This window comes from Ornithodoros turicata, chromosome 6, assembly GCF_037126465.1.
Source record: "Ornithodoros turicata isolate Travis chromosome 6, ASM3712646v1, whole genome shotgun sequence".
Taxonomy (NCBI): domain Eukaryota; kingdom Metazoa; phylum Arthropoda; class Arachnida; order Ixodida; family Argasidae; genus Ornithodoros; species Ornithodoros turicata.
In genome coordinates this window covers 31,382,070-31,454,158 of record NC_088206.1, presented here as the reverse complement: position 1 = coordinate 31,454,158, position 72,089 = coordinate 31,382,070, and the positions used below count along the sequence as shown (strand labels likewise).

General features: G+C 45.5%; 2 protein-coding genes across 3 annotated transcripts; one reads left to right on the top strand and one right to left on the bottom strand.

The window, feature by feature from the left end:
• Positions 1 to 11,782: 11,782 nt before the first annotated feature.
• Positions 11,783 to 70,419, bottom strand: LOC135396512 (syntaxin-12-like). Of its 2 annotated transcripts, none has more exons than XM_064627523.1 (10): positions 70,315 to 70,419; positions 69,841 to 69,917; positions 69,641 to 69,706; positions 63,752 to 63,821; positions 59,404 to 59,629; positions 48,244 to 48,381; positions 41,814 to 41,886; positions 41,307 to 41,389; positions 28,788 to 28,883; positions 11,783 to 12,728 (listed from the first exon to the last, which is right to left on the bottom strand). In XM_064627523.1, the coding sequence occupies exons 2-9, from the start codon at positions 69,896 to 69,898 to the stop codon at positions 28,791 to 28,793; spliced, it is 807 nt and encodes a 268-aa protein (XP_064483593.1). In that variant the 5' UTR covers positions 69,899 to 69,917; positions 70,315 to 70,419; the 3' UTR covers positions 11,783 to 12,728; positions 28,788 to 28,790. The 2 variants fall into 2 exon arrangements, with proteins under 2 accessions (XP_064483593.1, XP_064483595.1); XM_064627525.1 differs by having other exon boundaries at positions 70,274 to 70,315.
• On the top strand, positions 44,097 to 45,754 carry LOC135396511 (uncharacterized). Its single transcript, XM_064627522.1, has one exon. The coding sequence runs from the start codon at positions 44,106 to 44,108 to the stop codon at positions 45,618 to 45,620; it is 1,515 nt and encodes a 504-aa protein (XP_064483592.1). The 5' UTR covers positions 44,097 to 44,105; the 3' UTR covers positions 45,621 to 45,754.
• Positions 70,420 to 72,089: the final 1,670 nt, after the last annotated feature.

Genomic DNA, 72,089 nt, shown 5'->3' with positions numbered 1-72,089 from the left:
ATCCTGGGAAACTGGCGCCACCAAAGTGAACGGCCCACTGATCTCTATAGTATATATGGCTGGATCGCGCATAGGGTGCTCCACAGCGTGGAACCGGCCGCCATATTGGTGGGCCCAACACGTACTGTCGTCTGCATTTAGTTAAGCGCGGCTGCCCGCAATTTTTTTGTTTCCTTTAAATTAGAGGGCATGCCATGCCAGCTTGTTGCAGTTTTCAGTGCACTTCGCGCACGGACAGACGAAAGGGGTTAACTTTTCACAGGTAAGCTATTTATTTTGAGGAAAAACAGTGTTTATTCGTATCGCATGTATGTGACGCGCTTGCTCGCACTGCTACTTCGCTGGTGCCGTTAGGTACTAAGAAATTATGTTTGGCTGCTCTATTTATGTATTTTCTACACAATGTGCTTGTGCTATACAGGTTCCCTCACAGTCGCCCAGCCGTGCTGAAGAAGTGGGTGCAGAAGATGCATCGGAAAAATTGGGCCCCATCTAAATCTTCGGTGCTCTGCAGCAGACACTTTGAGGAGGCCTGTTTCGATCGTACAGGGCAAACTGCGCGACTCAAGAGTGATGCTGTGCCTAAAAGTTTGACTTTCCACAGCACCTCCTGAAGGTAAACACAATAGTAACACATTAGAATTTGCTTGGGAACCTGTGTAACGTGCAGCAATTCTGAATGTGGTAGTTGATCCAACAAGCTCAGTACAAGTCTTCAGAAGTGAAACATCAGTCAACATACATGACACAACAAAACTTATGCGACAAAATTTATGGTACAAAATAATTTACATTCCCTGCTAGGCTTTCTGTCTTCATCTTTAAGGCTCATGACAATGCAAGAAATAGCTTGCAAACAAAATTCTGTTATATTGAGGTTCCACAACTTCTCAGTTTTAGCTGGTGGTGATCACAACAGCTCTGAATTTGTGCACTGTGCTCTGGGTGCAAAGTCATGGAGACTTGTAAGACACTTTTTTATTTTCTTTGCGAACTCACATTGCACTTGCTGGACTGAACTGACACTACTACTTTTTGCTTTTATGGTTCTTCGCAATGTAATTTTACATTCGCTACCTAGAAATGCAGAGTCATGTCCCTGATTTGATTATTCAAGACAGTCCTAATATAAGGTCAGGGTCCTGTGGCGTAATATTCGAGCTTGTAGGAACCAATACATATACTAGCTCGTTAGGTATTTCTCATGCAATGCAAAAATAAATAAATAAATAATAATGAAGGAAAAATAATAATTTCTAGGTTTTCACTGCAGTGCCCACTGACCTCCATCATGACCTCAGTTCCTGGCATGTGCAAGAAATGTGGAAATAAATGCTGAATTTAACAAATGTTGTCATTTATCCCACATGAACAACAGCTTCTAAAAATAATTAATTAATCTTTCCCTCACAGAGGGTACAGCCAAGAAAACCACCTCCAACAAGACATAACATAGAGGTAAAGCAGGACGTCAACCATGAGATTTCACAGCCAGGACAATCATGGGCTGCAGGTCCAGGGGTCTTGTCACCTCAGCCAGTCCGATCCTCACATAACCTTGCTGCTGAGCACACATACACAGTGCAAGAGAGTCCACGGACCTTAAAAAGGAAGATAGACATCACAGTTGAAGCACTGGACAACGTGAAGAAGCTGAAACGCTCTGAAGAAAATGCCCGAAGACTGAAGAAAAAGGTACTCACTGCGGAGAGCGTTATAGAAGATCTCGAGAAGAAATCTCTCGTATCAAGTCAATGTACTGACATGCTTCGTGGCACCTTGTCTGATGTGCAGCTAGATTTAGTACCCTACAGAACAAAGCTGGACAAGTAAGCAGAGAGCAGTATCCCCAGTCACTGCGTAGCTTTGCGCTCACTCTCCAGTTTTATTCAGCAAAGGCATACGAGTACGTCAGGAAGACATTCAACCTTTCGCTTCCACACCAGGCGACACTTAGGTCGTGGTACAGCTCTATACACGGCGAACCAGGTTTCACACAGGAAGCCTTTGATGCACTCAAGGTTCTAGGTCCATATCTCTGAGACACAACGTTTTCCCTACCCTCTACGAGCACATGTTCGAGTGCTCTCCAGAAGAAAACTAACAATGAAGAAGAAGAAGAAAACAATGACTAATGGCCGTAGAAGTCGAGCGTTGTAATATTAATTTATAAATTCTACATGTCATGTTCGCAGTGATGTTACTGTGCAATTTTATCCAATCTTACTGGGTATCACTTTAAACAAGCCGTTTGTGAGGTAGGGTGGAAGTAAACTGCGGCGTTAACCTCGCAAGTGCAATCACTCTTGCAGCACTTCTTACGTCACGCGCTCTTTGTGCACAGCGCTTCGAATTTCTGTAACGAACTGCGCCGACAGCTGAACAACTGCAACACACTCGTAGAACACAATACGAATGCCAATGGATTATGGAAAAGGCCAAACGAGAACCATATACAGCGCCTAACGAACCACACAATAACAAACGAAAACCACAGACAAACGAAACTACCTTACAACAACAAACAATGCAAACCCTTTCTAAGCAAAAGTAATTAAATTTATAAGTTGTCATTCACCAAATTCGTCTATTTTTATGCTTCCCGTGCACGTAACTAACGACACCATATTCGGAGTACAGGAACCGGAGAAGAAAAAGAACGTAATTACCATGAAAACTACAGACACACCGCCGAAGCACGGTAGGAATACACCAGCACACTGATTCCTAAGAAAGATGCGTGCTAATCAACAATGAGGAGCGTTTAAAGAGCAACAAATGCTCCAAATCGAATCGCTTCCCATTGTTTCCTATGGGAGCAGCCGACGCCATTGGGCCCTCCAACATAGCGGCCGGTTGCCGCACCTCTCTCCCACGAGCCCCTCTCCTATGCGCGATCCAGCCTTTATACATAGAGATCAGTGGAACGGCCCCTCCGTTTGTGTTTCGCGCTCAGCGGGCAGGCATGATCAGTATATAGGAGGCTATACGCTCCGCAAGTCCGCGAGTTTAGTGCGCATGATGTCACGGTGACGTTTCTAGGACGCTCCCGATTGACCGAAGGAACCATGTGCGCGCTTCAAGAAGGTAAACAAAGGCACATTGGATGCACGGAGTGCCCCTGGGAGGGCCAACACAGCTCTGGTTTCTGTATTAGAGGTCCCACTTTTCGTTGGGAATGATTTTGCTTTATCGACGAAAGACAAACGAAAGGTTAACGCAATATATTTGCTGAAGTTTCAACTATTCGGCTCTCGTTTAAGTTCGCTCGTGCGAGCATCCTGCAAACATTTTCCCCATTTTGTTGAAATTACAGTCTCGCGGAGTTGACAGCTATCTAGGGCGAACAGCGAGTGTCCTCGTAGACATGGTAAATTTAGTCACATGGCAGCTACAATGGTTTAAACTATCGTGAACGACAGGACGACGACAACCGTGCCTCAGCACGCGTACGAACTTTCGTCTTCCACTGTGAAGCAACTGGAGCGCCTGGTGCAGTTGCACCCGAACAGACAATGATCATGCTCGTTCCTAGTAAGGTGTCAGACTCCACTGTTATTAGACGTTAGAACTACTATGAGACCACTCAAAACAGCACATTAAACTGTGACCTGCCGCGGCGCTCTTCGTCACTGCCACGAAAGGCAGAGCCTTGGGAGTGCACCGTGTTTGAACACTTTCTGTAGTCAACGTAAATCACTGCACAACACACACGCACACAAACACTCCCCCGGTCGTAAAATGCCGTTTGAACCCGCCAGCAGCAACAACAGTTAATCGCGTTCTCCCACCGTCAGCGAATCCGTGTGCGCTTTGGAAATAAATAAGTGACACTACATCCAAATGCGACGAAGTACAGTCATAAATGCAGCAAGTGTTTAACACCGTATCACTTAGCAAAGCGGAAAACACACAAAACGTATGGCGGGTTCCCTGCTGTTTACCTTTCTCTGGTTCGCACGTGGAGGCGACAGGGGCCTTGGCGAATGGCAGAGCCGTTTGTAGGGAGAGTTTGGCCATTAGGAGGAGCCTAACTTAAAGCGCGTCATGCGACGTCACGGCTGAACGACCTCCCTCGTCGTGGTCTACTGTTGTCCCGTCGTCAGCTGGTCGCCGACGCCATATTGATGCTGACCGTTGTTTACAATCCACGGAGAGAAGACACGTGCGAACTTCTTGCTTCGAAAGCCTTTCGTCCTTGAACTCTTTCAGTTCGGCAACAAAGCCCCCCTTATCACTGGCGCGAGTGGGTCATAAGCCGGTTATTCCTGCAGATTACATTCAGCGCGACCACGAAGCTGTGGACTAGCCTGAGGACAGCATCAATATGGCGCGGACTAGACGTCTGATACGCGGATTCCGCTCGGATTCAGGCTTTTTGGGCGGTGCAACGATGACTCTGACGTCAAAATAGGCTCCACCCATAAGGCGGCAAAAGATCAAAGAATGGCCAAACTCTCCCTATAAATGGCTCTGGCGAATGGGAGCGCGGTACGCCGCCGCGCACGTCATTTTACACCCTCGCCCTTTTCTGCTGCGCAGAAACGTACTTGCGGAGCGTATGCCCCCGCTAAGCTGCCCGCGCAACATTTCTCCCGCCAGGAGCGCTGTGTAAGTAGGGTAGAATATATGAGAGAGCAAGCCAAAGTTCAGAGTGGCAGTGGTTCTAGCGTGTTTCTCGCCCTGCTTCTTGCCTTCTTTTTGCACACGTGTGAAGCTGGCCCTTTCTTAATGAAAAGCGTGAGGTAAGACTTTATTCCTTGCTTTTAGTGCATTAGCGAAATGTATATAGGCGTGGTGTTTAGCTACGAAAATGAATGCACGCTTAGTCCTTCGAGCACCCGTTTAAAAGAGCTTTATTCCTTCTCCCTTTAGGTAATGGCGTATTGTTGCATTCCACTCTGTCGACCGGACTCCAAGAAGAAGCCGCCCGGGGTGTCTTTCCACGAGATTCCCGCGGATATTGACATACGGGAGCAGTGGTTGAAGCGCATCAAAGGTGATAACTGGGTGCCGATCGCGACGTCTAACGACAGTAAAGTGTGCAGCCGGCATTTCACAAATGCAGATTTTGTGGAAGGTAAGAGACGGAGGCTCAAAAAGGGAGCAGTACCTTCGGTGTTTCCAGACTATCCATCGCATCTTCAGCTACGACAAATTTCGATGATAGCTCATTTATAGCTAGCTCATAGATAGATTTCGATTTCGGTGATAGCTCTATCAGGAAACGAAAGTTGGCCAATGACACACGCGGCATCATCGATTCAGCAAAAAGAATTAAGCTTGCCCAGAATGTTGCGTTGTATGAAATCCAGAATAACTGTTCCATCGAGAGTGCAAGGTTTCTAAGCAGGAGGCACGTTTATCCGAACAACATTGAGAAAATGAGTGTTGTAAGAACAGTAGAACTGTTGTCTCCCCCAGTGACTGCTGCCATCAAGCACTTGAAGAGTCAGGCCGGGCACACGTGTGAACCAATGTTCAGAAGCGCTGAATCTACACTCTTGTTCACGGAGAACATGTACAAGTGGCTTCTCCTCCACGATACAAGCAACTGTACCCAGCACGTGCATCAGAAGCAGCCGGATGTTCGTCATTACGACAGCACCTCAGACCCTTGGTTGGACTGGCTGGAGCTGGTTTTCCCAGCTTATCTCGAAGATTTCAAGCAGAGGGCCCCAACTGCAAAACAGTTCCTGAGCAAAGAAATCATCACATTGACAACACAGTCAACAGTAGATTGTGTCCGACACCTTCTCCGTGACAGAGGCTTCGCATTTGTGCTCACCAGGAAATTTAGCAGTGACCCCATCGAGGCTCTGTATGGGACAATACGGAGGTCAACGGGGTGCAATGATCAGCTGGATGTCAGGTCAACCATCTCTGCCCTTGAAAGGATGTTGAAAACTGGGCTTGCTGTTGCATCAAAGAACAGCAATGCTGCTCACGGGGAGTCACCAGCACAGCTATCTGGTACTCAAAGGCCACATGGAATCACAAGTAAGGAGAACATTGCTCCCCTTACAGAAGATGTGACCAACGTGCTCAAAGAACTGAATACACCACGGTCAGTTATTCTGCCAACACTACGTCTGTCCTCTGCGGCATATGTTGCTGGCTACATTGCCTGTGTTGTGAATGAGAATATCAGTTCTGCACACTGTTGTGTGTTGGTAACAGCACCAAAGAGCAGTCAGCCTGCATACCAGCTCATTCAGTTTCAGGACGGGTGGTCTTCTCTACCCTTCACAAGACCTTCTCCGTGCCTTGGACATTCTGAACAAATTTGCTGATGCTGAGTTGAAGAGCAAACCAATCCTGCATCGCCCACTGGGTACACTGCTCAAATATGCTGTGCCTGCTCTATCTTGTTCCCCGCTGTTGCAATGTCCTAACCATGACTGTGAGCTTAGGGTTGAACTGTGCACCTTGATTTGCCGATATTTCTTCAGGCCACTTTTGAGCAACTATGCCTTCACTGTCACCGACAAGAACGACGTGTACAAGCATTCTGCCAAAAGCCACTCTCTCGCAATGTTGTAAAACTGTAGTTGATGTGAATAATAAACGTTATGTGTTCTTTGTGTCTTGTATTTTGGCGTAGAAGGTGTGCTCATAATGCTGGATAGTCTTGGTCCCTTTGTTACACGGGCGTGCATCTTTTGTAACCGCACGTGAACGTTAGTTCCATACACGCTTGAACATCGGTACGTTCCTGTTATACTGTCGGTGATGTGAAGCTGAACACTCAATAGCAATGACTGCAGAACATGCAGCATCAGTTTGTTCCAAAACAAGTGATCTTCAAACGAAAGCTAAGCTATTGCCGCTTACCGCTGCTCGCTTACCGCTGCCGCTTACCCGTCGCTCGCGTACGCAACCTCGGCAGCAACCCTACTTCAACCAGCCTCCCACAGCTCTCGCAAAATCTGTATCAAAATGCGTGGTTACTGCGCACGGAGCAATCGGTGCCTCTCTATTGGTCGGACGCCACAAGCGTGTCCGGATTGGTTGCCAGAATTTGAAAACGCACTTCGCGCTTCCTCGCCTGCGTGCTGCGTTCTCCTTCGGCGGTTTCATTTGAAATCTGAACGGTGGGCGCCGCGTTGGCGGTGTCTTTCGTTGGGAGGCAAGTGCGTTCGCCGATCGCCGTTTTATCCGTGTATTATGGTGCCTTTGATCGTGTTGTACTGTTTCTCGCCACAAGCATCGGTCTACGAAGAGCCAATCGGATTTCAAACTGAAGTGTTGTCTTGAATTCTGGCTCGATGAACATGTTCGAGCGCCGTCAGATCTGCATAGCGGTGAGAAGAAAATACGATTCATGAAGCAACATTTTATGTTTGACGTGTAGCAGGCAAGGACATGATGATCAAGCGATTGTGCGCAAGTATGTGACAGTTGTTCGTTGCTGGGAATAAGCTGTGTCGATATGCGTATTTTGCAAGTTTGAACTTTGTTCCAGTGTGCTAGGAAGCGCTACGCAATGGACTCAGTACGCTCAGTGCATGTATATGTGTCAACCTGCCGATTGTGTCAGTATAAATAAATTTGTTCATTAGGACACTTTTCACAGTTGTTTGGGAATCACGGAATAACTTTACGACGTGCATGAAAGCTAGTAGACTTAGAGGTGAGGGGTAGCCGGTACAGGCCAGTATGGAAAGCAGAAGTCAGCAACAGCCAGAACCGGTCGGGCTGCGAGCCGGACGGAAAGACTTCTGATTGGAGGATTGAGGAAGCAATCGCTGCACTGTCATTGGTCGTGTGCCCAGTGTTGTGTGAATTTAGCTATACTATGGGCTCTATGGGGAGTTGTGGAGAGCTGCTTCAACAGCGCCACCACTCACTTTTGCGGCGGAGCTGGGGAACTAGCGAGGTCAGCCTCTCCTATTGTTATCGCTCCTTTCTGACAGGCATAGAGTAATAAAGGAGGCGCTGGCCAAACGATCGTTGACGAACTCACCCCCATTGTCAGTACGAATCCTTTTGACAGACCGTCCAAGTTGGGTTTCGGCGGTGCATATGTGTTCCCTTAATGCTTCAGCGGCTTCGCTTTTGTAGCGTAAGAAATGAACTGGTGCTCGTCAACTAGAGTCATCTACATTCTACAATAACCATAAAATACTTGCTGCTCCCTATTCACTCCACTGGAAAAGGGCCACATAGGTCTACATGCAGCAATTCTAGTACTTCTGAGCTGTAACGTGAGAGCGCCCTGAAAGGTTCTCTTGAGTGCTTCCCAATGACACAGTTCTCTCAGGTTTCCATTCCCTTCGAAAGGAGTGGTAGGCCGGCCACCGCATTCGTTCGTGACATTTTCATTAGCGCGTCGACGTTCAAGTGTCAAATACGACGGTGCCACAGCATTTCTGCACTGTCGATCTTTGCATGATCCGCCCGCACTCTTAACGGTATGGCTTGTATATTCATTTTGTAGATGCCGTCAGTTTTCACCGCGGAGAAAACAAAGTTCTCTTCCTTGTGGACGGTGCAATCGTCGTCGCTGAAGATAACTTTCATACCGCTGTCGATAAGCTTAGACACGGAAATCAGGTTATCCGTTATGCCAGGAACATAAAGAACGTTTCTTGCTGTTAGCCTGTTGTCCACAGCGTCAATAGTCTTGCCATCGGCCACCGTAACTTGCCTCTTCTTTTCAGGCTTGAAGTCCCTTAGGATATCCATGCATCCGGTCATATGGCTTGTGGCTCCCGAATCAATGGACCAATCTTTAGAGGCACGCTTAAATTCCTTAACGCAGGGGTGGAAGTGGTGTCAGGACTTTTGGAGCTACAATTGGAGCAGCAAAAATCTGCTTCTGGAGCAGATATGGAGCAGGAAAAATGACATTTTGGAGCACATATTCCGGAATTTGGAGCAGAAACGTCTGGTACGCAGATTGGTTCCTTGAAGATTGAAGATCCGCACATTGTCATATACTGCCAGATACACCATGAACCATGAGAAGCTAACCATTTCCTTAATGTAAACATAAAAATATCAGTGTACAAAATGTTATAGACTAGCTAGCATGACTAGTTAAAACGTACACAGTCGTGAAAACTAACACATATTTCGTTGACTAGTCTGCATGACTATTTAAAACGTACACACACACTGGTGAAAACTAGTACATATTTTTTTGACCAGCTGGCTTGATTAGTTGACACCTGGTGGAAACTAGTACAGAATGAAACTTTCAGCACTGCCTGAATGCAGTCACAATACACAATCAGACGAACGTTGTACTTTCAGTGTTGCCTGAGGAGTGCCATGTGCAGTGCTTACGTTGGTACAGTTATCCATAGTTTGATGTTCCTCGTGCAGCCCTGAGAGTATAACGTTCGTCTGATCCCCTCCTTTTCTTGTTCCGCGGGTTACTCTCAATCTCTTGAATGCGCTGGAGAAACTCTGGAAATTTTGCGTTTGTGTCCTTCAGAAGAACGCTTGTGCTCTCTACCTTCACCATGTCCTTTGACTTGCCACCTTGGCTGACCAGTGACTGGACATTGAATGGACATTTTGGGCAGCCTCAGCAGTCCGCGTCCTCCGTTCTGTTTCTTCTCGTTACAGGCGCTCTTTCTATGATTTGTAGTAGTTTGGGAAACAACGTACGAAAGTTTCTTCCTTCCGCACTGAATGGGGGAAACATGGTCGGGAAAATCTCCGTTGCGACGTCTCCCCATGTGTAAGGGGCGGAGTTCGCAATCACCTAAAGTACGAAAATAGTGACTTTCCTGTACGTTAGCTCTGGCCTCAAAAGTGTTTAAATCCTTGCTTCGGCACTTGAAGAACGCCACTCTCTGTGTCTGTGATTCTTTGCTTTGTCCGCGTGTTTCTCTGGTGCTGCATGACGCGTGACAGGCGAACCACCAGCGTGCACGATATGCCCACGCTGCATAAAGTGCAGTAAGCATCGGTTTATTTTACACTAGGCTAGCAGCACAACGAAGTGAGGTCACCATTTTAGTCTATCATTTTGAAGATATCATCGTTGAATTTCGTGTTTTTTTTCTGAAATGTACATGGGCCCTCGTAACGTGATTCTGACAAAAAACAAGAAGAAAAAAACAAGTCAGGAGTGACTTTTGCCTATCGTTACTTTTGCTCAGCGTTGCACAGTGTGCCGGCACCACATAAAAGACGACAAAGGCAACAAGAACCGCAAAAGGGGAAGTGCCGCTGCCGCGCACCCCATCAGAGATAAGCCTAACGAGCCTGACCGGCGGCCTAACCGACATGAAAATAAACTAAATTGTCTCGGATTGGCTGACTTTGGATTTTGTTGGATATGAAGAGAGCTTTGTGGACGGGTTGATCGTGGGGCGGATTTGGATATGGATGCTCGTGGCTCCCTTTTGGCAGTGTTACTAGAGTGGTACGGACCTCGGGGGTAGTTTGGCGCAGCTTTGATGTTGCGGCTCAAGTTTGCGCATGAAAAGCAGCGGGGCGCAGAATGGCGCAGCACTTCCACCCCTGTTAACGCCAAAAGCAAATTCATTGGTCAGTCGTTCGTTTCTATCTTGTGCTGTGGGTGCTCTGACTAGTCTGGCCGTTTGCCTCGACTTTCCTTCAGTTGTGTCGGGATTTCGAATCCTGAATGACTCGTCGCGATTCCTGTTCTGACGTAGCGTCCCACTTCCAGCGTTTCCTGCTGAACGGGTCCAGCAGTTTCGTGCAAAGTGTCCAGTTTTCCCACAATTGTAGCACTTGAGCGCTTTGGTTTGCGAAGCAAATTTATCCTCGTGCTGGTACCTTTTCGGCCGAACACTTGCTTTACAATCAGCTTCATCAACTGAGTCCCTTTTCAGACGTTGTTCTTCTTGTAGAACGGCATATCTGGCCTTTTGTAGGGTAATATCGGACATAGAACAAACGTCAAAGCCTCGGGCTACTCCATAATATGCTCTTGGCAGTCCTTGAATGGCTACAGTAGCTACTTCAACATCTTCGATAGTCTCGACTAAACTCTGTAGCTGCTCAGAAAGGGATTCTACGCGGTGCAGGTATTGTGCTGCATTTTCTTCTTTGGTCCACTAACTCCCGTTTTAGAGCTTAAGAGCGACTGGACCATGACGTTAGTAGACTCTCCTTGTCCCATTCACGCCTGGCATCCTGGTCAGTTGGGCATTCGCCTTCCACGGCTGACCAAAGCCCCTTCGCCTTGAGGTATATCGTCATTTTAAAATGCCATGTGGGACTGAAGTCAAGCTTCTCTAAGTGGACCGAGTGGTTAGTCGACGTTCCCTCCGCCATTTTGGTTTCTCAAAAGAATATGAACTTGCTCACCGCTTGAGGTTACTCGGTGTCTTGAAACTGATCTGGGCCCATAACCTTTGTTGAGGTTTCATGCCGTGGACAGTCTGTGCGTGTAGCTTCAAAACTACCGAGAGAGCATCAGTCAGACATCCAGTTCGGTCCAGTCAGCGAGAGAATGTGGTACAACACTTTGTCATCACACACCTCGCGCTGCTCGGGCCTTTTATTATTAAAAGATAACTAATCCGAAACTAAAGTATTTGCGCTAGACGCAAAAGATACAGCTCAACAAATAGGACGGAATCTTGGGGTTACCAAGAACTGAGTAATGATAATTATATTTTACATTTGTTGCCACTCGAATCACGCATACCGAAATGCATATTTTCACCAGCAAAGTGCGTTCTTTCTAATGTATAATGCTTTTACATGCCAAACAGAACCTTCGTAGACACTAACTGGTAGGTACAGACATACCATAAGCAAATCTCTATAGTGATGTCAACCCAACAGACAAACAGAAAAAATCAACATGTATTTATTACATACTTTATACACATTTGCAAACATTCTACATATATGTCAGCATTTCTTGCTGTATGTACATACTTTTCCACTAACTTTTAAAATGGAAGAAACCAGCATCTATATACATATCTGTAGAATCCTGGATGGTAAAACTTTATGCAATAGGCATGCACATTACCTGCAATATTTGCACATTATCATTCCAATTCTGTAAGTTTTATGCTGCAGCACACTCTTTTCTTTGCATGGATTGTTATTTGTGATATATTTTATTACCACGAACGGTAATTACACCGAACGACTGTACAAATTTCGACGGAGCACAAGGTGAGATTAATTGACCATATCTCTATCTCATAAGTCATAACATCTGCATTACGATATGCGATAATGTAACGCGATAAATTTACAGATCCACTAACATTTCTCTGAATGTTTGTAGACAGATGTAATTCCATCTTATGCCCCTTGTACAATGGGAAATATGTCACTAAAACATACAGAAAGATAGATAAAAAAAAAGTGCCAAATAAAGCAACCGTTTTCTCCATTACTGGTTACACAGTCCATAGCTATAAATGGCTGTTTATTGTTGACAGATATATTGTTCAAGCCTTCAAAACAATCAAATGTGATGACACATGTCTCGTTACTGTAACAAAGCAAGCCAGATCATAGTGCTAGCGCACGAGAAGCGCTGGGAATGTCGCAGGGTGGGGTGCAGCCCGGTCCCAGCTATGCTGTTGGACTATTTAACTTACAAAACAAGAGACAATTAATAAATACCTAGTTACGTGCACTAGTTAAGGTGCAGTAATAATTTGCTGTTTGCCTGTGGTTCTCTCCCACGTGAGGACCAGGAGTTGCTGTCCAGTTAGGATGGTGGCAAGGTGCCCTCCAATGCTGTCATCATACCAGCTGGCCTGTTGCTGCCAGGCCTGCAATGATACACAGTGAATGGTTGGGCTACCACTGAACCGAAGAATGATTCTTGCTAGGAGATTAAAGTGATATTGTACCAAAGTAGGTATCAAATACCTAACATCATATATATATATATGTACATGTAAAAGTGCCCATTGTGCATTGCACATAAGAATACTAGGCATTTTCATTGGTTATGAAGACATATTGGCAAATATGTAATCTAGGTAAATCTTCAGACCCAGAGACAAACTTTTTGAAATCTCGAATTTGGTACTTTACACTCGTCATGCAAGTAATCTAGATAAAGCTGCGTATTGGCTCCACTCATTTACTAGTTGTACCGCCAACAAAAAATACAAATATATGTTAAGAAGCATAGAGGCTGCACAATGTCTTCACCTGACAGATTTTCTGTGTAAAAAGTATACGCTTCGTGCAAAGCATCCACTGCACCACGGAAAATCCTGGCTGCAGCGATAGGAACTAGTTGTGTGAGTCCGCTCGGTTGTCGAGGGCTATTTGTATGGTTTTAATCGTCACCTTGCTTCGGTCACGCCACGCTAAAAGTAATGGCGTACCGCACAAACTGTTGCGTCGTTGGGTACACAAATACGTATGAGAATGCTGGGTGTAGGAAAAAATGGTCCCTGGTTGTGCAGGCAGAAAAATTGTCCCGCAGGCTGCGCGCCCGAAAATACAGGGGGAGGATGCAGATAGCTGATGAAACACATCACAGCCGAACGTGTGTTACAATTCGCTCTCCCCATTTGTTAAAAAAGGAGACATAGGTCTTTCTTTTTCATGTGTTAACAGATAATAAAATCTGCATGCCATTCAATGAGTAACATAAAAGCGACATCACTCACTACACTAGTTTGCTAGCGATATCGTTCACTGAATGCTAGTATTTTTCTACTGTTGGTCAGACTCAAGTTTTGAGTTTAAGTTTGAGATCGAATGTAAAAAATAAAACGAAGGAGCCACAAGTTTTACAGTTGTCCCCTGAGTGATAGTATGTTTACTGATATGAGCAGATATCAGGCAAGCACGTTCCTGTGCGCCTTACCTGTTATCACGGTCCGTAGCACGGCGCTGCGGACTGTTTACCAGCGGATGTTATTTAAGCGCACGAATGTCTGTCAGCTCGTCTTTCATGTGCTCGAACCTGAATAAAGTTTGTGTCAACCCCGATACAACACTGGCGACGAAGATGTGTCCTCGGCCCACGGATACTAACGGCTGCCGCTACGAGACAAGGCACTGACAGGCAAGTCATTTCCAAAACTGACAGGGCACGCATAGGACGAATTGGGGAATTCGACGAAAAATCCGAGAACTTTGACTCTTATATCGAACGTTTCGAGCACTACGCAACAGCTAATGATATCGCAGACGCAAAGAAGCTCGCAGTATTTCTCACAGTAATTGGAGCACCGACCTATGAAGTCTTGAAGAATTTACTCGTTCCCCAGCTGCCAGACGCAAAGACGTACGACGAAGTCATAACAGCACTGAAAAGTTCAGCCCAAAAAGATCCATTATCGCTGAGCGATGCAAATTTAACAGGCGGTCTTAGCTCGAACAAGAGACCGTCACTGATTTCATAGTGCAGTTGAAACGCTTGGCTAGGACATGTGAATTTGGGAAATTTCTTCATGAAGCTCTACGTGATAGACTAGTAGCTGGTCTACGAAATGAACGTACACAGCATGCTTTGTTTGTGGAAGATAAACTAACCTTTGAAGGGACGTGTAGAATTGCCCTGGATAGGGAGCAAGCCGAAAAGCAAACTGAATATTTGCACACACCCATTTCAGGAAGTAGGGTGAACGCTATTTCGACAAGTGATCCAATGGAAACTATCCAGAGGAACAACCCGAAATCAAAAGAAGAAAGGTCTACATCTCAAGGCGCGCGCTGCTATCGCTGTGGCAAAAGACACGACCCACAAGTATGTTGGTATAAGGGCTATCGTTGTAATCGTTGCAAAGGAAAGGGGCACCTTAAAAAAATGTGTTCACAAGACCCACGGCGCGGCAAGCGTGATCAAGGCAAGACTGTGGGCTACGTATCTGCAACGGAGAGCGAGAGCGATGAAGTCGAATGCTACGCGATAACTGTGTTCACTATGGATGCTAAACAGCCGAGCTATACAGTGTCTGTGGAAGTAGAAGGGCGGCGTTTACCTATGCAGATAGACACCGGCGCAGCGGTGTCGATCATTCCATCAGGGCTATTTAACGAGTTCTTTCCGCACGTAAGATGCATTCCGACCGCCATTGAGTTGAAGACCTATTCCGGGGAACGCATTTCAGTTAAAGGCAAAGCTAACGTAACTGTCAAGCATGATGACGGCACACACCTGCTACCTGTTTATGTTGTGCACGATCACGGGAAAAGGCTGCCTATTTTGTTAGGAAGGGACTGGCTTGAGAAGATGACACTAAATTGGAGGCAAGTGTCCACTGTCACAGCAGAAGACCGTGTCAGGGAACTGCAGCAAAAGTTTCCTACGGTGTTTTCCTGTCAGCCAGGCAAGATAGAGCAATACCAGGCAAAGGTGGTGCTTCAAGAAGGTACTGTGCCAGTTTTCTGCAAGCCGCGAACTGTACCTTTTGCCATGCGATCGAAAGTGGCACAAGAACTCAACAAGTTGGAAGAAGCCGGAATCATCAAACGAGTGTCTCGTAGTGATTGGGCGACACCGCTGGTTGTGGTACCAAAAAAACTGGTGGATCGGTCCGATTGTGTGGGGATTACAAGGTTACGGTGAATCCTGCCTTGAGAACTGACTATTACCTGCTACCACACCCGGAGGATCTGTTCGCCATACTCGCGGGTTGCAAGGTTTTTTCCGTACTTGACTTGATAAGTGCTTATCAACAAGTGGAAGTTAGCCCAGAGTGCCGACCCTTTTTGACGATCAACACACCTATGGGGCTATTTGAATATCAGAGGCTACCATTCGGCATTGCAAGTGCTCCGGCGATTTTTCAGTCATTAATGGACCAAGTACTAAAGGGACTCCCAAGAGTCGGTTGTTACATCGACGACGTTATTGTAGGAGGCGTAGATCTAGAAGAGGCACAACGTAACCTCCAGCAAGTTTTGCAACGTTTCCAGCAATACAATATCACAGTCAAGGAAGACAAATGCAAATTCTTCACCAGCTCGGTGACCTATCTGGGACACAAGATGACGGCTGATGGAATATCCCCCACTTCCAGCAAGATAAAGGCTATCAGAGATGCGCCGGAGCCAAAGACTGTAACTGAACTAAAATCCTATCTTGGAATGCGGAATTTTTACGGCAAGTTTTTGAAGGACCTAGCGATCGTAGCAGAGCCGCTTTACCGCCTCCTCAAGAAGGGACATCGATGGTCGTGGACGAAGATCTGCAAATCTGCTTTTGAAAAAACAAAGCAGCTCCTGTTAAACAGTGATGTATTGACTTATTATGACTTGGAAAAACCCCTGGGACTGATGTGTGATGCCTCCGCATATGGACTGGGTGCCGTAATTTTTCACATCACACCCGACGGACAAGAAAGGCCCATTGCGTTCGCGTCACGTACACTCGCACAAGCTGACAGGGGGTACGCGCAATATGAAAAGGAGACCCTTGCGATTATTTTCGGGCTGAAGCGATTTCATCGATATGTGTATGGTCGCGCTTTCACGTTGTATACGGATCATCAGCCGCTCCTGGGCATCATCGGACATCGCAAGGCGGTTCCTGCTTTTGCGGCAGCACGAATTCATCGATGGTCTGTAATGCTGGCGGCGTACGACTACGAATTGAAATACCGGCGAGGCCAGGCTCTTCAAGTGGCTGATGCACTCTCACGCCTACCGCTGCCCTGCGTTTCTGACCGAGTGGACGATGAATGTGAGTACCTTGCTGTGTTTGACTCCACACCCCTAACTTCTAACGAGATTGCTAAGGCAACTAGATGGGACGCAGTCCTGACAAAAGTTACTGACTGCACGCTGCGAGGGTGGCCTTCAAAAACTGAGAATGAAATGTTAACTCCATACTGGACGCGCAGGGGTGAACTCTCCATCGAACAAGGTTGTCTCGTGTGGGGCGGAAGGGTGGTAGTGCCTGAGAGATTAAGGCTTCGAGTGTTAGGTTTGCTGCATGAGGAGCATCCAGGGATCTCTCGAATGAAGATGTTAGCACGCAGCTTTGTTTGGTGGCCTGGAATTGATTCCAGTATTGAAGCGCTTGTACGAGAGTGTAAAATTTGTCAGACTATGTTACCTTCTGCGCAGAAAGTGCCTTTGCATCAATGGCCATTCCCAGCCAAATGTTGGGAGCGTATGCATGTATATTTCATGATGAAAAGTTCCGATTATTTTCTGGTGCTCGTGGATTCGTTCTTGAAATGGATCGAAGTTTTCGTGATGCCGTCAACCTCCGCAGCGAAAACCATAGAGAAACTGCGTACTGTTTTTGCAGCCTATGGCTTTCCGGAACAATTAATTAGTGATAATGGCCCTCCATTTATTTCTGAAGAATTTACCAACTTCGTGAAATCACGTGGAATTAAGCATGTACGCACCCCTCCTTATCACGCGGCTTCGAACGGAGCAGCCGAACGGTTGGTACAAACAATGAAGAAGGCCATAGATAAGCAAATTCTTCAAGGGAAGGTAGATGGGCGGAACCCCTCGGTGCATGAAAGGCTAGCTAGCTTCTTACTAGCGTATAGAAACACGCCGCATTCTCTAACTGGGCGAACGCCGGCAGAGCTGTTTTTGAGACGTCGGCCACGTACGACATTATCTTACCAGAACATTACATTACCTTTACCAGAAGAGGGTCGGAACGTACATTTTCTGTAGGTGACCTTGTATATGTCAAAACTGTCAGAGGTGAATTGGTTGCATGGGTGGATGGTATCATTGAACAATGTGTAAGCCCTGTCACTTTTCTGGTTAGGACAGACAATGCTGTGAGATTTACGCATGCTGATCATATTCGCGCTCGTTACGTCAATGTACATCCACCTAGTGGCATCCTCGAGTGATCTCCTACGCTGGAAGACATACAGCAGCCTCCTACGCCATCAGAACTTGCCTCGGAGCCTGGAGCTCGGGCCGAGTTGCAGGAAACCCTCACTGCTACTACCCAAGAGACAATGTCACTTCAGCAGTCTCCACTTCCAAGACGACATACCGAGGCTGAAGGTAAAACTGCGACTGAAGCACCCGTGACTGGACCGCCCCTGTTGCGGCGCAGCGAGCGTGAAGGGCGTGCTCCTCAGAGATATCAATCGATAGACTTTCGTAAGGGCAGCTGCTAAGACTGCGGCCGTCCCATGTATTGCAATTATTCTGACTGATGGTATGTTACATTGTCTGTTGTCGTTTTTTTTTTGCTAGCGGGAAAGATGTGATAGTATGTCTACTGATACGAGCAGATATCAGGCAAGCACGTTCCTGTGCGCCTTACCTGTTATCACGGTCCGTAGCACGGCGCTGCGGACTGTTTACCAGCGGATGTTATTTAAACGCACGAATGTCTGTCAGCTCGTCTTTCATGTGCTCGAACCTGAATAAAGTTTGTGTCAACCCCGATACAACACCCTGCATCTTTTCCGTGTAGATTTTTTTTTTTTTACAATAAAAGCTGTCGCCCTCTCATTCATTGCCTTTACAACTCAGCTTCTGCTGAAGTTCTGCTTTGTTTAGCACGCTCCGAAGTGAGAAATCACGGGGTCATGCGTCACACTACCTTCCCCAAGCACGCGACCTGCAATGGAATCGTCCATGTCGGCTGTGCGCAGTGGCGACTAGCGTTGGTGTTACCTTTCGTTTGGTTGTGCGGGGCATGAATGAGGCAGCCATGAGGAAAGGAAGAAAAGGAAGAACCGGGACTTCACGACCAAGCTCGACATCATCCGACGTGTTGAGAATGGAGAAAAGAAGTCTTTGGTAGCAGAAGCATTCGGCATCCCACGAAGCACGTTGAGTACGCTCCTTCCAAACAAGGCGGACATCAGAATGAAAGCAGCAGGACCAGCAGGACAATCTCGCAAGGGAGCATGCCGCTTGAGGACGCCGGCGTTTGAAAGGATCGAGAAGGCACTGTACGCATGGTTTCTGGATATCCGGGCCAGGAACCTTCCCATGGATGGACCAATGCTGATTGAAAAAGCCAGGTGCTTTGCAGTGGCCTTTCACGACGAGAACTTTAACGACAACCTTCAGGCGAAAGCGAAGCTGTGAACGCCCAGGAAACGGAGAAATGGCTGTCGGACTAGTAGCCGGAAATTTTCGTGAAGTTCTCGCCTGCGGAGATTTTTAACGCGGACGAGACTGGCCTGTTTTGGCAAATGCTTGCCAACAAGACTCTCGACATTCGTGGAAGCACATGTCACGGAGGGAAACTCCGCAAGGTTCGCGTGACTATCCTTTTAGCAGCGAACATGGACGGGTCTTGCAAACTCCGGCCGTTCGTCATTGGAAAAAGCAAGGCTCCACGATGCTTCGAAAACTACAGAAGCCTTCCCATCCAATAGATAATAAAATCTGCATGCCATTCAATGAGTAAGATGAAAGCAACATCACTCGCTACACTAGTTTGCTACCAATATCGTTCACTGAATGCTAGTATTTTTTTACTGTTGGTCAGACTCAAGTTTTGAGTTTAAGTTTGAGCTCGAATGTAAAAAAAAAGAAATATAAAAGGAGCCACAAGTTTTACAGTTGTCCCCTGCATCTTTTCCATGTATATTTTTTTTTACAATAAAAGCTGTCGCCCTCTCATTCATTGCCTTTACAATTCAGCGTCTGCTTAAGACACGGTTCATCGACATAGAAAGTATGACAGAACAACTGTAAAACTTGTCTAACCAACAATAGGAAAACACTAGCATGCAGGTTGAATTGGGAACTGCATCCAACAGCCCCCACGTATGAGCAAGCGTGAGATCGGAGCCAGGCTAGTGATCTAAGCGTTTATATCTGTTTTCTTTCACTGATACGAATACAGAAGGTAACGTGCCTTTCTGCTTACTCCTCAGTAATTTGTCATGCTATAAAAGAACGCGAGTACCATTTTTCTGACATATCTGCAAGAAATCGCATTGTCTGTACCCCACTGAATAAAAGGGAGTAGAGAATAGGGGGACAGGACTAGAGGGACAGACGCAGTGTGCTCAATACAACTGATGCAGCAAATGTAATCACTTTTATGTCCCCCATTGAATCTCACGCAGCTTTTATTGTGCAATATTAGTGAACAATATTTGCATTGATTGTTATATGATTTATATGTTTAATATGATACTTTGAATGCCATTGGCTGCCTTTTTTAACAACCATGAGGGCAAATGATAGCACTTGGTCGGCTAGGATCTGTTTTATCGTCTCTCCACAACGATGTATCTTTGGGCGCACGAAACACCGTGGGACAGTTATTTCTGCAAACGCAACCAGGGACCATTTTTTTCGGGACGTGAAAATGCCCCACCGTGGTACAAGGTTCTACAGCTTCCCACCAAATCCACACAAAGTGGTCAGGAGAAGAAGATGGATGTCGGCTGTCAAACGTACATCTCACAAAATAATCTACACCGTGGGTTCTATCCGTCTTTCGTTCGTGTTGTGTTGTGTGATGTTGTGATTTGTGTTCTCAATTCAGACACGGACTTCCAGCTAGCTTAGACCTTGTCGCTCTGTCCGACTCCGCTAATGAGACTTTTGCATTCCTTTGCTGTAAGTGCAACCTTTGCAAGGTTGCTGTAAAAAGGATAAAAGAAAAAACACATAAGTGCAGCGCGCACGAAGAACAGCTAGAAGAATTGTAATCGCGCTGACGTGCCTGATTCTGCATATACTGTAGAAGTGTTTTTTTCTGCATGGAAAATATTTTCACGTTTGTGAACAAAGCTGGTTTGAGGAGTGATTCGCGAGAACTTAAATTCACGACACAGGGTTCCGGCAGTGTTTCCCTCTGGTCTGTCATGCCGTGGTCAACACCCGGGCATATTTCGACACGTACCAAGACATTTGTTGTTCATGGGGATGGCGGCATTCTAGGTCAATCCCTTTCTTCTTCTCACAGACATGGGAGGAAAAGCCACGTACAATGGCCTTTAGGGACCCAGGAGGAGGCCATAGTACTGGCCGTGTGCAGGTCAGCCAATTCATTTCAGCAGTTCTCATTTATTATCACTCAAGGCAGTGAAGCGTTCGGTTGAGATGTCGCACTATCATACAAGCTGGTTTTGAGAAGGCGGGGAAAGGCATACAGTGGAATGCGTCTGTAGGAGCAACAAAAACCTGATCAATTCTCGTTTCTTTACATCCTGCCTGATGGGATAGACAGTCTTCTGCGACTTGCTTAAACTGCCTATGCTGTATGGAGTAGAAAGGGTCACAGTATAGCGTCAAACGCCGCACGAGTTTCGCCGTCATATGGCCAGAGTTATTCGCGGGAACTTAAATTCACGATTTTGGAAAAATGTTCGGCACGAAAAAAAAAAAAAAAAATTTCTACAGTAGTCTTATGCCTTATTGATCGCCGAGGACAGAAAGTAGTCGTTCGGAGTCGATTGAAATCCGCAAAGTCACACAACCGATTACAGTGAAACCCACGCATAACGATATTGACGGTAATCGCGAATTCCATCGTTATAGGGGTACATTGTTAAACGAGGGCTGACCTAAATAGCGCGTCCCCGAAAAGTCACGCGCCACCCCGCGTGTAGCAAAAGAAAAAGAAACAGATGCTAAAAAAAACTTCAAGCTGTGTGACATTGCACTGGCTTGGGAAAACAGCGACCAGAGCTCGTGGAGGGAACCAGGGAACATATCAGGACAACTTCTGGCAACACTACACGTCACCATTACGCAAGTCGGCTTCACCTAACGCCTGCGTGCTTTAGGAGAAGCTCGCTTTAGAACCCTGTCGCGGGTGGAAAGCACGTGCTAGGCCTTTAGAATCATCTCTCGAATCATCTCGCGAATTTAAGCAACATTGGCCAAATACGGAGACACAAAAGCGTTACCACCTACCTCTTTCACTGCCGGTATTGGAAAATGAACAGTTGCTGTCTATTTTCTTGCCACAATTTTTATTTTGGTTTAATTCTTTTGATGTGAATTTCGGACGATACGAATTTTTTCCGCTATCCCGTGAGATTTGTATAATCGAGATTCTACTGTATCTTATCGCGGCGAAAATTGCGGCGAGGTTATGCGCACGGGACAGCGTCCAACATCGTTATACGAGTACTCGGAACCGCGGTTTCCATCGCTGTACGCGGGTCGTTTCCCCATAGAAACAATGTATATTTTGACGGTAAAGTCATGAACCATCGTTTTACGAGGGATATCGTTATACGCGATATCGCTATCCGCGGGTTTTACTGTAACACATTTTCAATTTTCATGAAGCCCGCCATATGCACCTTTGACTGATTTCGATATGGAGCACTCACTCAAAAGGTTCGCTTTCCCATCGCTACGTAGCTGTGCAAAGTGCGACCTTCAGTCTGTGCATCAGGCATATACTAATGTCTGTGCCACAGTGCCATTATTGCACAAGGAAGAGGAACAGAAAAAGGAAAATGCGTGCATAAAGGGGACAGTCTCATAGGCCACGGCCTACTCAGAATCATTCTATTCTGAATTGGGTTGGCGATATTCGTGTTCGTGGGGCTTGCAATTGCCTTGGGCTTCATTTTCTGGCCCGGGATGCCAACAACAACTTTATTTTTGACCTTGGAGAGTGGGGAGTTTCATCGCCACAGGCGATACTCTACCCCATTGCTGGTTGGAATGGGGGGAATAAAATAACGATCGAAGTCCGATGGTGTCCAGAAATGTCAGAAGAGCTTTGAGCGCAGAGCGTTGCTGGGCTGGATTGGGCCAGGGACCAAGTAATTTCGATAGGAAGAAAGGGCGAGAGTCCAGCTGACGAAGAGACTCGGAGAGTGTGGTTCGGGAAGGTTGGTAGTGGGAGCAATGAAGAAGAATATGCTCCAGATCCTCAAGAGCACCACAGTGGCAGCAGGTGGAAGAGTCAACCTGTCTCAAGCGGTAACGCCACTGAGCTGTAAAGGCCACATCGAGGCACACTCGGTGGATTAATGCAGCATCTTGACGAGAGGTGTTTCGTGGCATGCGGAAAGTGAGCGTTGGATCAACTCTGCTCAACATAGAGGTGGGAAGAATGTCGGTTGTGCGTTGGTGGGAAGCCAGGGGTGTCACTAGGCGTCGCAGAATTGAACGGCGGTCTCCTCTCAGCAGAACAATGCTGGTCCGTTTCTGATACGAGAGTGCTGCTTCTGCGGCGCTGTCGGCCTGCTCGTTCCCCACAACACCACAATGGGCTAGAACCCACTGGAGAACTAGCCTGTGGCCTGCGGCGTAGACAGTGTGGTAAGCCATTAACACATCTGTGACTTGGGGTGCGGATGGGCCTCGTATGCCAGAATTTTCAATAGCTTGAAGTGCAGATTTGGAGTCTGTAAAGACGGCCCATTCCCGGGGTGTAAAATCAGCAATGTGTTGTAGAAAGAAAAGGATGGCATAGAGTTCCGCAGCTGTGGAGGAGGTCGGATGTGAAAGGCGTCTTCCGTGCACTACGCCTTCGGATGGTATGACGAATGCTGAGGTGGACTTGTTGTTTCGGGATGAGCCATCGGTATATGCTGCCGTAAATGTAGGAAACTTCTCGTCTACCAGAGCATGAAAATGGGCTCAGAGGACTTGAGGGGGGACCTGATCTTTTCTTTCCAGAAGGTTTGGAAGGTGTACAAAAGTGGGTGGTACCGGTAGAGGCCAGGGGGCTTCCGGCGGTATAGTGTCCTTAGTCATGAAACCAGTGAGAGTCTGGCGTGTCCTCTGCGCTACTCGATAGAAGTCGCTTTCAGGGCGGTATCGAATTTTCCTGAGGAGCGGGTGGCGGGGAATGTGAGCACGCAAACGGAGGTAGTGCCGAGCCGTTTCCCGTTCACCGAGAACTTCAATCGGGAGCTCACCAGCTTCAGCCAGTACTTGCCGTCTTTCAGCCATTCTTGGAACTCCGAGGCGTCGACGAAGGCTTCGAGCAAACAGGGACCGAAGTGTATTTAATGAAGTTGTTGATATCCTGTGCAGAATAGGAAGGCTGTAAAGCACAGTCGCCCTCACCAATGCCGCGTGAACCGCGAGCAGGGAACGCTGATCACAGCCCCATCCTGAGCCAGAAAGATGTTGAATTACCGGGAGCCGTCGCTGCACTTTAGTTTCAAGGTGTTTAATATGCTGAGCCCAGCGCAAGACCCAGTCGATTAGCACGCCAAGGAAGCGGTGAAAGCGTACCGGTTCAAGCTTCTTTGTACCAAGCCAAAGAGGGAAATTGGCCATAGCTTTACGCGTGAAACGGAGCTCGACACACTTCTCGGGTGAAGGGTCCATCCCGAGGTGGTGTGAGGTACGTATGGATATTGTTTAAAGCGAGCTGCAGGCGGCGCTGGAGAGCTGGGCATGATTTTTCTCCCGTCCAAAGGGAGACGTCATCTGCATACACGGAAAACGACACTTTGCGACGAATTACTGATTGTAAGTTGGCCATCACCACGTTAAAGAGTGTCGGGCTGAGAATGCTTCCTTGGGGGACACCTTGTGGAACAGGATGCTGAGGGCTTTGGCCTTGGGACGTACGGACAGCGACAGTTCGGTCCGTAAGGAAGTCTTGGAGCCAGATGAAGAGCCGACCGGATACTCCAAACGAGCGCAAGGCGTGCAGCACACAAATGTGCGAGACGGTATCATATGCGCGCTTGATATTGAGGAAAACCGACAGGACAATCTGCCGATGGGCATGAGCATGTTGGGCTGTAGAGACTAGGTTGAGAACTGGATCCGTGGAGCTTTGGTGGCGACGAAATCCAGCCATTTCGTGAGGAAACGCACGTTGTTTTTCGAGCCACCAGTCGAGGCGATGCAAAACCATTCTCTCCATCAGTTTTCCCATACAGCTTGTCAAGCTCACTGGGCGAAAGGAGGATAGGGCATTTGGGGGCTTGCCTGGTTTCAGGATGGGAACAACCAATGCCTCCTTCCATGTATGTGGTGAAAGTCCTTGTTGCCAAGACGTATTATAGACATGAAAGAGAGCTTGGAGTGACCGCCTGTCAAGGTTTCGCAGGGCGGCAAAGGTGATTTTATCGGGTCCAGGGGACGAGCCGGTGTTCACAAGCTGCAACACTGCCTTTAGCTCGATTAGTGTGAAGTTGCGGTCCATAACTTCCGGGGGACGGGGCCAGTCTTGGTGAAGTTCAGCTGTCAAACTGTGGACAAAACTGCGGTGTACTGGCGTGGTCGAGGCAGCCGCCGGAGTCGTTAGTACCACACAGAGGTCCGTCGCTAGCGTGTTTTCGTCTACACCCTTAACGATAGCCAAGGCCGCGAGAGGATTCTTTTGAGGGGGCGCCTCCTTCAGAGATCAGATTGTCCGTCAGATCTTCGTGGCCGGATCAAACGGTGAAAGGTGGTGGCAAAACTTACGCCAACGCTTCCTGTCCTCGTTCTCAAGTTCTCGTGTTACTTTAGCTTTCATCCGGCAGTATTCCACGATGTCCGTAAGTTGCCGTGTCCGACGAGCCGTTCTTTCTGCTCGGCGACGTAATGCGCTAAGGTGGTTAATTGCTGGGGAATGACCGACATGGCCTGTTACCCTTTTAGACATGACCACCGCGTCCTGAATACCGCGGGTAATTGCTTGAGAGAGAGCCTCTGGGGGACATACCGGTGTGCACAGATGTTCTGAGGCCCGCACGAAAAAGTCTCCAGTTTGTGAAAGAAATCAGTCCAGTAGTTGCTGAGAGGGGCAGTCTGTCGTGCAAAATATATAGGGGAAAATGATCTCTACCTCTAGTGTCGACGTCCGTAGCGCACGACAAGTGGCGAATTATGTCGGTTGAACACCACGAGAGGTCCAATACATCGAGTGACATTGGGGATCGCATGTAAGTGGGCTCGCGGTTGTTCAGCAGGCACATGTTATTATTCTCCATTGCCTCCAACAACCTCCTTCCCCTACCATCCGTCCTTCGGCTTCCCCAGGCCGAGTGATGTGCATTGAAGTCACCCAGCACAAGCGCCGGGGCTTCCAGAGAACCAAGTAAGTGTTCGAGGTCACTCCACGGGACCTGTACCGCAGGACGGATATAGATACTGACGACCGTTAACAGCATGGGGCCAAGGCGGATCCTGCAGGTGACGTAATCATTAGAGCGATGACAAACTGACCCGTTGGGTGCAGCAACGAGATCATTGCGAACGTATAGCGCTGTTCTGCTCTCAGGGGATTGATCAGATCGATAGATTGTGTATCCATTAACGCGATGTGTACAATCCATGCCGTGTTCGCATATAGCTATGAAAGGGAACTTGTACTGTTGTAGATGTAATTTAAAATCAGGGAGCTTGTTACGCAGGCTTCGAGGATTCCACTGCATTGCCGTGGCCTTTCTATACAATGCCGTCATGCTGATGCGAAGATATGCCTCCAGTGCCAGAAGCGCTTGAACCTCGGGCAGTTGCGACGCACCAGGAAAAGCAGAGACAATTGCCTTAAGGGCAGCGAGTACCGCTGAGAAGAGTCCCAGAGGAGGCCCGGGATGCCAGGATGCCAACTACCCAACCAAATACATTATGAAAAAAAAAAAAAAAAATGAAAAAAGAAGAGGCTATTGAGACTTCTTCTGTGTGTCTGTTTTTCGTTGTCTCCCAAGTTCATCATGTATTGTTGTATTCTAGTCACCAGCTTGCATTCTTCCTAGCCATTCTTACGTAACCAATGTAATCAACGTACTTTCAAGCCAAAATTTTGAACCACCTTAAAGAGCTACATTTTTCGTGCCTGATACTGCCTGAGCACATATCCCAGGATATCCCAGAGCCCCAGCGATCAGTGCATTTCACTGGTTTTGAGCAGTTTTTGTAAAGGGTGCACTCACACAGGTGGAGGTTACACATGTGTAATTCTACCTATTCCATTTCAGCCACATAATACCAGTGGATTTCAAAGGCCAGCTAATATATCGAATGAAGTGAGGAATACACAGTGGAAGTTGTCATGCTGGGTGTGGGCAGGGGACTGGGATACAAAAGCAATTCATACGCCATATTTTGACCTCAGTATTCACCACTTCAGTGGAGGCATCATCGGTTACCGTGCCATCCTCACAATGCGTACAATTCATCAATAGCAAGCAAGCAAAGTGGCTTCTTGCATGATTGGACATTTGTCGGCTGCTGTTTACTATGTTCCTTGAAACAGCCATAGTGCCATGCAAAATGTTGTATTTTAATCCATTCTAACCTCCGAAATTTTCCACCAAATATCATGCCTAGATTTGAATCTTATTCCATTCATGGAAGAAGTGTGCTCCCAAAATGCAGCACATACAGCAGAAAGTCTATGACTCAGTGAACCCTCGTTAGTGTGACCCCCGCTAATCTGACATGCTCACTTTATGACCGCTTTCTTGGGAACCATTTTACTGCCATGTAAATCCACCTCCTTAGTAGGTCTATAATTCGCTTATCCAACAATGACCGAGATTTGTGTGTGTCACGAGTAGGGTCAAACACATTGTATTATCCTCTCGCTATTATGACTGCGGCACTTGACCCTCAGAACAGCCCTCGAGGAAAGTCTACCATGTACTTCAGGCAGAGGGCAACACGCGTTACAGTAGGCCAGAGCTGTATATTAAAAGGGAGTCTGGCCATTAATGGGTCATGCCTATACCTGAAGCTCCACCCACTTTTTCAGCTTTCCGAACAATGAAGTCTTGAAATATGGGGCGCTACCAATCAGCCTATCCTCACTATTTTCCCCCCTATCCAACATGGGCAGCGCCATTTTGGGTGGCAAGTGGATTGGATAGGATTGAAATGGATACCACTCGCAATCTGCAAAAGTAGTGAATTGTTGGTGCAAATTTGATAAGCGCCACCTAGGGAGCGTAAGGCACGTCGGGAATTGTCGTCTGCTTCCGTCATTGTACCACTGCCGGCAGAACCACCTGCTGGGACACGTTCTGTTGTCGGTATGATTTTTAAACAAATCTACATGAATAGTTGGAATATAAGAGGCAAGAATGTTTATATCCATGAAATCCAGCTGTTAAATATAAGATTGTACAGCACAGCGCCATTTTTGTTATGATTTCGTTGTGATCGCCGTGTTCATTAGGCCTAACACCGGCGACAAAACGTATTATTTTCAGTTAGATATCGATGGATGAGCATAAGTTTAAACTGATTTCCGATAAATTTATATTAGGATGTACATTTGCAGCGTAAAATGAGGTTAGTCTGTGAAAATTTTTTGTCACGAAATCCCCACTTCACTGTGTTTGTTTTCGTCGCCATTTTGGGTGGCAGTATGGTGTCATGGCGACCCCCTTGGTAAAAAGCAAACCAATCAGAGGAGCAAAACTGTGATTGACAGGTCGAGCCTCTTTTTGTGACTCCTCCCAATGGCCAGACTCCCTTTTAATATATGGCTCTGCAGTAGGCCAACAAGGGTTAGGATGACTCCTGATGTTGTTGACCTCGGGATTACGCATACCGCCTTTCGAGCCACCAAAGTGCTGAAGTGCTTAAAAAGGCAGTGACCAAAGGACCAGGTCACACAGTGCTGTTGACACACACAGTGACATATTGGACACATGAGAGTGACATATTGGGTCTGCCCAGAGGTCTCCTAATAACGCTACAGATGGGGTGCGTGATGGTGAGCTGAGTAGGGCCCCCATACGTCACTGCGAAGGAGGCAAGCGAAGCACTAATTGTTATTCTTTAAGAAATAGGACATTTATAACCAGTGCATAATTGATACTGTCCATTTAGAAAGCTTGATTACTGATAATTCTTCTAAGTAGACATTGATAACTGACTTTTTCAGAAAATAAAGGATCATAAGTATGTAGGCTTTTGTTCTGCAAAGCAGTCTGTCTGGAGGGTGGGTTTCTAATTTTTTATGACAATTCGCTTTATGACCTCAATCCACGGGAACGGCGGTGCCTGTTCCTTTAGGCATCCACATCCTTCCTCACCTGTTAACCCTTGGTTAATACGATGACTGTGATGACTATGGCCAACAGAACTATTCCAAAGACAGCCAAACATATCATTTTCTTCCTGGCTTTTACCTGCAAGACGCAAGTGTGCAACTGTACCACTTCGCAAATCACAATCACGCTTTCAAAATGACAAACAAAGTCAAAGTCAGTGGACTCCTCTTAAACGCAACTCTAAGGGAATGGAAATATTGTTCCATTTGTCAAAGGTTTCACTTACGCAAAGTACACAGATTTCATGAAATGAAACTTCATTTCAAGATAATCAATTTCCGATACTGTGGGTAGCAAGGAAAAAAGAGTTAATGGCTCTTCTCTTCGCATTTTATGATTGCTTTTTTTATTAAATATGCATGTATGCCTGAGGCTTTAAAAAAAGTTCATGCACACCTCAATCGTCTACAACGAGGATTATCTTTCTGTTCTGCCAGACAGACTGCACATCCTCTTCCTGCGTTCAGGTTTCCGATATTACCTGTCAGTATCATGTGGCATCGTCCACATCCTCATCCAAGGAGTGGCCTGCTATGACGACAGCGTTGACTTTGGCACATAAAATTTCACGGTCTCTATTTCTGAATCTTCGGTAATCTTCCAGGTTCGCCGGCATCTCAGTACCTCCACCTGCCACCACATTGTTCCCCTTACCCGAAGTACACCAAACGGGTTGTCTCAATTATCCGAAGATGTTTATCATTGCATATATAGGAAACTAACCAAAGGTGACCCTATTGTTCCATTTATCCGTAATTTCCGTTTAACCAAGTTTCGTTTAGTGGGAGTCCACTGTACACAGTCTCAGAACGAAAAGCACAGCTATACCATGTACCACAAACATCGGTACAGTCGAACCCGGCTATACCAAACCCGGTTATATCAAATTATTGCCTATATCGAACATCCAAAACATCCCCTTGAAAATGGCATGTAACTGTATAGGCGTGCTGTACGTCTATATCGAACAGCCGTCACTGCTGTCATCGGCTATATCACACTACCGCTGGAATCCTATGACGCGCCCTTAGTAACTTCCACACATTTTTCGCGATTCAAAGCGCGGCTTGGAGATCAGGGATGAAGTCATCCTCATGAAAAGGAGTTGGAAATGAGGGCAGGCTGCCAACGGGAGAAGTTAGTGACCCCACGGAGCTTTGCTGCACGCTACCTTCCCCGAGCATGCGACCTGCAATGGAATCGTCCATGCCGGCCGTGCGCAGTGGCGGCTAGCATTGGTGTTACCTTTCGTTTGGTTGTGCGGGGCATGAATGAGGCAGCCATGGATGCTAAGAAAAGGAAGAACCGGGACTTCACGACCAAGCTCGACATCATCCGACGTGTTGAGAATGGAGAAAAGAAGTCTTTGGTAGCAGAAGCATTCGGCATCCCACGAAGCACGTTGAGTACGCTTCTTCTGAACAAGGCGGACATCAGAATGAAAGCAGCAGGACCAGCAGGACAATCTCGCAAGGGAGCATGCCGCTTGAGGACGCCGGCGTTTGAAAGGATCAAGAAGGCACTGTACGCATGGTTTCTGGATATCCGGGCCAGGAACCTTCCCATGGATGGACCAATGCTGACTGAAAAAGCCAGGTGCTTCGCAGTGGCCTTTCACGACGAGAACTTCAATGGCAAACTTCAGGCGAAAGCGAAGCTGTGAACGCCCAGGAAACGGAGAAATGGCTGTCGGACTAGTAGCCGGAAATTTCCGTAAAGTTCTCTCCTGCCGAGATTTTTAACGCGGACGAGACTGGTCTGTTTTGGCAAATGCTTCCCAACAAGACTCTCGACATTCGTGGAAGCACATGTCACGGAGGCAAACTCCGCAAGGCTCGCGTGACTGTCCTTTTAGCAGCGGACATGGACGGGTCTTGCAAACTCCGGCCATTCGTCATTGGAAAAAGCAAGGCTCCACGATGCTTCAAAATCTATAGAAGCCTTCCCGTCCAATACGGGTCCAACACTAAAGCACGGATGACGCGGCAGCTGTTTTCGGAGTGGCTACAAGCATGGGATAGCGAGTTGGGCAGGTCTAATCGTCGCGTATGCCTTCTCCTGGACAATTGCTCGGTGCACCACACGACAAGCCAGCTGCAGAACATTGAAGTGAGGTTTCTCCCGCCCAATACGACGTCAAGGCTTCAGCTCCTTGATCAGAGTATCATAAAGGCATTCAAGGTAGGCTACCGGAGGCGTTTGCTGCAGCGCCTTCTGATTAATCTTCGAATGAGTCAGAGCCTCAAGATTGACCTGCTGGGTGCCATACAAATGATCACGGGTGCCTGGAGTGACATCAAGCGTGAAACAGTAGTGAACTGCTCTCGCAAAGCGGGCTTCGTGGCAGTTGCAGACAAGGCGTGTGCGGATGCCTTGGACAACGATGACAACTTCGAGTACGCTCTGGATGACGAGCTTCGAAAGGTCAGAGTTCCCAGAAGCCGTTCCCACTGATCTGACAGCACAGGATTTTGTAAGCGCCGACGACAATGTGCACGTTGTGGCAGAGATGACGGTTGCGGACATCATAGCAGACGTTGCTGGTGACGACGGTGATTTAAGCGGCTATGAAGGCTTACTGGGAGGTCTTAATGGCGACGATGTCATGCCCACAGCCGCCGAGATCGCTCCTGCTTTCGCTACCATTCATCGCTGCTGCGGGGCAATAGAATTAGCTGGACTTTCTCATTTAGGAGGCCTCGAGAAGATCGAAAATACTGTAATGGACTTCATGGCTCGCAACAAGAGACAAGCCCAACTCACGGAGTTCTTCCGTCCCAAATAAATGTTGTTAACTGTCCTGTTGCACACTTTGCTTGTGCAGTTTCTGCTCTCTCGCATGGAAATCGGTAAGCTCCCGTTTCATGCTATCCCAATTAAATGACAATTAATATGGCACACGCGAATGTCAGTTCAAATACGAACGTTTTATATATTGATAATTCGGTATATTGAATTATTTTCAGATCCCCCTCAAGTTCGATACATGCGGGTTTGACTATAAGTCATCAGCTGCAATAATCAGGGACGGGCAGTAATGCTCATACTTTGTATTATAATACAAATACGTATATACCACATTTGCATGACTGCCAAGACGATTTTTTTCTTCCAAAAAATGGCACCCCAAAAATGGGGGTCGTCTTGCAATCGAAACCATACCTCCCGCCAGATGAGGAAAGAGTGCAAACGCCAGACAAAAGGGGGATCGCGAAAGGCGAGGCGGGCCAACATAAGTTACTTCTCCCTCACTTGTCAAGCTGTGCCTCATGTCTTCCAGTGCTAGTTGCATTTCGCGTTTGCACATACGTTTCGTGATGGCCCCAAAGCGTGTTTTCTACCCTACTGCGTTCAAGCGGAAAGTGATGGAAGCAGCTGAAACCACGAACAACAACGTTCAAGTTGGGCAGCGTTTCTGAGGCAAATGTACGAAGATGGCTTGGACAACAGAAAGAAATCTTCGACTGTTCCAGCATGAGAAAAACCTTCGGTGGGCCAAAAGAGTGGACGGCAAGCTAACCCCTACCAGACGTCAGAAGCGTGCATCTCTGAGCCAAGTAGTCACATGGATTTTTGGACGCATGGAAGGCAATCCCCCGAGAACATCGTAGTGCGTGCATTCAAGAAATGCAGCGTTTCGAACACGATGGACGGGACTGTAGACGACTTGCTGTGGGACGACTCAGACAATGAGAACAGTGGTGATTCCAAAGTATGTTAGGTGGCAAATTTTGTCATTATTTTTTTCCTCCTATTTTTGTGATCATTTTTGGAGGGGTCGTCTTGCAATCGGCGGCGTCTTGCATTGTAGCAAATATGGTAATACTTGGAAGAAATCAGTATTGTAATACTAATACATAATACTTTGAGTTTCAGGTATTATAATACTAATACTAACGTGTATTACATGAGTATTACTAGCAATACATTGATATATAAATTGGGAGTTCTCAAGAATGAAAAAGCAGAAATATAAACGATTTGTACAGTACTTATTGATGCAGCCATTCTCCAGTCACGTTTTATTTTAGACGGTTGCATTTTAACATGCTCTCAAGGGGATAGTCTTGTGGTGCACGTCTATTCGATCGTCGAAAAATGCCGGCAAATGAAAGTAGCCTCTCTGATCTGATGATATAGTGCTGACCAATTTCGAGCACAGGTGACTCCTATACTCTTACTGTGTCAGTCTCAACTTTGCTCAGTCTTGACAATAAAAATGGACCGCTCAAAATTGTGTGACCACCCATGGTGCAACTGCCTCCATGAGTGACTTCACTGAAACTGTTTCAGACGGCAAAGGCCTTGTATATGTGCTTACTCATGATTAATAAAAACATTAATAAGCATTTTTGGTAGCTCTCTCTGCTGTGGTTAATGTCCTTTAAATAAATTATAATGTTAATGTATTTGCATAATTGAAAAAAGTTATTTTTCAGAAGGATTATTAAGGTGGGGGGCCGTGGTTGGTTTGGTACTACTAAAAGGGTTCATGTACAGAAAAAGTTTGAGAAGCACTGTTCTAGAGTATTGTAATACATGTAATACCCCAATTTTGGGCATTATAATAGAGATATAAACACTTCTAGGGAATGAGTATTATAATACGTCATACAAATGCTCAAAAGTATTACAGTAATAGTATTATAATACAAAGTACTACTATTAGTGCTGACCTCTGAGCTGCATCAACGAAGTTTACCACTACTACAACCTCCAACTAAGTGGAACAAAGTGGGGAGTCCAAGCTGTTACAGCAAAATGCAATAAAACAAAATTTGTGACACAACGAAATAACTGACACTCCCCACAAGGTTGCCATAGAGAACAATGCATCTTAGCCCCCACAGAAAGAAGGGCTTTTGAAGTCGACACATCAATACAATGGAAGAAAAATTCTCAAAACAGCATTTACTCCCGCCCTAGCACCTGCCCCAAGGCCAGCAAGACAAGCAAACACATGCTGCTGCATTGCAGTAACATTTATTAAAATAGAAGGTTGAATTGAATCAAATAAGATGTTTGAATGGGAAACTAGTGGTCACTGGCTGCTCATTGTTTCTTTCATCACTGTCGCCACTGTCACTCATTCAGTGATCGCAACTGATTGAGTTTGCATACCCTGTGCTAACTGGCGACAATGCACCCGGAGAGGCAGCGCAATAGGGTTGTGCAGAGCCGTTTCTGATGCAAGTATGGGTGATGCCCTCACCACCAGGTTGACATTTCAGAATTGCCGATACTCAAAGATATTCATGGTCGAAGACACACATATTGAAAGATAAGCTCTTACACGCTCAAAGCAAAGCATTCGGCTTCGGTCACGTGCAAGTAAGCTCCGCCTTCTTGCCCGCACACACTGTGCTTCTACGCATGCATCATGTCCGAAATGGCTTTCAATTCGCAATGCAGTTCAAAATATCGGGTGTGTTGCAGCACATTGTTCTGCTGTATTTCTAGTGCACAGGAGACGGTACATCCCCAAAGCCATGGAGGTTTAACATGAGATGACTATGAATAATCCAGCACGCCTTCCGAGGAACGGTCCGAACTACTGAACGGGGAAATACATTGGTTCAATGGGGAGTTTGACAGTGTCAACGGAACACAAGTCCGAATTTGTGGAGTGCGAATTATTGGTCAACGAGTGTATACAGGGTGTCCCAGAAAGCATGTCATAGAATTATAATAAAAAAACTACGCCACCTAGAATCATGCGGTCAACAGCATTTGTTCTTGTTAGGTTTTTGCCACCTCCTAATGTGAATGTCATGTACTCCAAGTTTAATTATGCAAATATTTGCGAACTGAACTCGGAAATTTGCCAAGTAAAGGTCACTTTTTACCCCACCAATATGAAGAGCGTGCCGAATTCACTCAAATTCATTATAATTGATAGTGATATTCACGAGCTCTCCCATTGGAAAAAATAGCCGAATATCATGCTTTTCGGGGCACCCGACCATAACGCGCGATGACTTTTTGAGCGCAATTGCTCTCAGTACGACGAAAGAGGGTTCCGAAGCCAGCCTACAGAGTGATAGTAGAAAAAGTAACAGTTCCTAAAATTGGGAGAGGAAAAGCATTATCCCAGCGAAAGTCGGACGTGACTAGCCGTGCCTGTTTTATCTCTTTCTGCGATGTCGGGGAGGGCTGGGTTTCCAACCTCCTTTCATCGGACTGACAAAGATTGCGCTGAAAAATTCATCGTGCGCTATTCTGTGCGACCTCCGTAGAGCATGATGTTCGGCTATTTTTTCCGATGGGATAGCTCCTGAATATCCCTGTCAACTATCATTAATTTGACTAAATTAGACACGCTCTTCACATTGGTGGGGTAAAAAGTGACCTTTACTTGGCAAATTTCCGAGTTCAGTTCGCAAATATTTGCATAATTAAACTTGTACACAACATTCACATTAGGAGGTGGCAAAAACCTAACAAGAACAAATGCTGTTGACCGCACGATTCTAGGTGGCGTAGTTTTTTTATTATAATTCTATGACACGCTTTCTAGGACACCCTGTATATGTTCAAGGTACCCTCTATGCTCCCTAAAATGGCAACATATATCAAGAAATATGAAGGGAGCAGCTGAAAGAAATAGGTGAAAGTGATGGAATTGCATGATGGGTGCCACAAGGAATGGAAAGCTGAGCATGAAAGAAATAATTTCTGCAGAATCTATTACAGTTGAACCTCCACATAACAAAGGTCGACTTAACGATATTGTTTATTTAATATATTATTTCTGTTGCACGTACAGTTCCCCATAGACGCCAATGCATTTCTGAATTTCTGTTGCTATTGGCGTTGTCACGTGAAATGACGTAATTAATGAATCAGGCATTTATCACTTTTACCATGGGCTTTTGCCGTGGGAAATGCGCAATTGCTTCCCTGTTCATTTGTATTTCGAATTTGCTTTCCAGTGGTGCTTTGTGATTAGAGCAGTCCAAGCTAAGTTTTTGTCGGTTGATAACGAACTTGCGATAGGCTAGTTCCATCTCAAATCGAACAATCCGGTACACTTAATATCTCGAATGAAGGGGAAAAAAATATATGGTGAAGCCATCGGTGAGTTAGGAGAAATAAACGCTTTCGGAATTCTCTGCGGTGCGTGGTTCAGGATATAGGGGAGGAGGAAAAAACTGCCTCTCAAAAGACGATGTCGTCGCGTGCATGTTTGAGCGCTCCCTACAAAGCTATTTCTTGTCGCATTGTAGTAATTTCTTGATCTGGCTTTAGACCACTTAGGGCACAACAGGATCCTGCGTTGGCAGTGATGTGTCCGTTTTTGTTTGTCTCCAAAAAAATACCAAAGTTGACTCAAAGTGCCGAAAAGCATCATATTCACTGAAACACTGCGGACGATGTACGAAACGGATAAGATTGAACTTTATGCTGTTTAATTTATCATTCATGGGCTATCGAACGATGTATAATTTGTTTCTCTACTCTGTCAGGAACGTAAGCGATGCCTCTTTAAGTAGCACCATACCACCGAAAAATTACGAATTTCGGAAGCCTTTATCTAAAAAACCCCACCAAAAACTTGCCTCGAAATTCTTATATGTCGTAGGTAGTCCCTTGTACTATGCACAGAAGAAAAATCAAAATACGGACTTGATCGGTAGGCGCACTGTGGATTTTTTGCTACCCCTATACGCGGAGCGCATTCAAGCGGTGGCACCGTGTCCCGCGTGTTGCAAAATCGAATTTTCCAAAGGGACTTTCAACTTCTGTCTTCACATGAAAGTAATTGCTACGGTTTGAAGACGTTCTGAGCGTTTATGTTCATAACATTGTTGTAATCGCTGAATGTAGATTGTGGAGCAACCAGATGTGCTAGCAGTTTTTTGCGGGATGTCACACATCCATTGCAAGTGCTGGGAGCCCGTGAAGAACAGAATGCTTTTACCTCTTTGTAAGAGGTATGTCTGTTCAGGGTGATTATAAACAAGCATATTTACTGTACACATTAAGTCAGGAGAGACGCAGTGACTTCCAGCATTCTTTAAATCATTTCCTTTCCTACGGCTCCATGACCTCGGACGGCGGAACTCATACAGAGGAAAGTGTCGTTGTGTAGTGTCTTAAGCACACATTCAAGGCTAGTTCATGGTGCCTTTTGTGAACCTTGGCGAAACAGCCAGACTGGCGCCGCTGTCTAATATGTTCTTCGCTTCGACATGCTGCGACAATGGGAAGGTCCTAGTCGGATTAACTCTCGGAAGACACCTTGTGCAAAGTTTCGCATCATTCGTATCAGGAATGGCCTAGCTGTGCAGAAGCTGCTTCAAGTACTTCACAGCAAAGGTGGCTGAATAACAGCAAGCAGCAATGTCGCCCACATTTCAAGGAAGCTCACAGAGTGAGCCGTTTGTGCACCTGCCCGAAGTGGTCGAAGAAATAATTGAGTATATATCAGCTGAAGCCATTAACGTCACACCGCTTAAGTAAAGACGGAAGTCGGTGAAGGCACATGCACAGCAGAAACACTCCCAAATACGAGAATAAGTGTGCAGAAAGACAGGCCGTAAACTGGAGACTGCTTTTGGTGTTGCCTTGCCAGGAACACCCAGGTTTAACTGCCAGGATTGCAGCGAGTGAGCATGTAACGTGAGAATAGCCTATCAAGAAAATCTGACAAGAACCTGCCATCAAAAGTAACATTAAGGAAAGTGGCTCCTACAACAGCCTAAAGCAGTTCATGACACGAGCACTCTCATCCACCCAGGATGTTCTGCATATCTTACGTTACTTTCTTACCTTCGTTACCTTGTCTTCTTCGCTGTCAAGTTGTTTTTATTATGTGTACTGTAAATATGCTTCGATATGATCACCGTGGACAAATATAGCTTTTATCAGTACGCAAAAGTATTCTAAAGCATTCTGTTCTTCACGGGCTCCCAGCACTTGCAATGGATGTGTGACATCCCGCAAAAAACTGCTAGCACATCTGGTTGCTCCACAATCTACATTCAGCGATTACAACAATGTTATGAACATAAACGCTCAGAACGTCTTCAAACCGTAGCAATTACTTTCATGTGAAGACAGAAGTTGAAAGTCCCTTTGGAAAATTCGATTTTGCAACACGCGGGACACGGTGCCACCGCTTGAATGCGCGCCGCGTATAGGGGTTGCAAAAAATTCATACCGCGCCTACGGGTCAAGTCCGAATTTTGCTTTTTCTTCTGTGCATAGTCCAAGGGACTACCTTCAACATATAAAATTTTCGAGGCAAGTTTTTGGTGGGTTTTTTTAGATAAAGGCTTCCGAAATTCGTCATTTTTCGGTGGTATGGTGCTACTTAAAGAGGTGTCGCTTACGTTCCTTACCGAGTAGAATAACAAATTATATATAATTCGACAGACCCATGAATGGCACATTAAACGGCATAAAGCTCAATCTTATCCGTTTTTTACATCACCCGCACAGTCGCCGTGAATATGGTGCTTTTCGGCGCTTTGAGTCAACTTCGATATTTTTTTGCAGACAAGCAAAAACCGACACAGCACTGCCAACTCAGGAGCCTATTGCGCCCTAGGTGGTCTAAAGCTAAATCAAGAAATTACTACAATGCGACAATAAATAGCCTTGTAGTGAACGCTCAAACCTGCGCGCGACGACACCGTCTTCTGAGAGGCCGTTTTTTCCTCCTCTCATATTTCCCGAACCGCGCAGCGCAGAGAATTCCAAAAGCGTTTATTTTTCCTAACTCACCGATGACTTCAACATATATTTTTCACCCGTTCATTCGAGACATCAAGTGTACCCGATTGTTCGATTTGGGATGGAACTAGCCGATAATCAATGTCGTGACCATGGCCAAAAAGAAAAATGACGTTCCTATCCGCGACTTAATGACATCCTGTGCTCGCCATGTCAGAAATTTCGGTTCACTCAAAACATACTTTTTTCGTATGCTCCTGAACGGCAAGTACGGCGATGACGTTTGTACTCACTGAAAATTGCGCCACATTCAATAATAAGCGTGTGTTCCACGTTTTTATGCCAGTCTTATGACAAAGTAGCATAGAATGGGGCGTGTGGGTCGGCGCTTGGACCTCTTTTTCTTGACGCACAGTGAACTCTCGATAACCCAAACATCCACTATCCGGGTATCTTAGTTTGACTGAAGGGGAGTTTTGACTTATTGAATCAACAGCCTCAAATTTTGTTGCAAATTGGCCCAAAAAATGTCGCACTGGCCAGTACGATGATTAATTGTTTAATTAATTGCCTTACAGTGTAAACTTTATTTTCAAGCCTCAGTTGATCACAAAGTAGGTACATTTAATGCAAATCAGTGCTGGATGTGGCAGTACAGTCGTCGTCCGATTTTTCGGACTCGGCAGGGATCGCGCCAAAGCTCGAATAATCGAGCAGTCCGAAAAAAAATAAAAATTTTGCTCCAACATAAGCTTTACTAAGCACTAGTAGGCTGGAAAAATTTGTCGATTCTTTCTTAACGCGCTTCCAGCTCTTCCTGATAACAATAGCTTCTATTTCCCGAAGCGACATTTCGTCACTGTACATTGACAGAAGCACCGCCGTCATCAAGTACGCAAGTGGGCTTCACCTAATGCATGCGTACTTTAGGTGGAGCTCACTTTACAGCGCTGTCGCTCGACTCGCGGGCGGACAGCACGTGCTGGGCCTTTTGAATCAAGCCGTTGGCCAAAAACGAAGACGCTAAAGCGTTAGGACAGACCTCTTCTACTCAGAGGAATAAAAAATGAACAATCATTGCCTATTTTTTGCCTCAATATTTTAGTTGGTTGCTTTCTTTTTATACGAATTTCAGACAACACCAATATTTTCCGCCACCCCAAGAGAGAAATTCGCTAGTTGGGCAAACAGAGTCTGAAATATCGAGCGACGGGGCTGCACGGCGTCCGAAATTTTGGACGCTTTTATACATCAACTCTATGGGACCCGGCGTCCGTTCCGCGAATGAGTCCGAATAATTGAGCATGCCCGAAAAAATTCAGTCGGCGACTGTATTTTCACAGCTTTGGAAGTAATCTGGTATTTTCGTTTGCTTTGTGCACATAACTCGACTTACGAGTCCCTGTACCCCTTGTTGGGACTGCAAAATTTTTCCACTTTCATTCTTTAACTCAAGGTATGTTTGCAAAATATCGAGGCAGAACAAACTTCCTGCACTGAGGGTTTTTTTTTCTTTCATATTCCAATGGCTCAGGCATCTGTTCTTCATCCTGAGTGAAACAAACTTCATCAAGTAGGTCATCAAGGGATTCCTCAGCACAAACATCCACAGATAACATGCGTTCCCGATTTCCAACTTTGCCATGTCTGCAGCGTCTCGCATGTCCCTCAACACATCTAACGGCACGTGGTCATGTGAATCTATCTGGTTTGGGTGGGATTGTGTCGGCAACGAGTCGATCCACTTGTCCCCTTCAGGCTTGCCATAGTCGATATGGTGGCTGCATTCGCGTTTTTGACAGTTTTGCTGAAATTTCGACTTATGGGTATGTAAAATGTTCCTTGGGACAAAATAACTGTTCGAGATAGCTGATATTTCGAGTTCGACTTAAGCAGGTACTTTTTACATTACGGGTATACTGCAGGTACATGGGACCATCATGGGGCATTCGACTTCAGCCTAAATTTCTACTTAAGCGGTGTTTGACTCAGTGAAAGTTCACTATTCGGTTTAGCTAATTACTGTATTTAACCAATTGAAGTGCAGTCACTTTCAATTTCGTTATATTGAAGTTCAACTGTCATTTCTGTTTTACTCCTACATTATTAATTGTGTAGAAACTATTTTACTCTTGCTCATGTAGGAGTAAAACAAAATTAACATAATAGATTATCTACCTACATTAAATAGAACACGTACCTTATGTGTAAATATACTCCCAATTATTATTACTATATAAGTATTACCCTTACATGGAACTGCATCACCCAACAACGTGCAATGTGTAACTGTTGACATTGTTTTTTACCAGTCAAAATCCAGTCTTGATATTTATGACTGTTATTTTTGATTAAATTTGCCACATTTTACATATTTTGGAATTCAAAAATTATTTTTGTTCAGGACACAGACATATCTTTGGAAACTTTGTGATCTTGGGTGCTGAATTTTTTTTTTGTTAACATAAATTAAATTTGAGAATATGTAAAAAGCTGAAAAGCTTGAAAAAAAGCCTGAAATTTCCATCATTCAATGGGGCATTCACTTAGGTACACATTCATATGTAGCAGTATAGTCAAATATAGTCACTTCTCTTGCTCTAAGGAACGAGAGAATGAAGTTCTCTACAAAATTATAATTTTCAATGTCGAGGGTCAAAAGTGAGGACCTGAACAGTAATGCACTAGCATGAAACGAAGAAGTGACTTGAAGCTTTTGCTTTCATTCTCACTATATTGTTGAATCTAGACACTGTGAAAGATAGGTATCTCTAAGGAACTTTTGTACAACCTTTAGGTAGACAAAGAAGTTTGAGAACTTACCTGGTTCTGCCTTGCTTTTGCCAGCTGCTCTACACCTTCATCAACGCTGATTGCTGCAGTCTCAACACTTGCTTCAATGCTATCTGCAAGGAAGATATAATGTTGTCTTGACACAAATAAAAATGGCAATGTCAAGAATAATTTTTGCTGCAATTTAGTATCTTCTCTTTGGTAGTTGTAACTTAATTTACCAGCTTGTAGCTCAAGAAGATATGTTTCTTTTAGTAGCATCACTTTAGGACTCTAGTACACTTTAGGACTTCATCGCAGACGACACATCTAGGCCTGATGCTCAACTTTTCATAATTCTCTAACGCATGATAAATGCGTGACTTCACTGTGTATATGCACGGTCTCCATGCCCTACATTACATAATTGTATGAGATACACATTTCTGTTTTTGGTAGAGCCATGTTAGCTGAGCTTAGAGTTAGTCAAATGCTTCAAGCCATCAGTCTATCCAAAGTGAAAATTGACCTTTCTCTCAAGCTCAAAACGTGACTCACCTATAACATCTCCCTGATCATGAACCATTGCCGCCAAATCTTTGAAGATGGTATTCACATCCACAATGTCAGACTGCAAACATGCAACATCAAGTAAACAACTGTCACAAAATATGCATAGTCAAACACCAAATTTTTTTAACCCCAAAAATTCCTTTTCACACAACACCCTGGTATATCAACAGAGACAATGTACATTGATGTTATATATTCTGGACCCCTTTTTCGTGGAAAAGCATGGCAAAGGAACACATTTTGGCTCAAACCCGCGCGAATGGGCAGCCTTCACCGACTCAAAATCTGCACTGCAAGCTACTGAAAATTCTTGCATACGAGGCTCATCCACGCCCCTAGTAACAGATGTCTCACTGGCTTACCACCTTGTGTACGAAGCAGGACACAGGCTCGTTCTCCAGTGGGTTCCAGCCCATTGTGATGTCGTGGGGAATGAACAGGTCGACTACTCAGTTTAACCTGTCTCTCTCTCTCTCGGAGACGGACGAGTATTGCACTGCTGAGAGGAGACGGTCATTCCATTCTTCGACGCCTTGCGACACTCCTGGCTTCCTGACAATGAACGACTGACATTCTCCCCTGGTCTTGACTGAGAAGAGTTGATCCAATGCTCGCTTTCCGCGTGCCACGGAACATCTCTCGTCAAGATGCTGTATTAATTGATCGGATGGGACTGAATGTGGCTTTCACAACTCAATGGCGTTACCGCTTGAGACAAATTGACTCTCCTGGACGCTGTCACTGCGGTGCTCCAGAAGACCTAGACCTTCCTGAACCGCACTCTCTGGGCCTCTTAATCAGCCGGACTCCCGCTCCCCTCACTCTCTCTTAAAATTGCTTGGTCCCTGGACAAATCCAGCCCACCAACGCTCTGCCCTCAAAGCTCTTTTGTCCTTTTTGGACACCATAGGACTTCAACACTTATTGCAAAGGGGCTCATTATTTAATTCTCCACATCACCACCAGCGCTGGGGTAGAGTATCACCCCTGGCGATGAAACTCCCCATTCATCATTTCAAAATGAAGTTGCTGTTTTGGCTCACACCTGGCGCTTCACTGCTTCCTTTTCTTTCGGCTCGTGTTCACTGACTCAACAGCTGCGCTGCAAGCAATTGAAAATTCTGGCATCCGAGGCTCCTCCGCACCGTTGGTTATGGATGTGTTAATGGCTTACAACCTTGTCTACGAAGCAGGGCACAGGCTCAATCTGTAATGGGTTCCAGCCCATTGCGGTGTCGAAGGCAATGAACAGGCTAACAGCACCACCAAAGCTGCTCTCCCGTCTCGGAGACGGACGCGTATTGCACTGCTGAGAGGAGATCGTCGGCCCACACTCCGACGCCTCGTGACTCCTCGGGCTACCCGCCAACGGTCTGCTGACATTCTGTCTCTCTCCCCTGCCATGCTGAGCAGAGTTGATCCAGCGCTCGCTTTCCGCATGCCTGCACACATCTCCCATCAAGATGCCGCATTAGTTCATCGAGTGCACCTTGATGTGGCCTTCACGGCACAGTGACAAGTTGCCTCTCCCCACTGCAGCCACCGCAGCGCTGTTGAGGATCTAGAGCACATTCTTCTCAAATGTTATGTTATACCATATGCGCACTATAATGTGTTATAATGTGCACTAAATGTTTAAGGCCACCCGTTTTCCGCGATTCCGCGAAAATGCGCGGAATTGTGACTTTGCCGCGGAATACAAGATTCCGCGTGGAATCCCGCGGAATTCCACTTTTTTGCCGTAAATTTGATTTCAGCCGGATCGACTTCCCGCATCCTGCGCCATTGTTTGTCTTAACTTCAGAAAATGAACGCCACAAATGTTCCCGGAATTCAAAACGCGTGCCTACGCGTGCCCGCGGTGGCAAGGGGCAAGGAGCAACACCGGCGGCGCGCGCGGCGCATCGACCAAACTTTACTTTCGTTTCTGCCATCTCGCTCTGTTGTTTTCGAGTGCGAAGTGTGGAAATGTCTAAGCGGTCCCATCTGGGAAACAAAGATGCCAAACAACGGGTACGTGAGTATGGCACGGAGGACTTTTACGAAGACAGCGGTTTACTTTTCTGCCGGCCTTGCGCGAAAACTATTGACCACCAACGCAAGTCTACGATTGACGAACACATCAGAAGCAGCAGCCACCGGAAAAATGTCGGAAAAGCAAAAGTGGACCCAACGGCGTCTGGATCGGGGCTGCAAAAACGGACCAGGCTGCAAACTTTAGAAACCGTTTTAACGGCAAAAGAGGCAAAGGAGGACCTGGTGCTCGAATTCTTGGACATGCTTGTGTCGGCCAACATTCCAATAGAAAAGACTGACCATCCGAAAGTGCGCACGTTCTTGCAGAAGCGGGTTACAAATGGGGGATCAGTCCCTTTGGCCAAAAATCTTCGGAACAGGCTTCCAGAACTTTTCGCTAAACATCAGTCGGCACTAAAAGGCATGTTCAGCGGTGCCACTGTATCGGTCGTCATCGACGAAACGACGGACAATCGAGCGAAATCCGTTGTGAATGCACTGTTCGTTAAGGCGTCATCAACTGGCGACTCTTTGCAACCAGTCCTTGTGGACGTGACGTTCACAAATGAGGTGAACGCCGCAGTAATCGGCCGGATCGTCGTCAAGGCACTCATGACGTATGGTGTTGAGTTCGAAGACGTAACCGCGCTTGTCACCGACAGCGCGTCATATATGAAGAAAGCATTTCGCGAATGCATCCAACCACTGTGCTCCAACGCCGTCCACGTGACGTGTGTCGCGCATGGTGTCAATCTGATCGGCGCGACTATGTACAAATCATTTCCCCTCGTGGACAAGTACGTTGGGGATATGAAGAAGGCTTTTCGACTTTCGAGCGGAAAGCGCGCACTGTTCAAGGCTCATCTGCAAGAATGTGGTGTGGAAAACCCCAGGGCGCCACCAGCCCCTGTGAAAACCAGATGGAATTCATGGATTGAGGCTGTGGAGCTCCACTCTGAGTACTTTGAGCACTACCCCTCTCTTTTGGAAAAAGTACAAGAAAGGTATGGAGATGCTGCTGGAGTAGACAGTTTAGTTTCCATGATGCAAGAAATATACACAGAGCTTAAGTACACCACTCGGTGTATTGCCATTTTTGGCAAAAAGGTGGCCAGCCTGTTAAAGGCTGCAGAAGGTCAGGAAGTGGCTGCACACAAGGTGTACAATGCCTTGTTTGCACTCTGGGGATACCTTAAAGCAGCATCTTTGGAAGATTACGGCACCCTTATGAGGCAAGAGGGTGTGCAAGATGATGAAGCTGCTTATGTAGGAGAACAAATAAGAAGCGGAATGTGTCAGGCTGCCCGCAAAGCACAAGAGCTCTTGGAAAAAAGTGAAACCTGGAAATTTTTCAAGAGTATGAGGGCCCTAGACCCGCTGCAACTAAAGTCAATGTCACATGAACTTTGTGACTATGAGAACATCCCGGGTATAGGAAGAGATGCTGGAAACCTAGCAGCTGAGTGGTTGCTGTATATCAACACTGCAAAAGACTGCAAGTCTTCTGACCGTGACCTGGCCCCATCTGTCTCGAAGCAAGTCGACCCACCGCCACAGCCATTTGACATCATTGGCTTTTGGGATGGCATGAAAACACTGACGCCGGCACTGGCATCAATTGCAGTCAAGTACCTGTGTGTACCCATAAACTCTGTTGATGCAGGGAGATCATTCAGCAGATATAAGATGATTGTCAGTGATAAACGTCATTCTCTGTCAGATGAGAATACGAAGTACCATCTCATGCTTAGCCACAACAGCTTTTTAATGCTGTAGCTTCTTTCTGTATCTTGGGGGCCCAATAAAGATCTTTCTGTTTGAACTCAACACCGTTGAGCATGTGCCGCAGAAAAACGCAGAATTCACAATCCTCTGCCGCGGAATTCAGGATCTGCCGCAGCAGAAAATGGGTGGCCTTATAAATGTTATAACTGCTTGATAATGTGGTCCAATTTTAGTGCTCCTAGAAGTAAAATAACAACAACAGCACAGGCTGGCAACTGTAGTAAATGTTCCACAAGGCGGGACTCATGACACTGTGTGAAAGTGGTCTGAAATAAGCAATTCTGTGGGAGCTTTGGAGACCGCAATCACTCAACAAAGATGATATATTAAAGAAAGATGTCAAATTGAAGATCTGCCATGTGGTGTCAGTCACTCCAAAGGAACAAGGCTTATCAAGTTTTCAGAACCTTTATGGCGAACACCTCCTGATGTATTAAGATTTGCTAGTGTCTTGTTTGGCCAGGAATTATCCGAAAGAATCATCTACATTGACCGCAGAAGAAAATGCTTGAGAGAGCTCGATTTATCTAGCACATGCCTCCATGTACAGCATAGCAAACTGCGATACCGTATATTGAGGGAAGAGCCCCAGGACGAGAACCACTCCAAACTTGTCACTTGAGTCACTTGGTGCCAAAAGCACTAATGACAGCACCCACAGAAAGAGGAAGAGAGACACACATGGCGAGTGCGTGAATGCACGCAAGCAATTGGTCAAAATCTGTCACATGCTGTTTGAAAAACTACCAATGTTTTCCTTCCTTTATACGCTTTCCTTTATCGCTGTATCTTCTACCTTTCTAGGTGATACTGTATGGTCTTGTCTGCTGCATGTGCAGCTCTACTAGAAAATCTTAACTTGCCACATCTTTGCTTCTAAAACATGGAGCTAATGGAGGAACTAGAAACATACTTAATTGCTGGCCAGATGGCATATATGCAGGCCAGCTGGTGGATGAACTCCATAATGCAAATGCCTGAGTCTCGGCACACAGAAGGACGACACAAACACACGACTCAAACTCATTCATTGCTACTACTTCACTACTACTATTTCATTGCTCTACCTTTTGATAAAAGGAACTGGCAATACCAGTTACAATGCATAACCTCTATGATATGGTGCTCCTTTATACAGTCTCAGTTTACAGTGGAATAATGCTTGCAAATACTCATGCACCTTTTTAGCACCACAAAATGTTTTTGAACATTGGACACATGTAATTTTACATTAGCTGTGTTGACTGAAAATAATATGACTGTCTGCATAATCACGAATGATACATGCGGCAAATTCTGCTCTCTCTCCTTTCTCATTGTTTGCAAATTTCCACATTGCTGCAAAATGGAAATGAGTTCCTGAGTACCGTATTTACTCGCATAATTTGCGCACTTTTTTTACCGAAAAATGACGCGAAGGTTGGGGGTGCGCAAATTACGCGAGGCATTAACAAGCCGACTTGAAAAATGTGCAAAATCTGTTAAAAGATGGTCCTTTAGCTGAATAATACAATACAATCTTGGTGATAGGAATCTCACGGGGTAGCGGAAGACATTCCTATCGTCCGAAATTCGTATAAAAAAAATTACACCAAAATAAAAATTTAGGCAAGAAAATAGACAGTGACCGTTCATTTTCTGTAACTGTCAGTGAAAGAAGTCGATCGTAAGGATTTTCTCTCTTCGTTTTTGGAAAATGCTGTAAAAATTTGCGAGATGATTCAAAAAGGCCCAGCACGTGTTTTCGACGCTTTCTAAAGCAAGCTTCTCCTAAAGCATGCATGCATTAGGTGAAGCCAGCTTGCAGAATGCTGACACGTATGTTGCCACCAGAAGTTTTCCTGATATGTTCCCTCCACGTGTTCTGGATGTTCTTTCCTCCAACCAACGCGATGTCACACAGCTTCGTGGTTTACTGTAGGGAGGGGATAAAAGGTCAAAACAGAGATAAGATTGCATACCGGGTAATCCCTTTGATCTTATCTCCTCCACCAAGGGGGAGTCATTGCTTGCATTAGGCAACATGTAGGGAATTCGTGGTGTATTCCTCGTTCCCCCTGTGACGTGAGAGCATCAGGGGGGAACGACCTCTGTTGCGCACGAAAGTAGGAGTGCGCAAATTATGCAAGTTTTTATTTTCCCAACTTTTTTTGTGGAAAAGTGGGGGTGCGCAAATTACGCGAGTAAATACGGTATGTAACTTATTGGATGCCACGCACATTTTCGGGCACGATGACCGCAGCGCAAGCACGGGCTCAAGCAGCGCATCCCCACTAAGGGAAGTTCACGGAGCAGCCGCACTGTGGCGACACTGTTCGATCTCGAGGCGAATACCACTACAGCGGATACAGCTGACGCAGAATATTATGAGCACACACTCAGTCAAATGAACTTGGCATGTATCTCCTGCTGCATTCCTGCAAAATGAACATGTAGATATCACATTCTGTCTGCTCCTTTAGGCCGCACTTGCCAGTAAGATTTTGTACTCTATTTGCTCCGTATTAGTATTAAATTCATATGAGATTCATTTACATGGCTCATCATCTACACATCCTGTTTCAAGACTGACATGGGATTGTGTACCAAGATGATATTAGTACAGCCAAATTACCTCAAGCTTGCGAATGGCTTGTTCCCTTTCTCTAAGCAAATTAAGGTCCACCTCTTCCGAATACTGTGCAAAGCTCTGTTGCTGTTGTTGAGGGGAAGCAAGCTCGATCAAGCTGCTCTCTCTTGCTGGATCTTCAAACTGGAGGAGATAACAGTGAACAAATTAAACACTTGGAAGATAAAACTGAAAAACTGGTGGCAAGTTGGTGAACATTAGCTTAACATTAGCTTAACAAACACCAGAACACCAACAAAGACATTACACAAAAGCTCAAAACTAGGGCTGGGCGAATATTCCACGTTTCAAACACGAATCAAATATTTTCAGTATTCGTCCTCGATTTGATGATTCTATATTTCTGGCTGTTGAATAAACAGGATAGCTCCAAATATTCGAGATTTCCCGTACATATGAGCATCATGCACTAAACCCATGCAGTTCCTGACAAACGGTTTCTCGACAGCTTCGCGCCAGTCCAGAGGATGCACGTTGTCCGGATTCGCACTTGGTAACCAGCCTCCACAAGCAAAATGCACGTAATGGATGGCTGACATTTTACTCCCTAGATCCATATAGAATGCATAGGTGCATGAATAAAAGTTGTACAATACAGAACTATGCAACAGCAGCGTGCATGGGTTATATGCATGTGTGCAATCGCTATCGGCACTACTAGGCGTTTAGTGCAGAGTTGGTTTTCTTTCGAAGTTCTTTTGCATGGGTTTGTGTTGTGTTCAGTTAAGTGGCCCGGCCTCGTCGGATTAGATTCTAATCCGAGTTGTAATTGTGGGAGTACTTAATGTGCAACTCGCCAGTGACGGTGGAGCATGATGCTCACCATCAAATTCTCCAAACGCCAGCAAAGTACCGCACCTCCGTTGCACAGCCATACTGAATTGCATCGCAGTATCTCCAGCAAGTTTCTTAAAAGTGGTAGTTGTGAACACGGCGGGAGATGTCCCAGCCATCACATTTATCATAAAGCAAAAGCAGCCGCTGTCACGTAAGAGAGCAGCAGCTTTCACACGAGATATATCTGGAATGATAGTACTCAATGTGCGTCCTTTTAGCATCGCAAGGTGGAGGGTTTAATGTTCTAACGAAAGCAGCGGCGCCTGGTTACAATTAGCCATCAAGGACGTCATTGTCGAAAGATGTTGTACTGCGTCTCTAACTCCTGCCACGACATAAGGTGGGATGGTAAAGGGGCACTAAAATGTAAAAACAATTTACTCTCAAATGAAAGTGTGTGTTTCAATTAGTACAATGCAAGCAAAATTAATTCACACAATGCTGCCGGTTAGAAGAAAAACGCAATGAAAACAGATCTGTCTTTGGCGGCAATGAATGGGATCCCCAGGAGCCAAGATTGTCAGCATCCAATGAGACAGCTGGAGAAGCGTGCGCGTACCTATCGTAAGAGTGTGGATTTGGAACCAGTCCGATCGTAGTGTTCCGTATATGCGCGGCATGATGCGCAGTGCTGCATTTTTCAATACCGATTCACTGAATTGTAGCCCACAACAGTTCTCATGACTGTTCCGCTGACAACATTTATCTTCACGTCCTTCGGACAGCGATGCCAGTCCACTTCCTAACGTGCACTATTGTTTTTCACCGGGACTGTTCCATGGCGTGGCACACGGGTGCACACACAGCATGGAATAAAAACACTGATGCACAAGCTGAAACGACGTTCACTGCTTAGCGCTGAAGCAAGAAAGAGTCTGGTATGATTTCGATTGCAGCTACGTAACGGAATCAAAGTTTTCAATTATGATAACAAGTATGAAACTAACATAGCATGTAACGTAATTTGAAGTGATCTCAAGGCCCCAACCGCATGGAGTGTATTTGCCAACTGAATGCAAGTGGACCATGGGCAGAGCATCATTATTCCCCCAACTAAATGGCAGAAGAATAGGCACACAACCGCAACGCTCATATATGTCGGGATATAAATTTCAGTCAAGAGAGGGAGAGACGTAGCACAACGAAATCGGCCCAGCCAGTCAGCAGTGACAGCAAACTCATGTGAGTGCATTTTCCCCGCGCTTCCACCAGCATGGCACACAAACAGAATACAATGATCTGATTACAAAGCATTTACTCTGGACCACTGGTGCAGCCAGAGGAGGGGTTTGGAGATTCAACCCTCATCCTGAAACCATACCTTTAGTACTGCTTTTGGGAAAGGGAAACAAAGGTGAAATCCTCCTCCCTCATGCAAAGTTACCATAGAACCCCACCCGAAATATTTTCCAGGCTACGCTGCTGCTCTGGGCAGATGTCGCGGACGCTCTAGGAACTAGTAAGTGTACTTTCACATTTAAGAAAATTATTTATATTTATCAGAGTGCTCTGTTAACAATTCATTCATTGGAGTATTTGAAGCATTATGTGTGTATGTCCCTTCTTGTCCCTCGTCTGGGGAGGGGGAGTCGCTACCATGGATACTTATCACCAGCTTGCTGGCTAGTTAACCATCCTTTCACAAGGAAAGGAGTTTTCGCAGGCTTTTAAACCAACCGTGTCCGAGTAAACAAACATTTGTTGACAGTGTGCTCTGTCTGTGTGTCATCTTTCTTTGTGGTTTTCACACTTTTATATGACTACGACAAAAGTGTATTGTATCGAGTTATCGCAGTAAATCCTCTCTGCACCTCCGCACTGTCCTCAAAGCCGAGAGGGCCACGTCAAACAATCCACCGGTCGGGATAGGCGCGAGGAGGTGTGAAAACTCAATATGATGCACTTCTGTCACATTTATTTACCGCGGCTAGTGACTGATTACCACCAGGCCTAGCTCGATATGTCTATGTGCCAACCTCATTGCCAAGAATCTATTGAATGCAGTTGGAAAAGTTTTGGTTTTGCCCTGCTGACACTGTGCATGGTTAGGTTGAGGCAATGCTGCCCATTTAAATCATGAAATACGCTCCATGCGGTTCCCGCCTAGGACTGCAGGACCACTGCGATAGGGTCATGTGTGATATGTAGACTTCGTGAACAAACCATAGTTTTTTAGTCTTAGCTGCCACATTCTTACATCCACCATCGAGCTCAAGATGTTGCCACTAAGCACGTGGTACATACAGCATGTGGTGTGTCTATATTGTTTCCGTTTGGAAGCCAGCACCTACACAATCTCCTCAATCCTCCAAAACTCGTGAACCCTGAACGACCAGTTAGCCGCTGCATTGTTCTACCCCTTTACTACGGTATTTCGCATGCCTTGGGCCTTGCAAGAAATCAGACTAGCCTGCTCTATTCACAACAAGCTTACCACCCTTCATGAAATCTGGTCAAAGCCAGCAGCGCACCACATCCCACATACAGAAGTTTGAAGACTGCAAGAAGTTGTTCATGTACCTTATACATAGGGCCTGACTTTTTCGGGTTTTATTTTTGGCCAAATTCGGGGGGTAAATATCGGGTGATATTTTTCATTTGAAAATTCGGGTGTATTCGGGTTAAATCCCGTTACGGCATATTCTGTCGTCAGGAATTCGGGTGTATTCGGGTGATTTTTTTTGTTTAATAAAAATTTGTCTTAACATGAAACTAATGTTTAGCAATGTTATCAAACTTTATTTTAATGCACGCTTATGAGTGTGCCACGCGACCCGGATGTTTTCGGGTAGATTCGGGTTAAACCCGAATTTTACAGATTTCGTTCGGGGGGTAAATATCGGGCGGATACGGGTTTAACCCTAAAAAGTCAGGCCCTACTTATACAGCTTGGGACAAAAGTTTACAGAACACCAGGGTGTCGCATTTCTCCATTGGAGAGACACCCTAGCAGCAAACAGGAGCAGGCACACATAGTGCGAGATGGATAGAAAAGCCGGTCACCCGATTCTTATTCGATCTCTTCCTGATACCAGCAGGGGGCTGCCCTGATGAAGAAATACGGCAGCGCCGTGTTCCGTAAACTTTTTTACGCCTACGGTGACACAGCCCATGCGTATATAAGCGGCGAATGAGCTGCGAAGCAAAACAAAAAAAAGAAGAAGAGACAAGGCACAGAGCCGTCTCGAAGTCAAAAGAGCATCATGTCTGCCGTCCAGGGCTGCTCCCCACGACCTACTAGATCATAACGACCATGTCACAATCAGAAAACCCTATGAGGAGCCTGTCTGCACGATCCGCCAGGGGCGCTACTGATCGGCACAACACGATTGGACGATGGAAATTTGAATTCTGAACGCGCAGAAGCGTATGCACGACTACCGTAGCAGACGACCCAGACGACAGCGATAGCTCCTATGAAAATGCGTAGAATGATGATGATAATCAACCTCGGAATGAAACATCTGTGGAACGTCCACCGCTTGCACAGAAATACTAATGTAAGCTGAAGTACAAAGTATTGTAGGAGTTGAGGAAGCAATAACTGGGATGATGAGAAGTGCCACCGCTACCTTCCAAAAATGCGGCGCATAGAAGGGGTGCGCCTGACATGGTCGTTATAATCTAGTAGGTCGTGCTGCTCGCTCAGACAGTTTTTTGTAAATTCGACTGCACAGCTATAACGCACCCCAGAGCAAAAATATTTTACACGGTGACTCCTGATGGACAGCTTGATAGACGAGGCAGGATTTCGAGCCACGTTAAATGTCACCTCACTGCTTGTTTAAGAGGTTCGTGTTATATGCGTCATATTCACTTACGCCGAGATGCCAAAGTGTACGGTTTGGTTTCTTTTTACCCCGTCTTCCTTGCACATTATGTATTAAAGCTTCATTGCTGGTTCATGAGTCTGTCATGTGTTCTTCTCGTCCTGTGTTGTCCCACAAACTCAAGGCAATGTTAACATCATATATCGTATTTACCCGATTCTAACTCGCACATTTTTCCCAAGAAAAATTTTGCCTAAAATTGCATGCGCATAAGAATAGAGTGTAAGCCATCCAAGCAGGCCCACTCCTGACTCTTCCAAAACACAATGCATGCAGAGGGATGCAGAGGGTGCCGCAAGTGTCTGGATGTCAATCCTAAACCTCTTGGATGTTGGTTGCGGTACAAAACTTGAAGTACCACAAGGCTGCCTGAGAGTACAGTGGAGACCGCTTATAACGTAAGCCGCAGGACCGCCGAAAATCCGCACTACAAGCGGTACCGCACTATAACCAAATGTCACAGTTTTAGGCCAATACATGCCCGAGATTGAGCACCAACCTTTCTGCTATACCATACTGTGCACCAGACTGAACAGCGCAGAGATTTCTTGCAGAGAAAACAATTTATTCAACGTTCTCGCGGAGCCTGGAAAAATGCCGCGATTTTTGTCTGGCGTAGTTTCCTGACCGTGTCTTGCAGGTGTGTCCCCAACAACGGCACGGCAACTGAATGCCTTGTCGCTCACTCCATTCTGGGTACAGAAGTCCCCTAGTTTGTGCTCACACACTATCGCCTCTTTGCGGGACTGCTGCCGCAAAGTCCCGATCATCATCCCAGTCGCTTTCCAGCACGCACGCCTCACAGTCCCGGACAGCTTGCACTATCGCTTTATTAGTGGCTGTTCGCTCGTAGATGCAGACATTGGTGCCCGTCAAAAGTGTCAGCTGAAGAGACAAAGTTGTTCTCGACAAGATCGTTCAACAAGTTTTGCACATCGATCGTGTCTCAGATGGCACGGGTGATATAATGCAGTATAAAGAGAAGTAATAAAGCTTTCCCAGCAGCCAACCTCCTCGCAAGACACCCTCGCCCACTTCATCACGAGGAGATAACAGAAGCGTTCTCCGCGATGGGTGATTCACGCTTCGGAATTCGCTGACAAATGCGCTCTGTCCTTCGGTGACCGCACTGTAACCGGTATTCCGCGCTGGGATGGACCATTATAACATCCTGTACAGTATGTTCTATGGGAAGACTATTGGGGGTCGGGAAAAGCTGCATTATAAGTAGGGAGTGACTTTTTCGGGTTAAACCCGATTCCGCCCGGTTATTCCCTCCCGAACTGACTACCAACCAATTCGGGTTAAACCCAATTTCTCCCCGAACTGCAGTCACTATGAAATCCTGAAGTGACGTTTCCACTGAAGACGAACAAAGGTCACCACGTGTAACACATGTAAGAATGGGTCACTTACGTTGCCAGCTACACCCATGTGTGTCAACACTGTGTATGCCTTGCCAACCTTCAGGGATTACTGCTGGAAGGTTACGATCCCACGAAAAAACAAAAAAGAGAGATTAGGAAATTTAGACAAGAGCAGAAACAAAAACACCCGAAGGCACACTTATCGCCCGATTTCTCCCCGAATTAGAGAGTTAAAAATAGCACCCAATTTTTACCCCTAGAATCTGAGAAAGGCATTTAACCCGAAAAAGTCACTCCCTAATTATAAGCGGTCCCACACTGTAAGCGGTTACGTTATAAGTAGGGCCTGACTTTTTAGGGTTAAACCCGTATCCGCCCGATATTTACCCCTCGAACGAAATCTGTAAAATTCGGGTTTAACCCGAATCTACCCGAGAACATCCTGGTTGCGTGGCACACTCGTATGTGTGCATTAAAATAAAGTTTGATGACATTGCTAAACATTAGTTCCATGTTAAGACAAATTTTTATTAAACAAAAAAAAATCACCCGAATGCACCCGAATTCCTGACGACAGAATATGCCGTAACGGGATTTAACCCGAATACACCCGAATGTTTGAATGAAAAATATCACCCGATATTTACCCCCCGAATTTGGCCAAAAATAAAACCCGAAAAAGTCAGGCCCTAGTTATAAGTGGTCTCCACTGTACGTGCGTTGGCTGTCGTTATAAGATTTGAAACGCAATAAAGCAAAAGCGTTTACACTACGAGGCCTCTTCCAAACGACAAGTTATTGCCTGCGCCAAAACAGAAGGAAACTGTGTAGTATCTAGAAATTTGTCTGTGCTGGAGACCAGTGTGCAGGAATCTCAGACACAGAAAGTATGAATCCTGGCTTCAAAGTCGACTCGCAAAAGATCTTCTTGTAATGCAGTAAACTCCTTTACAATGAAACTCAGAAGGCCACGAAAAGAAAAGAAAAAGTTGTAACAGTGAATTTGTTAAAGAGGATGTGCATCATATCGCTGTAGTACAAAATCATAGTTCTATGTAGTACTGCAGTAATATACTGTGAAAGCAGTATACAGTCGAGCCCACTTATAAAGGTCACACCTACAACGAATGCTCGCTTATTACGAACTACAATAACGCGACCGTCAAAATATGCATTAAGCCTATGGTATTTTTTCTCAGATACAGCGAACAATCACGCGCTTACAGCGAACTGACACGTGCAATAAACTTGTATGAAAAGCCGCGGAAAGTGTTCCCTGTTGCCCTTTTCCCCTCTTCTCTGCGCCCTTTCCTCCTCCAGAACGCGCTTGTCCACCTCTTCCTGAGGCACACCTCCAATCCAGCGCGTCAGGCGCTGCACGGGCTTTGGTCACGTGCTGGCGTCTCTTGCCCTTCAGACCACCGTGCCAAGATGATGAAACTCGCGAGTTCACTTGCGGACTAAAGTGAGGTGCTGAGAGTTTTTCACGTCATCAAACGTCATCAAACGTCAGATTTTTACGTCGAAGCGCGAGTTCTCAACTATCACGAGCCCATTGGCTCCTGGGAGAGGGAAGCCCTGGGAGAGGGAAGAGAACAGATGAGAGAGGGAAACGGGAAAGGCACCGCCGCCGTGTCTCCAAGTTTCAGTTTCAATCCCGTGCACGACGGTGAAAGAGTAGGAGGTTGGAGACACACCATGGCGTCAACATGCGGTGCCAAACGCAAAGCCGTGGACATTGCAACAAAGGTTGCAATCGTTACTGACCTGGCGAGGGGCAAGAAGATCTCGGGTTTGGCTAGGAAGTATGGCTTGTCCAGGTTCACAATCTCGACAATCGCAAAGGACAAAGAGAAGTTTTTGCACGCCACCATCAACGCCGACCCGACGACACGGAAGCGGATTTGCAAAGCGACCTACGCAGACGTCGAAGATGCCCTCTTGGAATGGTTCGTGGACGCCCAGTCTCGGAACATACCGATCAGTGGGCCATTGATGCTATCAAAGGCAAAAGACTTCGCATTCCTTTTGGACTTTCCTGATTTTAGCCCCGGGAATGGATGGCTCCATCGGTTTAAGGTCCGCCATGGGATCGTCTTCAAGGGTGTCGCCGGAGAAGCTGCTTCTGTCAACATGGAGGATGTCAACACGTGGCTCGACGAAAACATTGCCACGATCGTAAGCTACAGTGCGCAGGATGTGTACAATGCCGACGAAACTGCATTATTTTATCAAATGCTTCCTGCAAAAACGCATGCACTGAAGGGGGACAAGTGTAGTGGTGGCAAGAACAGCAAGCTTCGCATATCTGTGCTCTTGTGTACGAACATGGATGGCAGCGACCGGCGCCTGCTGTTCGTAATCGGGAAGTACCAGAAGCCGCGATGCTTCGGCCACTACGTGCCAGTGCGCAATCACCTCAACAAAAAAGCTTGGATGACCCGTGACTTGTTTGCCGAGTGGCTTGCAGAGTTGCTTGCAGAGTTCGACCGCGACATGGCACGACAAAAGAGGAAGGTCCTGCTTGTGCTGGACAACTGTGCTGCGCACCACGTGAAGCCTTCTCTGGCGGCGGTCACAGCCGAACGCCATGTCGAAGATTCAGCCGCTGGACTTAGGCATCATCCATGCGTTTAAAGTGTGCTATAGGCGGCGTTTGGTGCAGCGGCTCCTGATTGCCATCGATCGTCAAACTGTTGACATCCCGCTCCGCATCTCCTTGTTTGGTGCCGTGGAAATGATCAAGGCGTCTTGGATGGAAATCAGCAGACAGTGCATTCTCCATTGCTTTCGCAAGGCGGGATTCATGGATGTTGTCAACGAAGACGATGCAGTTGTGGATGCTTGTCAACAAGATGGGCTCCACGAAGAGTTGTGGAAACGTGTCGTAGATGCTGATCTGGCTGATCCCAGCATTGGTTGGGACGACTTTGTTGGCGCAGACAACGGCGCTGACATCGCAGAGCCGTTCACCATGAAGGCATCATGAGTGAGGTCAGGGTAGAACGTGACCCACAGGATTCTGACGAGAATGACGAAAATGCGGAGCCTCCCCCGGCGACAGTAAGTTCGTCAGCAGCGATTGAGTACATTGCTTCCCTGAAGCGGCTTGTGTGCAGCAAAGCTCTGGGCGACGATCATTTGGCCGCACTGAATAAGCTCGAGAGCACAGTGATAAGCTCGGCTTTCGGTGCGCAGGCCCGTATCACTGACTTTTTCTCAAAATAAACTCGCATAGTTGTGAATTCCGACGTTTCCTCGCTTCACTATGGATGGTTCACTTAGTACGAATGCTCGGATATAATGAACAAATACCGCGCGACAGTGAAGTTCGTTATAAGTGGGCTCGACTGTACTGTTGAAAGACTGCTTGGCTCCTACCTGAGGCGCAAACGCGTGCAACTTCTCGTTTGGGTTTGAATAAGGAAACTACATCTTGGCAGTATGGCAGTTAAACCAGAACTGGGATGAGATAGATGCTTTTATATTTGTACATTCAATTCACAATTCATGGAAACTTTCTCTGCCTTCTTACAACTAAGTTGGTTAGCACACAAGCAGTGCGGAGGGCTGCACCCATCGTTTCCTCCAGACATTTTTCTGCTATTATGGTTCGCATCTGCGCCGAGTAGTGTTGCCAGTACTGCACTGTGGAGGTTCGGTTTCGATATGTTTCGGTATCACAGTAACAAGGAACGGGTGGTCCTTTAATGCCAGAGTTAGATTACGGTGGTAATATTGCTCCTTCCAGAAATCATTAACACTTTTCGATCATACTTCAAGGAGTATATTTATTCTGGCGTGAAAAAATCTGTTGGCTGTTTTAAACCAGCGATGACGCACGTGACGCCACATGAGCGCCGCACAGTAATGGTCACCAGTGAGTTTTCGTAATTTCTTCGTCATTTGGCCGCACAATTTTGTTGTAAGGGTTGTTTTGTTGTAAGACACGTGGTGGAAAAGACCGAAAAATCACTTCGCTATTCTCGTATGTTCTTGTAAAACAGAAGCCAATATTTGATAGTTTTGTCCCCATTGGTTGGTTATGCAGTGCAGCAGACATTATGCAACAGAGAATGGAACTATCAGGTGAGTGAACTGAAACTAATCAATCCACATTTCAGTTGGAAGCTTTCAGGCACATGTTTGACAGCAAAGTTAGAGGCAGTCATTCTTTAATGTCAGTTCATTTTTAAGAAGATACTGAAACAAGCACGCACAGTCAAGCCCGTTTATAACGGTATTGACGGTAATGCAAAATCTGATTATGTCAGGGTATCATTACATGAGAGGCTTTGTGAAAATTCCGGTCTGGCTGGTTTATAAATAAAGTATGGTGTAAAACAGACAACACAATAGCATTGTAGTGGATGAGGCAACTAAACATAGGACCAAAACAACACAAGCCTTCATAACACTCAGTTGTATACTTCAATTTAATGATGGCAGTTGACAAAAAAGCACCTGCAGTCTCTGATTGGCAGTCAGAAATACTACCAATTGCACCATGCTAGCAACCCTCTCTTCAACGTACCAAGCCACGGTAGGAAACACAGGTACACGCACTCACCGTCAACACATTGTCTCGTACGTTACAACACCTTGTGTCTTACATTGCCTGCCACATTACATTGTCACCTCTGCCTGCCATGAGTGTGTTCATCGGTGTGAATGTGGGAGTTACTGGCAAAAATGTAAGAGAGAATGTGTTGAGGGTGAGTGCATGTCCCCGTGTTTCCTAGCATGGGTTGGTACGTTGAAGAGAGGGTAGCTAGCATGGTGTAATTGGTAATATTTCTGACCGGCAATCAGAGGGTGTGGGTTCGAATCCTACTGCTGGTGCCTTTTCTTCAACTGCCATCATTAAATTAGAGTACAATAGCAATGCGTACAAAATCTATGCCCTTGGTTGGCTGCATTATGTAGGTTTCTAACTGGGATGATATAGGCGAAGAGTTCCTCAAAGCTACACACTTTGATTAAAATGTGTTGATGTAGCCAGAGTTTTGGTTACATTGGTCTGCACAAGAATGTCAGCAAAGCAATAATTAGTGGCCCTTTTAGAAGGTGCCAATAAAACTTCAAAATAAAAGCCAAGGTTCAATGCTAACCATGCGATTAGATGCTGTTCGTGCTCGCTTCACTGACTCCTTTTCCTTTTCCGCTTCAGCCCGCTGCACTGTTTGGAAGCAGTGCAGTGCCTCTGAGAAGTCATTGGCCAACTTCTCCCGTAGAATTTTGCGTTGCCTCAAGTCGCTTCCAGAAAGATTTGCCAGGGCCTTCAACCGGTTATTTGTCTCCTTGGCTAGTTGGTTCGTATTCTGCTGCATTTGGTGCCTGTGAAGCAACAACACTTACCCTATGCACTGCGGGGAAACATGGTGTCCAGAAACGACAACTGGGGTGCAAATATGTAGTGAATAAGTTAATTTCAGGTTTTGCTTTCTTCACTTTGTGAATGCCCTATGCAGACGGTCAGATATGGCAAAACCGCTGCCTTGGAGTATCATCCTAAACTTGTAATAGGTAAAGTGAAACAGAAACGAGTATAAATCTAAATCACCCTTGCCTGAGTAACACATAACGAGTGCAGAGCCAAGGTACAGTCAACCCTCGATTTATGAACATTCGATTTATGAATTCCCTCATTTTATGAAAACTAGCACGAGGAACCAAACTTTTTACATGCATTTTTCCCTCGTTTTATGAACCTCGATATTCGAATAATGAATGGAACTTCTGGGAACCAACTAGGAGTTGCCCAGCGTTTTTGCCCTCAATTTATGAACGGATCATTCCGAGGCCAACAAAAACCTTCAAAGGGATTATTTGTGGTCTTATGCATGACGCCTGAACAGACAAAACATTTTCCAGGTATTGCATCCTCGGTTCTTAACCCCTCGAAATCCGAACAACAAACGGGTTTTTGCAGAAGTGTTCCTGACCTCAATTCATGAATAAGGTGTCCTCTGCCACCCGAAGATTAATAAACATAGGTTAAAAACCCCAGAGGAAATCCGAGTACAGTTGAGCGCAAATGTGCCGACATCTCCTCTTTCCAAGATTGACACAGCGGAAGGCATCATCCAAAGCAAAATTAAACTATTTAGTATTGCATAATAAACAGAGTGTGAATGCGCTAACATATGTGCTTTGTGAGATTGATACAGCAGAAGACATGGTCGAAAGCACACAAAAAATTACACAATATATTGCATTATAAACACAATACAAACTCGGAAATACTGTTCCATTTGCTCGATAGTACTCACTTAAAGGAATTTTCGATTTATGAATCCCTCGATTTATGAACGATTTTTTGGGGAACCGAGGGTGTTCATAAATCGAGGGTTGACTGTATATCACACAACGAGAAAGAAAAGAGCACTTTGGGGAATGGAGCCTTGTGTGAACGATCTTTGAAAGCATTGCTCAGCATTTGGCTTTTGGCACAGTAACAGATAACACACACTTTTGTGGGATAATGAAGGAAAAATATCCCAGTGAACTTAAGGGGAGGGACATAAGGATCAACACAAACTTTTTTTTTCTCAATAGATTATGATGAAAATTTGGACATATGTTGATAATGCTCTCAAAATGAATTAACCAAGAAATTATGATGATATCTGAGGAACTTTTTTTTTGCAAAATTTTTAACTTTGTATTTTGCGAAAGGCCTGCAGAGTTTGAAAAATGTGACAGAAGACTGTTTCAACTTGGAGTATACCCCCAAATGTACGGTTGAGGTCATGACATTCCTAGTTTTTTCAATTTCCACCACAAAAATTTGTGGTTTTGATTTTTTTATGTGGTTGTGACTGGTGCATCTGGCAAAGAAATGTATGACGGTAGCATAAATTATAAACTGATCTACCTGAAACAAAAACAAAAAAGAAAGAAAGAAAGAATGTCACGACCTCTAGCAAGGCTCAGTGACTAAGAAAACAAACCGCATCAAAATAGACCGAGTGGTTGCGGAGATATCAGTTTCACAAGCGGAGCAGGGAGAGCGAAACGTTGTTTTGAGAAAATTAAGTGCAAAGTTTCACTGCATTTTTATTGTGTTATAGTGTGTATAGTGCTATTTTTACTGCACATTAGAAGGCTCGAGCACTGTAGTCTTTTGTGTCCTTTTGTGCACAGGTTCTCCTGCCCTTCTGGCTCTTTGTTTGATGCACTTTGGCTGATTTTGTCTTTGACCAAAAGTCAAGCGAGGCAGTAGACCCTTGTCCAACACTTTTAATGGCTTGGATAACCAGCAGAGGTTCACTTCATAAACTCTGCTCCCTTCTTTCCATGGTAATAACCACTGACCTGCAGTTGTGTCACAATTCTCAGGTGTCATATGCACCTCTCAACATCCACACAATAAATCCTGGGAATGCCCATGGTTGAGATCCTGACCAGTTGGCGTCATTTTACGCTCAGTGGCAGACACGGAACTCAACGATGCTTGTACTGCCACGGCACACTCAATGTAGCCTCTGCCGACACAAACGATGGCTGCAAATGAACTTGGACTGTGCAACCTGTACTCATGAATGGCACAGATTCCGTAACATTACGGGAAGAAGTACTTGGTAGTGCTTCGACGACGACACCAAAAGCAGAACTTGGTCGTGCTTCGACGATATCACCACTGCTAAACACGTCAACAAAGTGCTCACTTTTGAATTCCGGCACAGAGGTCTTATTCTTCTTTGTCAGTGGGGGCTTCTCCCTGCGACTTCCAAAATGGTGGACGGTGCCGTACTTTCATTTAAAAACTTGTTTGTCCATCGTAAGAAACGTCACAGTTCGAAAACATGCACAAAATAGAAACCAAAGATGTGATCACTATCCCCTCATGAGAATGAGCCGATGCTCCAGTGGTCAGAGGAGCCAGTTGCCGAAGGCAATCAAGGAGCGGCCAATCTTAACGAGTGCAGAGATCACGTGGCACGGATTTCTCGCTTTGGGGCCCTGGAACTTTCCTTATCTGTCAGAGCGCTCCTCACTAGAGAAGTGTGGATGCGCGGAAACTTTGAAGAGGACTAAAAGTGATTTCGATTGGTGCAAAGATGGTGTCGCTCGGTGGTGTCATTCCTGAGATATGGCTTTACGAAAAACGACTATTTTTGGTCATTTCCGAGATATTGCCTGCTACCATGGCTCAGAAAAAACTAATTTGGAGGCACTTTGGGGCACATTTGAACAAAAATATTTTGGGGTCACATAGAAGATTTTTTTTCACTAAAAAAGTTATTTCCAGAAAATCTGTTTTGTTTCTCTTCATTTTTCGCGAGTTGACCGCCGCGTCTCCCCTTAAAATGGTATGTGAACCCTGAAATTAAAACTAAGGCTGTTTTACAAGAAGGAGATAGAATACTATCAACAATACATGTTCATGCTATAAGTGTAGCAAAACCAAAATTGTGGTTCGCAGCCTTGATGCTGACAGCGTCAGAAACACACTTTGTGCTAGACTATGACATATGTCTTCACTTTATTACTTTTTTCCAGAGCCACATTTACCTGTGGTGCCACCTCATGCACCAGGTCCTAAACACTACCAAATTTTAGGGCTCATAAAAGTGTACGCCACATCACTTGTTGCCTGGCCCTTTGTCATAGAAAGAAAATAAGTCCATACAACGAGATACAGGGAATTTTATCCTTAACAGATGTTTTACTGAAAAAATTATGAGAGCAGCATGATGTCGTTTTTGCAATTGAGTTATACGGCTAGGTGGACATCATCTCGAAGAGGGTATGTAACTAAAAGATGGCTCATTACCTAAAATTAGAAGATTTCTAGCAAAAGTGAATAGGAATAGCAGATTGCGAGACAATAGTGGTTGAAAGCCATTCCATTTTTTAAAATCCTGAAGCGTGCACATGTGACAAAATATCTATCAGCAAATTCTGGTATGCAAATGAGCCAAAGCTAAAACCGCGCCAGTCGGGAGCAAAGGGAGGACAATGCTCATTTCACGTCAGAGCGCCACGTGCTCTGTAGCAAGGGAGATGATTGGAGTAGGAGCAGAGATCAATCGCTTTGTGACCCAGGTAAGCGTCCGTCAGAGAAGGTCGTCAACTCCTGAGGTGCACAGTTTTGGTTTCGGCTCATTTGCATAGCGAAATTGGCCTGCGATCGTTCCAGGATTTTTTAAAGATAGCATGGCTTTCAACAAGATTTATAAATAGACATGAATTTTAATAAAAACAAATAATGAATTTTAGGTAATTAGTCACCTTACAGTAACACACTCTCTTTGAGAGCATGTCCACCTGGCTGTATAACTGAACTGCAAAAACGACATCTATGCTGCTGTCGTAGCATTTTTATAAAAAATTTGTAAAAGATAAAGAAAACACCCCGCGTATAGGTGCACATTGCGTCAAAAGAGACAAGGGGAGGGGGGAATCTATTTATTTTGGCAGGAAAAGAGGCAAACATTCAAAGTTTGCACTTACAGTTGTGACCGTAGTGATTCAGAGTCCTGGACAGTTCCAAGTTGGTTTACCATTTTTTGTATGGAACCCACTGCAAGGGAATGATTATAATCAGAAATTGCCACAGTAAGTAGTGTGGTGCAACCAACAGCAGTCCCTCAGGTGTCAGCATTAAAATGTGAGATGTCAACACATAAACTCGCCATGCTCGCTTCTCCTGAATTCGTTAAATGTTCATGACACTACTCATGAAACACTTATCAAAAGATTTGTTTTATAACCAATTACAAAATTCCAGCCATAAGATAGGCTCAAAACATCAGTAAAATCGTTCTTCCAAAATCTGGGACGCTAATAGGAGAAACGGACCAAACCTGCAGGAAGCTCATCCACCAATGCACATAAGCAGGTATGATGTCTGCAAGAGACATGATGTCAAAAGCATGATGCTGCTGATATACTGCTCAAAATACAGCAGCCTGGTGTGGCTCGTATCAGACAAGTACGAACCCTATCTATCTCTGTCCCTTTAATGTACAGGTTGTTTCTTAACCTGAAGGGATGTTGACACACTCTGCTTATACACAAAAACGTGATTCAAGGAATGGGCGCCGCCATTAGTGCTGCCAACCCGTGGTAGTCACAGGAACTGTGCATGTGTGGACTGCCGTGTGCAGAGATCCTTCATTTTCGTGTCCGTTCGTTTTCTCCCGCCCGGGAACCGGTGTAGAAAAGATATCGCATCGGCCAGCACTCCTCACGTGAACAAGTGTGTATATCATACGCGGAAGCAAGCAATCTTCTTTTTCGTTGATCTGTCGAACGTTGACATGCTAGTATGTTTACCGGATGACTAGTTATATGGAATGTTACATTACCGTCGGTCATGCTCATTAAAGACGTCGGCCATCAGTATTCATCCCAATGGGAAAAGCGATTTTGGCAATCCACCCATTGTGTCGTCGCTGGGAACGAGGCCAAGGAGCGCACGGAGACTGGTTGTTTGAGAGTAACACGACAAGGTCTATGGGACACTTAACACAACTGATTTCACGCTTGTGTTATTTCTACAATCATTGACATGATCAGAACACACCTTCAAAACATCGTAGTTGAAAATGAAGCCCAAATCACAGTAATTTTTCAAAGTTGGGAAGTGACCAGCCTGCTTAGAAGGAAGACTTTTGTGGGCAACTTCAAGCTCATTTTCATTATCCATAACTTAGTTACTCTTTTTGCACTGTAACCTCACTGGCAACACGTTCCTTTTGTCGAATAACTTCCTTATCTATGCCCACGCCATTGCATTAAGACAATGAAATTCCTTCATCCTGCTTTCCACAGTCCAGTTTTGGTTTAAATTATTTCGTATTTGAGCATAACGCATCGCACAAGGAGAAGAAAGTTTATCGTGGGTATTCGATGGCTATTATGTACAGTTGACCCGCATTTATCCGGACGGCCTTGTTTTCTGTGAAAATGTCCGGATAGCGGGGGAACCGGATAAGTGAAACACGAAAATCCAGAGTGACCCTAAAAGGACATCTTTATCGACCATTACACAGAAAACTATCCATTGTCATCTGTTTCATTCTAATACACACATCCAGTTCTTGCAAACCTTTGCTAATGGCATTAACTTGTGAAATATTGTTTCGTTGCATGGAAAATACTACCGCTGTTCTCAGTGCCGCCCGCACATTTTCTACCGTCACAGCTGGTGCATCCCCGCTTTCATCACCAGATTCTTCTTGAACACTATTGGAAGCGACGACACTATCGATGTCGTCATCTGCGATTGCAGCGCAGGGGTCCTCGTTATGGACCTTCCCCGCCTGAAGGACCAGACTGCTCAGTGGATTACTTTTGTGTAACGTGCAAAGTCGCAAAGGGAGAAAATTCTTCCTAGCAACACCCTCTTTGTGTTAGTAAAGAGGAGGCCACGATTAGGATCCTCGACATCGCTTGACTAAGTGTGGGCCAAGTGTCATTTCTGGACAATGACTGGATAACGGAAGCCGATTGCTGGGTATTAGTCACTTCTGTTCCCTAGAATTCTCGTCCGAGTCCGGAAGCTGAAGTCTGGATAAACAAGGGCGAAATACATGGGGAGAAATCCGTCCCCATGCTTTTTGTCTGGATAGCGCAGGATCCGGATAAACGAAGTCCGGATAAACGCGGGTCGACTGTACCAAGCACAAGGTGTCGCACAAACATTTTACCAGGGTGTCGAACCGAAACGTTTTTCATTCCGGTTTTCGTTCCGGTTACATCACAAACGATCCGGTACCGGTTCTGCTCCGGAGCAAAAAAATAACAGTTCATACCGGTTTTTGAACCGGTTCCGCTTCTGCTAGGAATATTCATCACCACAAAAAAAAACAATGTTACAAAACGTAAACCCGTTTATTCCGCATACATGGTATTTAATATTAATAGACAGCTGTGAAATTGGTAGCTCCTGGTTCCTGTAGGTTACTGTCTGTTCAAATGGGCTTTCTCCTTTCTTGATGTACATGCTACAAACGGACTTGTTTGTCGTGATGTCTTACATAAAGTACTTTCTTGCTGGGTTGGAGCGATCGCGTCCCATCCGAATATCTGTTGCTACTGTCTAGCCAGCAAGCACCACCGCACGAGTACGACGCAAATCGAGGAACACCTTCACTCACAAAAGCGCTCGACGGCTCCGTTTTATTTTCTCCGTGTCCTGTCCACAAAAGAGTTGCCACTTCGCACGGGCTTGCCCTCGCGTATACGTAAATGTATTCAACTTTGCTGCTCTCACACAAGGGACGCGTTGCGCGACATTACCGATAAAGAAGCCGTTATGCAGCCCCCTTGGGTCGCTGTTTAGTTGAGGAGAGTTTGGGGGGATCAAATTAAAACTAGCACTACGGCACATTGCTAGAGTCACATGTACCAGCCATGTACTAAGTCTGTGTGCGTGCGCGAACGATAAACCATTACAAAGGGAGCCTAAGGGTCAAAACCGCTAGATATATTTTTCGGTTTCCCTCCTGAGCGAAAAAAACGTATACGGTTTCGATTCCGTTCCGGTTCGCACTAAAATAGCGTTTTTTTTTCGGTTCGCTCCGACACCCTGCATTTTACAATCATTATAAAATCTCCCTTTAACAAAACAAACACAACTAAGAGTGTCAACGCCAGTAATACAGTCCTTGTGTCAGCTGGAGTTGCCACACACAGAAACCACAAAAAGACATGTTCTGAGTGCAATCCTGTTTCTTGAGGGAGTGAACAGATCTTCATACTCAAGGAGCAAAGGAAACACTTTCACAAACAGCGAACAGTAACACGTTCCTTGGCATTGCTGAGCAAACAAGATATCATGTCCTACGTGAGAATACCAGGTTTGCTCCACTTTCCTTAGCATGCAAGATAATCAACCAACTTTGCCTCAGTGCAACTTCCTTAGAAATTGCCACATCATTCCCGTAGCACATTTTGAAAAGCTATTCGGTAAAAGGACAGCTCTTGTACAGAATGATTTAAATGACTTCTTAACTCCTATTCTCCATTCTATTCTCCTCTTAACTCCACTATTTTAGATTGACATTATCCTTTAAGTCATAGGCAATACCACAGTCACAGAAATATACCACAGTCTTTTGAAAAGTTAAAAACACAGCTGGTGCATGTGTTTCCATGTTAAGATTGATGACTGCATCAATTTCAATATGGGTCAGGAGAAACAACAGGAGCATACAACGTTTACTTGCACAGTGTAGAAAAGATGAATCTGATATCCGCTGATCTCCAAGCGATAAAAGAGGGCCCCTAATTCGCCGCATAATTTCCGAACTCAGGCGCCCTGGGAGGCCAGATTCTGAAACCTATAGCCTTGACAGTGCATTATTTTGCGAATGGTGTCATCAAAACAATGGTACACAAAAATTATTTGACACTGCACATTCAGATATTGTGCCCTCAAGACTACTTCATCTATTTCTCTTTTCTTTTCGCATATCCTTTTGGTATTTCTTTAGCAGACAGAGGACACATTTTACTGCAGCGACATCAATGGCAGCCATGTTTGCTGACATTTTGCACATGTATGTTATGCCAGTAATTGGAAGTTTGAATGTGGCAAGACACAGAGAATTTCGGTGTATTTTGGTTAACAAATATAGCAACAAACCCAGGCGGACGGGTCCACTTGAGATCTGACATAAGGAACACTGAAATCACTTGAAAAACAAAGAAACTGCAAGTGTATGGTGGGCTTCACAACCTTGGTGAAAGTGGGAGCATCGCTGTCTGGTGTCACTGCGCATAGCTAGCGATAGCAGCAAAAGGAACAATCCGTGTCCTTTGAACCATTGCTGACATTGTGGTGGTTGCGGAGTGAACTTGAAGTGTGTTGTTGAACAACGTGAGTTGAGTTCTATGGGCCTACTGAATCTGACCACAAATAACTACAAGGTTGTGGTAACCATCATGCATTTTCTAGATCTGGGAAGGCCATTTCATTCGAGCGTGAAACTGAGTAGTATAAGGTTGTTGTTATGACAAGAAAATCGCAAGTCCTCAAAAAACATCATCCCAAGCACGTATTGAAATCAATATGTTGTGATATAAACCAGCTGCGAAAAGACATGCACGAAGAGTGAGGGACAACACACACGCTGGACAGTTACACCCATTTATTGACCACTGCGTCAGCATGCCGTCACTTTCAATCACCAGTAAGGAAGGCAGGTCTTTACTTGACCTAGGTTAGTTCTGCTAGTTTTGTGATTGTCTTGGCTATGCCCTTCACCTGTGGTGTCACAGCTGTTGCTTTACCTAGCGTAGTACACTTGTTTTCACCTCTATTCCTTCCCACCCCTGTTGCTTTATCAACGGGCTTTATCGCATATATTTTTGGGATGGCAGCATGTGGCCGTTCTGTGTGTCTGTCCATCTCGAATTCCTTGCACACAGATAAGACAGTTACGCATGGGTGTAACCTTTACCCTCCTTGTTTCGTCATTAAAGTGCCACTCTGGACTCGGAAAACAGAGTTTATTTTATTTCGTCCATGAAAAGAAGGTGCCTTAAGGATTCTATACGCGAAATTTCAATCCTGTTTACGAATGCTGTGCCTTTCTGTCAATTTTTTGAAGATCTGCTAAGCCTCCACGAGTTCCGATGACGTGAGGAGTGGGTGACGTTATCATATGCCCACAAATTGCAATGATGTCATGTTCTGGAGAGGGCACTGGTCTCTGAGTTTAGTAGGATGTACCTGTAATAGTCATAGGATGCCCAAACTATGCAAACTTTATATTCTCAGATAATACGGACATTATGCAACACTGGGAAACTTCACAGAAATTCAAGAGCTCAAAGCTTGAAAAAATGTTTGCAGAAACCAAAAAAAAAGGGAAAGGACCTCCTGTGTATTCTTCCTTGTGCACTCAAGTGCTGTTTAGTTTGCACACTCAATTGTTTGTGTACATTAATAAAGCACTGCGAGATTGTCAACTTTACACTGTCAAGGCTAGGCTGATCGTTGTGAATCTGCCGTGCCAGGGCACCATTGTGCCGTGCTGCGGTTGGAAATGATGCAGCGAATAAGTGGCCATGATGGCAATTGATGTTCTGAGGCTGAAACACATCGAAAGGACAGATACATACAAAGCCTCCAGTACCTAAGAAAGTAATGATGAGCCCTGGACCAGTAATCCAGAAGACGTGGGTTTATGTCCTACAGCTGGCTAACCTTTTCAGTGACTTCCTCCTTTCATCATCAAGTGGCCATGTTCTTCATCGAGTTAGGTCTCCTTTTTTCTACTCTGTGCTTACTTGTCTTTCTCTTTCAGTGGAGCTTTCGTGTCATGAATCTACTTCACAAAGTCACAGGTTTGTGTCGCGATGGTGCTAGAAAGTGAAGGAATAACTTACCATTTTGAGTGATCTTCTGTATGTTCGTTCCAATTGTTTGCGCAAGGCTTCGAAATTCCTGGTCACCTTCAACATAATATATAGTTTTATTGGCTTGTCCATGAACAGCGTGAATAGGTGATTCTGAACTTGAGCCGCGCGAATATAATAATTTTACAACTTTGATCATTACAGAGTATCGAAGTGTAGCATACCCATACCTTGGCTTGTCATTCCGGAGGCCGTGTAACTGGCCTGATGATATCGATCTTGCGACATCGTGGTTCTCTGTTTTCACCTGGAAGGTACAAAACGATTGTTTTGATGGAGGTGGGAACTAGTAAACAGCATATGAAATTCATATGAAGATATGAACAGCATATGAAGATCATTGACGTCAATCAACCGATCAACAAGCAGGCTTCCAAGCAGGCTCAGGAGACGCGACCTAGATTTTGAGGAGTGTCTGTGAACGCCTCAACAAACAACAAAGCCTACGACGCAACTTGGAACGAATGAATCATAGAGTGGGAGTGCACCGCACTCTAGGCCTACGGTAGCCACATATCAAACCGGGAGCAAAGGGAATTCTATCTTCCACAGCACAATGCACATGAGGTGACATCAATGTAGGCGTAGCGTCACACCACTCACACTACACACACGGACGGAACAATGGCAATTCAACAACACACCTATCCACTTTGAACCAAAGTTACGTTGACTACGCTCGACACGGCTGCGGCTGAACTGAACCAGAAGTTCAACATAGGAAAAGCAACTGGGAACGAGATTACAAGAAGTGACGTCATACGTCAACGTGGTCAACCCAGTTACAGTGCCCTAGAAGAGTATAGTGGAAAGAGCGGAACCGGTTTCAGCCCGATAGCTGAGGAAGGACGAGCGGACGGCCGCTGCTGGATCTCCTGGCGCTGCTGTCGAATTCCCGAGGAGAAACTGTGAAGCACCTATGTCCGCTGCAGCGTTTTTGCTATTTTTGCGTTTGGTTTGGTTTGTTTGGTTGGTTGCGTTTGGTATCATTGGTTTGCGTGATGCTTTGGTGACTCCGAAAGAAGGCGATGTGTGATGCATCAAAATAGTGAAGCTTCCTGTAAATTTTGCTGGTATTTGAGTGTGCTAGTCTTCGATGGAGAAGAAGAAAAAGAAGTTAGAGACACATTGTTTCGCGCCCCATTGCAAGACTGGCTACCCGGGTAGCTTTCTGTCGAGCTTAAAACAGCTGTGGGCTTAAGGGTCACCATTGCCAGCACGATATCCCTGATGGACTACTTAACAAGGCACGTCGGGTATAAGTTCATCGTGACATCACGAAGTCAAGATCCGCTTGACAACGTTTTTGGCAATACTCAGGCTGTCACATCCAACACCACAACAGTTTTTGATAACTGTTTCTTGCCTTAGCTTTTATAGTATGGCAAAATCTGTTGCAAATGGAAATGCGGAGCCTGGTGTGTTCGATGCTCTGCTCAGTACAAACGGCATAGAGGAATACAAATGCGCAAAGCAGACTCTGATAGACAAGTTCATTGGAGATGGTGACCTCAGCAGCGCCGAACTTGTAATTGAAAAGTCAACAGACCATGTCGCATATGTATCCTCAAGAAGCGACCAGAGACTAATTTTTTATATAGCTGGCTATGTTACCAGAAAATTCCTGTCTAAGTCAAAGTGTGACATGTGTAGAAAGTTGTTGCTTAGTGACAAGAATGATGTACAGAACCTGCAGGCAGCTCAGCTGACTCAGCTGAAAGATATAAAGGGGGGGGGGGGGCTGTTGTATCCATCAGGCTTTATGCTTAGGTTCGTGGAAAGTTTGGAAAACGTGTTTACCAGCTGCTTCAGTACGCAGGAACTTCACCATGAAAGCATTACGGACGTCATTGCACTTCTTCATAGAACTCGACAGGATGCCATTGGTTGCACTGAACATAGCAAGCAACTGAATGCTGAAGTTATGGTATTTTATGTCACCACTAGGCTTCATTTTTTTGTTAAGTCGCTGAATCGAGCCACAGCACAGAAACGATACTGTGCAAAATATCCGAAGCTCAGTCGCGGCACAAAACTTGTCATTTTTACCTGCCAGTAATTAATTTTGTTCTTTACATTATGTGCATCCAATGTTACATTTAATTGCAGTTTCATTGTTTCTTTATATAGTCATACTCTGTGGTCGTTATAATCTTATGTCTTGTACTTATGAGCCAACTTTACATCGTCATAGCCTGCGATCATTCCATAACCGAAAGCATAAACCTGTCTCCCTCATTGCGTGTGCTTCCTGTTTTATGTGGCATATGCCGGTAGAACTGTGTCTTGTAGTAAAAGTTTTTGAAAGAAGTAACAAGGAATAATTCACAGAGAGACACGCACACACAAATAACAATCATAAGAAGTGCGATAACCCAATACGCCGGCGCCAGTTTCTGCTCGGGGTAACTAAGCCAGC

Coding starts and splice junctions, on each gene's coding strand:
- LOC135396512 (XM_064627523.1), bottom strand. CDS start 69,898: ATGTCGCAAGATCGATATCATCAGGCCAGTTACACGGCCTCCGGAATG. Junction 48,382..59,403: donor GAACAGCATCTAATCGCATG/GTTAGCATTGAA, acceptor TATCTCCTCCAG/TTTGAAGATCCAGCAAGAGA. Junction 41,887..48,243: donor AAGCCATTCGCAAGCTTGAG/GTAATTTGGCTG, acceptor GCATGTTTGCAG/TCTGACATTGTGGATGTGAA.
- LOC135396511 (XM_064627522.1), top strand. CDS start 44,106: ATGCTTGTGTCGGCCAACATTCCAATAGAAAAGACTGACCATCCGAAA.